This window comes from Vitis riparia, chromosome 19, assembly GCF_004353265.1.
Source record: "Vitis riparia cultivar Riparia Gloire de Montpellier isolate 1030 chromosome 19, EGFV_Vit.rip_1.0, whole genome shotgun sequence".
Classification (NCBI taxonomy): domain Eukaryota; kingdom Viridiplantae; phylum Streptophyta; class Magnoliopsida; order Vitales; family Vitaceae; genus Vitis; species Vitis riparia.
This window is the reverse complement of record NC_048449.1, coordinates 24203299-24265730: the sequence shown is the minus strand read 5'-3', so window position 1 is coordinate 24265730 and position 62432 is coordinate 24203299. Positions and strand designations below refer to the sequence as shown.

Below are 62432 nucleotides of genomic sequence, written 5' to 3'. Positions count from 1 at the left end.
TTTAAAAATAAAAGGGTCTATTTGATAACTATTTTAAAAAATAGTATTGAAAAAAATGTTTTTAACCTATATTTAAATATGTTTTAAAATTTTTTTATGCTTAATATTTTATTTTTAATCATTATACATATTTGTATAATTATTTTTTAAACCATCTTGAAAAACAAATGAAAAAAAAAACAATTAAAAAATGTTCTCTGATTTTTTTTTTCTATTTTCAAAAACAAAAAATATAAAACAATTTTGAATTGTTAACACAAGTTTTCTTAATTTTTTTCAAATAACACAAAACTGTTCTAAAAAACGGTTGCCAAATAGACCCAAACTTTATTTTGTATTTCTAAATATTTCTTTTAAAATTATTTTCAATTATTTTATATATAAATACAATTAATTTTTACAATTAACTCTAAAAAAAGTAAAAATAATTAAAATATGTTCTTATAAAATAATTTGCTTTGAGAATAATTTTTAAAAATAATAATGATCTTAAAAATAATCCCTAAACATAGTATGTGAGTGTATTTCACCCTAATCTTAAAACATAGAATTGATAGATTTTTGAAGGATCATTTGAAATAAAATGGACTCATCCCCAAAGAATTACATTTTCCAAGTTTCAAGATTTAAATATTTTGATCCATCAAATGGTGGGATAAATTTAACTACGATTTGATTTGTTAATAAAAGATTTTATAAATAATTTCAAGACATGGTTTCATTAACTTCAAAAGTTACATAAAGTGTTCCAGCTCCAACTCAAGCATAATTTCACAGTTTAGATAAAAAATTAGAATTTTAAATTTTTTACAAATTTATAATATAAAAAATATCTTTAAAATACCTAAAATATATTTATTTAAATGATATTTTTTTTCAATTTGTTAAACAATGTTTATAAAAAACAAGTTTTCATACACCCTTATTCTAGAAAATATAAAAAATACTATTTCCAGTTTAAATTTTATAGGAGGGAATGCTAAAATAATTACAGTCTCTACAAGTCTACAAGCGTTTTCTTGGAAACCAAACAGAAGATGTGTGTTTTTGCAAAGCGCAAATTTTGTGCTCTTTAGAATCCAAATGACGGCATCCTTACGGGATTTAAAGATTGTTTGCTCTAGTCTCAAGTGATTAGTGTTTATGTATTTTCTTGGGAACCAAACGCCACATCCGTGTCTTTTCTGAAGCAATTTGGTCTAGTCACTCGTGACTAGTGTACATGCATTTTCCTGGGAACCAAAAACAACATCGGTGTTCATTTGCAAGCAAATGTAATGTTCCTCGAGTTCCAAATAATGAAATGCTCACAGAAATTGAAGGTTGTTTGCTCTGCTCAACTAGTGTACATCCATTTTCTTGGGAAACAAACGCAACATTTGGGGTCTCCGCATCATGCTTTCAAATACCCTCTTTTTTTTTTTTTCCCGCTCTTTTTAATTCAAATCGCTTGCACTTTCCGATTTCAAATGAGTAATCTACATGAATGCGACATTAATTTTTTTTCCCAATTAATTTTCCTAGATTGCTTGGATAATTTTCCTAGATTGTTTGGATAATTTTCCTAGATTGTTCTGTAAGCCTATTGCTATTTCAGTTTGCCTCTGCTGTTATTTAGGTCATATGACTCTGGCTGTACTTGCCTGTTTTGCTTGTTTGTTTGTTTGTTTTGTATTTTTTTTTTCCTGTCAAGCTTCACAATATTTACTATGTTTTGTCATAGTTTAGATTCAAAAAATTTTAACAATATGGTTCTAATATCCAAATTATTGAATCTATGGTGGAATTTTTGAATCCTTGATTATCTTTCTCTGCTCTTTATCAGGTTATGATGCAAGTGCTTGATAAAAGGATTCAGAGTTCAGCTCCTTTTTTCTGAATTGCCACTGATCCTCTTTCTTCTGGTGAGATGAGAGGTCGAGGGAAACAAAAAAAAAAGAAAAAAAAAACACTGTTGGGGGCATTCATGTTCTTCTGCAATCACCATTGTTGCTTTAGCAGGTATATCTGAAATTATGGTACTTGGTTTGAAATTCCATTCATCAGGACCGAACTGCTTCCTTGTTAATTGATATTTAAGATAGGTAGTGAATTTTTCACTTGTATGATTCATTTTTATGGCGAGGCATCAATGTTGAATTTTTATTCAAATTCTAACACTATATTTTGATCTTAGCTTTCCTTAGTTCATCACTAGATTGAATCTCAATGACTAATGGCATTGTTTTAAAGTTTATATGTTGTATGTATGTGTGTGTGATTATGAAAATCCCGACTTCACACTGAGTTAAAACATCACTGTGACATGCTCATGTTTTCTAATCAGCTGCGACCCCTGTTTCACTTACGTTTACATGAGCTGGAAACCTAAATAGATTCATGATATACTTTTTGGATGGGCAAACAAAAAAGGTGGGGTACAATTACAGTATAGATGAAGTATACAAAGAGCACCAAAAGCCAAATCTTTTTTATCTTTAAGCCACTAATGATGTTTCTGCTTCTATGGCATTAAACAATCTATGGAAGAATTCTGTGTTCCTGTCCCTTTCTTGGAGCCATGAAGCTGACTTCATCCTCCATGACATCTCTCCCAATACTGCTAACTGATTGCATGCCTTTAGCTAGCAGCTTTTCATTAGATAGAGAGCCCTACTTTTCCGTCAAATTCAAGAAACCAACATGCACAAGAGCACATGATTTCCCAATTTACATGTTGCCAAGAACCCTTTGTTCCAAGTTTTAAAGTCATCCTTGCTAAGGTGAAACCAGGGGAGCCCCTTAATCCTACCAAGCTTTGACCAGGTCACTGAAATGACCTACTTTAAGCTATATTCTTTTCAAATCGAAAAGAATAACTTCCCCTCTTGGTAACACTGCAAATCAACAAAATGATGAAATGTAAGAGATTGGTCTTAGAAGAATATTTTGGGAAAAACTAGGGAAGTAATCTTCCCAATCTGCAGAGAGAAGAAAATGGCACAACCTGAATATTGATTCTCTCTAAGCCTCCACATCATGTGTAAGCATCACCGACCAAAGGGATATTCTATTGCAAACAGACCAGATCAGCTCTATGAGATCTCAAAATGGAGTCCACTACTTTCCTTTCATCTGCATCATTCAACTGTCAAATGTTCTAGGAAACAATTCTGAGCTACTTTCTTCAAAAGGAGCTTGAGACCAACCAGCCACACGAACATCCACCTTGTTACCCCTACCCTTCCCTTCATAGTTCACTGAATATGCCAGCTTCCTAAGTTCCTGGTCTTTGTATCAACTCCCCCTCGTCCTCCTCTTCTTTGGGGTGTCAGCGACTTGCTGCCTCCACCACACCTGAATCTTCATAAACAAAGCAAGACATTCTTCTTCAAAACCCTCTATCAGCAAGAAACTCATGTTTGCAAAAACTTATAATTTTTTTACTAACCCAAGTAGAAGGAACTCACTGACCATCCACCAAAAGGCCTCCAGATGAATAAGGCAGCCCACTGCTTGCTGGATAGCAAATTGACACCCCAATCTCCTTGGAGGAACTGCAGACAGAAAGCTTGCTCCTCTCCAACCAGCCTTCTATAATATAAATATTTGAACTCAGTGCAGTACACTTTTTGGTAACTATATCATATGCTATTATCACAAAATACCTAACCAGCTTCATGAAAAGCTACATATCTATACAGTGTATTTTGTAAGCTGATGCTGCTGTGCTAACTATCAAAAAGTTGCAGGCATTAATTTAAAATTTAGTTCTTTCAGAAAATTCTAAATTACAGGGTCTCACATGCATGATCCAATTTTCCTAATGTTGTAACAGAAGGAAAACACTGGTGCTTCCTTAGATCCTCCCACATGACAATGAGAAACAAGGAGCAACTGAAGGCTTAATCCCATCTCAAACTTGTAGGGAGATAGTCTATGGTAAAAGCAGTAATATATTATGATAATGTGTTTAACAGGACTATTTTATTATAAATCTATTGTTGGACTCCCAAAAGAGAAGAAAAAAAAAAACTGATGAGGCCCTTATTAGAATACTCTTTCCCACATCTAACTTAAATATGGAAAAGAGCTTTCTATGAAAAAAACAAAGACTATCTTAAGATGTTAATTAAATGTAAGGAAACATCATTAAATAGAAGTTATCACTTATCTTTGCTGAACTCAATCAAACTAAAGTGAAGGTTTCTAAACCTTCTGTGACTACCATTTGGCAACTTTTCGTGCTATTGCAACTAATGAAACTTTATCTTGTTATAGGGACTTGACATGGACATAATGATGGTACTCTTCATCTGATTTCAAATGCTTGGTTAATAAAGTGCTGGTGGTGTAAGTTTGAGAGATGACATTGAGTTTGTGTCAATAGTGAAAGAGTTGAATAGCCTATTGAAATATGCATCTGATACTACAATGATGTTACAATTTATTTAAAGATTGAACAGTGCACATATAGTCTGTCAAACTGTTGTACCAAAAACTAGTTAGAAAATAGTTTGCAGATAGAGGAAAATCCTATCCAGTTTGCAAATTTCTTATGGTTATAGTTGACTTGTAAAAGCTTGAACCTGCAAACAAACTTAGAATCCTGAAACTGTTCAATAAAAAAAAGAGATATGTTTTTGAAAACAATTCTTGAAAAAACAAAAATTTCCAAACAGCTGTTAAAAGTAGTTCTCAATATGGAAAACATTTTTCTCTGTGTATTCTCTATGAAGGTATTGTGCATTTATATACTGTGCAAAAGTTCCCAAAATATTTTCAATTATTTCTCAGAAAGACTACAAAAAATAGCTGAAAAGGCCTCACATTAATTCTAAAAAATAATGCATTTTTGGAACAGATATTCAAAAAATTGTTTTCAATAAAAAATTTGTCAAACATGTTTTTTGAGTTAGACAACCGTTTCTATTTTAAGGAACAAAAAGTTGTTTTCAAGAACAGTTTTCAAACAAGCCATTAGTCGTCCAACAAAACTAAATAAATCAAATATTAGATCTTATGCTGTAATATGATGGCCTTCTTTCATTTCAAGGGAAAAACATACCATTTCTAATACAAAGTTCAAAGTTTCATTGTTTAGACGTCACATTCTTTTTCAATCTACATGAGCAACCAAGAAAGCATGTTATTATTATTCTTGTAAAAGACTTCGTGTACATAATATGATTATAAAAGATGGTAAAGGACTTAGAGGATGAGGACGCTTTTTGTAGAGTTTGTAATGGATCTATGATTTAGTTTAGGGTTAATTTCACTCATCTTTCCTCAAGTTTTGGCTAACTACACTTGATTCTCATTGGTTTGACATTTCATCAAATATCTCCTCTATCATTTTCAAATGATAAATGAGGTATTTAATGAAATTTTAAACCAATAGGGGTTAGGTGTATTTAACCAAAACCTCAATGGAGGTGAATGAAATTAACCCTTTAGTTTAAAATGTCATGTCATGTAAGGAAACGTCTCAAATTTCTAATTGGTATAGATTCCTTTTGGTAATGAATATTGTACAGAATATTTCCTATATTAATATGTCATTATAATATTTGATTTCCTTATAGAATAAATAAAGTTATTAGGGATATCTTAATCATGAGGGGGAAAAGTTATGAGATGGAGATGGTGTGATATCCCATATCAGATAGGGGAAAAATGTTCTTGGGATTTTATATGTATGGACTCTTCTTAACCTTGTAGATGCGTTTTAAAACTATGAAGGCTCCTTTGGGCTCAAAACAAACAATATCTACACGGTTGGAAGCAAATCCTTATAGATGGGCTTATATAATGTGGTAGATAAAGATGTGAGGAAGAATGAGAGACACTTGATGGAGTTAGAAGTTCATGATTTAGGCTATGGATATAAGGAGTGGGTAAACATGGGAAGTTTCAAGAACCTAATTGTTGTATTGGGTTTCTATCTTTTATGATGTTCTCTATACGATATGGGAATGATTCTCTCTTATCCATAGATGTATACATGATTGGCCAAACCATTTTAAAACCACATGTACTTTTGTGCATGAATTATGTTATGTTTGTGTTCTTGAACTAATATGTTTACATTGAAGCTTCTGCTGGCACGACATGTTATGCTAAGTTTATTTCATTAAAACTTTAGTTTAATATTTACTTATGTATGTGATAGGTATCTAATGAAGGAAAAATTTATTAGTGATATTATTGAATTTCAAGAATTTCAAGAAGAGGGCTAGACTGATACAAGATAGCTATTCGAGAGGCTATCACTCTCCCCCCAAACTCCTAGAACAGCCAGCTATCCTAATCAATTCCATATTTTCCTATTTAAGCTATTCCAGCCTGTACCAAGACTGTTACATAGCCTATACATTACAACTAACTGCCAGTTTGCAGTGTTGAGATATTATGAATGCTTTCCTTATATCATTCAGTGTTGAGATATTAGGAATGTTTAGATATTAGGAAAGTTGAGATATTAGGAAAGTTGAGATATTAGGATATTAGTTGTTCTTTCCTTATATAATTTTTTCCTTGTATCATTCTTTCTCATTCTTAGAATGACGATTACCCTCTATATATACTCTTTACATGAACGAATGAATGAACGAATGAATGAATGAATGAAAAAACTACCATTTATCAATTTGAAGATGGTATCAGACCCATGGAACTAAAATCTTGGATATTTTGTCGCTATGGTAATGCGACAACAATCAACCATCCTAAGACAAACCCTAATATTGATAAGTCAACCTTCAAATGCACTCACTGCAATAAGACTGATCCCACCAGTCTGGATATCCCACAATTTCAAAGCAACGACTCTTGGTATGACCAGGAAAACAATGAGGAACCGAGGGTTTGAACCATGGACCTTTATATCATGTTTCGGCTATCACCACTTTGTTATTAATGATAATAATCGTGATCAACAGAAAAAGGATTCCAAGAAAACCTTGACTGCAATTGTTGCCAAAATAAAAATAGAGGCTAATGTTGCCGAGAAAGCCTCTGCATTGGTAGCCGCTACAGATTATGGTGGTAAGTTTTTAAATACTTCTACACCTGTTATTAATAGTGCATGGATAATTGATTCTGGTGCTACAGATCATATGACTTTTGATTCTAGACAGGTTTCACGCCTTAGACCTTCCTCACAAAAAATTGTTTCCATAACCAATGGTAACACAACCCCAGTCATTGGGAAAGGATCCTTAACTCTTACTGATACTTTGAATTTGGATTCTGTTTTAGTTGTTCCATCTTTAAATTACAATCTTTTGTCAGTTTCTCAAATCACTGCAGTCTTATCTTGTATTGTCATTTTTTGCCTTGAATTTTATGTTATTAAGAACATCCAAACAAGACAGACGATTGGTTGTGGTATTAAGCAGGGAAAACTCTATTACTTGGACTTGCAGTCAAAGGATTCAAATAAGTTGCAACAAGCCTTGATGGCAGATGGATCTGAGGGGGTGAAGAAAAAGTTTGAAATTTGGTTGTGGCATCGACGTTTGGGACATGCTTCCTTTGGTTATTAAAAAAATTGTTTCCTAGTTTGTTTGCAAAGAGTGATATTTCTGATTTCTGTTGTGATATTTGTGAATTGGCTAAAAGCCATCATGTTTCGTTTCCATTAATTTTGAATAAAAGTCCGCTTCCTTTTATGGTTATACATTCTGATGTTTGGGGTCCATCCAAAGTCCCAACTTTGAGTGGCTCACGTTGGTTTGTTACTTTTATTGATGATTGTACCAGAATGACTTGGTTATACTTGATGAAGACCAAAGATGAAGTGAACTTGTTGTTTCAAAAATTTCATAAAATGATTGAAACTCAGTACAATGCAAAGGTTCGGGTTCTACGTAGCGATAATGGTGGAGAATATCAAAGTTCTGATCTTCAAAAGTATTTGGAAGGACATGACATCATTCATCAGACTACTTGTTCCAATACACCCCAACAAAATGGAGTTGCTGAACTGAAAAATCGGCACTTGTTAGAGGTTGTTCGTGCTTCCTTGATAGCAGCAAAAATACCGATATCTTATTGGGGAGAAGCAATTACATCTGTCGCATATTTGATCAATCGGTTACCTTCCAGCTCAATTAACTTCCAAACACCTCTCCAAGCTCTTACTAATGTCGTAGTTGCCCCAACCGTCACAAATCTACCTCCTCGTGTTTTTGGTTGCGTGGCATTTGTGCATCTATACAAACAACAACGCACCAAGTTAACTTCTTGTGCATTGCAATGTGTGTTTGTGGATATGCATTGCACAAAAAGGCATATCGATGTTACCATTCTCCAACTCGACGAATGTTTATTACAATGGATGTGCTGTTTCATGAAGATTCGATGTATTTTTCATCTGAGTCTGAACTTCAGGGGGGGTACCATAAGGAAATTCAGACTCTCGATTATGATTATCATATCTCTAAGGAAGATGAATCTGGACAATTTGAACTAGTGAATCAGAAAGCGGGTGAATTAGATATAAGTGGTACAACTCTAGAACCAAGTAGTAATGACCACCCAAAAGCTGAAGAAGTGATAGAAGAGGGGAGAGACAATACAATTGAAGCAATCCCCGAGAGCATGGTTTGGAAGGTTCACAAAGTCAATGAGAGCTTTTGGCTATTGTCAAAGTAACTCAGATCACACTTTGTTTCTGAAAAAACAATATGGTAAGATTACGACACTCATCGTATATATGGATGATATGGTAGTTACAGGAAATGATCCTAAAGAAAGAAAAGCTCTGCAGAATTATCTATCTAGAGAATTCGAAATGAAAGATCTAGGTCCTCTGAAATACTTTTTTGGGATTGAAGTTTCTCGATCAAGTGAAGGAATTTTTCTGTCTCAAAGAAGGTATGCCTTAAATCTTTTACAGGAGATTGGAATGTCGGAATGTCAACCTGTTAATACACCAATAGAAGAAGGTCTGAAATTGTGTGTTGAACCTAATCAAATATCAACCGATAAGGGAAGATACCAGAGACTTGTGGGGAAATTAATGTACTTACCTCATACAAGACCAGATCTTGCTTATGCATTGAGTGTAGTGAGTCAATACATGCATAATCTTAGAGAGCAACATATGAATGTAGTCATGTATATTTTGAGGTATTTGAAGAATGCTCCTTGGAAGGGAATTTTGTTCGCTAAAAAGGTTGATCATCAGAGTATAGAAACATATACTGATGCTGATTGGGCCGGTGTAGTGGATGATAGACGATCTACATCTGGTTACTTTACCTTTGTAGGTGGTAATCTTGTGACATGGAAAAGTAAGAAGCAGAATGTCGTCGCTCGTTAAAGTGCAGAAGCGAAATTTAGAGGTATAGCTTTAGGACTTTGTGAGGCATTATGACTAAGACTCCTCTTACAGGATTTATGTTACTTATCTAGGCAACCAATCCGATTATTTTGTGACAATAAAGCCGCATGTGACATTGCTCATAATCCGGTACAACATGATCGTACAAAGCATGTCGAGGTGGATAGATTCTTCATTAAGGAAAAATTGGATGATAAGATTGTGGAATTGCCTAAGATTCGATCAGAAGATCAATTGGCCGATATCCTCACCAAAGCTGTCTCAAGTCAAGTGTTCTCAAAATTTTTAGACAAGTTGGGCATGTGTGACATCTATGCACCAACTTGAGGGGGAGTGTTGAGATATTAGGAATGCTTTCCTTATATCATTCTTTCCTTATATCATTCAATGTTGAGATATTAGGAATGTTTAGATATTAGGAAAGTTGAGATATTATAATATTAGTTGTTCTTTCCTTATATCATTCTTTCCTTGTATCATTCTTTCCCATTCTTAGAATGGTGATTACTCTCTATATATACTTTGTACATGAACGAATGAATGAATGAATGAAAAAACTACCATTTATCAATTTGAAGATGCAATACACTTCTCTTCCCTTTTCTAGAATATACATAACGTATAAGAGGCCTATCAGTATGATGTTTGATGAATGCTATATTTATCTCTTTTAACATTATAATCTTTCATGAATTCATATATGTTTTCATATTTTTCTAATTATTTCTCAATATGCAAAAAAGTCTTACAATACATGATATAATTTATGAGAATGGAACTGGGCAATTACTAGTGGAAATATGAAGAGCAATGTGTTTGGTGTTATTTTACTGAATAAAACAGAGCCCACCAGTACCATCTTTCAGTAGATTTACCGTGTGTGGATTATGCAGATTAATGGATGGTTGCAAAGATGAGAAAGCACAGCTGGCAGCCACTCTTTTGGAAACAATGGGAGTTGTTGGCACTGCAAGAAAGAGTGTCTCTGAGAAAATTATTGATTTGGGCACAAGATGAAATTCTTGCCTTGCTAATTGTATGCTAGACATCCCAAAATTGAAGATTCCACTGCATCTTGGATTGTCCCTCCTCCGGCAAGGTTAAGAGGTTGCCACATTCCCATATCTCTAGTTTTTCTGAAGATTTAAGTTTCTGCAGGCCCCTGGGTAGGGACTTCAGTCTTGGCAGCCATTGAAGGTGAACAGAGGATATGGTGGTAGGCAGCAGCCACTCCTCTGGAAGTGACATTAAATCTGGACATCCTCCAAAGGAGAAGTGGTTGAGAGATGTGAGCCTGTGCAGTCCCCAGTCATAGGAGGGCTTGAGATTCTTGCAATCTAAGATAGAAAGTAATATTAGACTGTTGGGTAATCCCCCCTCTGGAAGTGATACAAGACTAGAGCACCCATCTATGCATAGCTCTTGAAGAGATGTGAGGTTGTAAATCCGATTTGGTAGGGACTTGAAATTGATGCAATTGGAGATTTTAAGTGTCCGTAGCTTGGTTGTGGGCAACCCAGGTCCTGGGAAAGAGAACAGTAGCGGGCATTCTGCTATTTCCAAGTGCTCAAGATACATGAGGTTATGTAGACCTTCAGGTAGGGATTCAAGCTTCATACACTTGTTGATAATCAGTTGCTTAAGCTTCATGAAATTGGAGGATGGAACTGTATGTAATCCACCTTTTGGAAAGGACACAATTGAACAGGCTGAAATCTTCAAAAATTGAACAGAAGTCATGTCCTCAGGAAGGGAATCCAGATTCATACAGTTCTGGATTTCAAGTTTTTTGAGTGTGCTGGGAAGCTTGCCTCTTGGTAAGCATTTAAGGGTAGAACAGCCTTCAATCACAAAGTATTCAAGGAGATGAGACATGGTGTTCTTGTTGTTGCCATCGTTGTTATGCATTATCCACTCAGGTAGGCTCTCCAGAGGCTCACAATCCTTAATCTCAAGAATTCTAAGCATAGAAGGAAAGCCTGACTCTGGGAAGGATACAAGACGGGGGCACTTCCAGACCTTCAACTCTATCAGAGATACAAGACTGTGCAAGTTTTGTGGCAACTCCTCTAAACATGGACAGCCTGAAATTTTCAAACGTTTTAGGTAAGGAAGGTTTTGCAATCCAATCTCATTGGACAGGGTTGTGAACCTGCAGAAATGAGAAATCTGCAATTCTTCGAGTGCTGTCAAGTGGTGGAAGAACCCTTCAGGTAGAAACTCGATCTCAGAAATATGACTCAGATGCAAATAGGTAAGCGATGTGAATTTCGCTACACTTTGTAACACCCCTTCATCACATTTCATTAATTCTAGTTCACGGATCAAAGGAAGCCTTGGAAGTGCTGCCAATTCTAGGCATCCATCTATATCAAGTATCGCTAAGGACGGAAAGAGGTTGGGTAATTCCCTCAGATTGGGACATGCTCTTATAGAAAGCTCTAGGAGGCAAGGGAAGTATCCACCTTGTTCTGTGCTATCATCAAGTGTTGGAACTGTTAAAAGTGTTTCCAACTGTTGACACTGCAAAATGCTCATTTTTTCCAAGGAAGGGAAATGATGTGAGAATTTTTTAAGCTTGGGACAATCCTTGATTTCAATCTTTTGCAGGTGATGGAAGTCTTCCTGGTCTTCAAGTCCAGAGGAAGACCATACCTCCCACTCCAACATGTTCTCAAACTTCAAAGTCTCCAATGATGGAAATGGCACAACAGAAGAACATCCATCCTTGTAGAACTCGGTGCCCACCATCTTGATTCCTTCCATTCCTTTGATAGTCAGGTATTTGAGTGACGGTAGCTGCCCAAGTGATGGTAAACACTTACACTTTTTACAGTTGCTGAGTTTTAAACGTATTATATTGGAGTAGGAAGCATTTCCTATCCAGCCTGGAAATCTTGTTCCTCTGTAGTCTTTGATCACAAGTTGTTTTATGTTGTTATGAGGTTGCAGCATCTCAAGTACGTCAGTGTCAACTCTTCCATGTCTGGAATCATCTAAATTACCACTCTGTTCTGATGGTGTTTCATCATGTTCCTGCTCATATGCCTGCATGACTTCCCTAAAACTTGGAAATCTGGTCACCCTATGGCCTCTAACATTGATCTTGTCAAATACTTCCTCTTCAACCCTATCATTTGTTAGATCATCAAAATTGTTACTCCATTGGAACACCAGCTCATCAATTTCATTTTTGTCCTTTAATTTAGCCTCTGCTGCATCCCAAAAACTAGCCACATTCTGCAGCCCTGTCATGAGAAGCTTTCCCTGAAGATGCGACATGTTCCTCAGGTCTCCTATTCCCGACCCACCATTTTTGCCCACCACAAAATGAGAGAGAGTTTGTAGACTTGTCAATCTATGCATTTGCAGTGGCATCATTTTTAATCTGGTTTCACTAATGCATAGATGCCGTAGGTTTGTTAGGTTACCCATGTTTGTAGGTAACATACTGAGAGAGTGACACTGTAACAAGATTAATGCTTGTAAATTGTAGAGAGTACTTGCTGATTCAGGCAAGTACTTAATTGCAGTGTGAGAAAGGTCCAAGTACCTTAAATGTCTCAAGTTGCCAATTGAATCCGGCAATTCAGTGATGCGATAACCATTGAAAGATAGAACCCGTAAACATCTCAACTTTGGCAAGAGATCGCTAGGAACCTTATTGGCCAAATAGCTGACTCCAGTTTTGCCCATTGGATCCAGTGGTAGGAAGGACCGTAAGCACTCGAGTCCATTGAAGGCCTCAAATTTAGTGAGAACATCGCGTTTTCCACGAATGTAAGAGGAATGGCGGGCCTTTTCAAAGACTTTACATGGATTTCCATCTTTCAGCATATCCTCCAATCTGAAACATATATCTCGTGAAACAAATTGAGCTAAGTCTTTCATGAGGTCATGCATTACAAAACATGATTTATCATTAGAGGATTGCTGAAAGAATGACCTTGATACTAGATCCTGAAAATATTCACCCCCTGCCTCTTCCAATCTTTTATTCCCTTTTGGTTGTTGCACAAAACCTTCTGCTATCCATAATAGAACTAGCGAGTCCTTCTTGAATTCGTAGTCTTTTGGGAATATCGCGCAGTAGGCAAAGCACTGCTTCAAATGTGCAGGAAGATGATCATAGCTCAATCTTAGAGTCTGAAGGATTTCCCTTTCATCATCTGGTAAATCCCATATCTTTTTATTCAAAATATCCCTCCATTCATGTTCTTCTACTCTCGTGCGCAAAAGGACCCCCAACCGCTTTGCTGCCAGTGGCAAACCATCACATTTTTTCACTATCTCCCTACCAATCACTTCCAAATTGGGGTGAGCATCAATGTTCCTATCTTCAAATGCTTGACTCTTGAACAATGACCAACAATCTTCAAATGATAGACCTTTCAGATGATGAGCTGGAACTGTGCCTATGCTTGATGCAACATCTGCATTGCGTGTTGTTACTATAATCTTACTTCCTGGTGCTCCTGCTCTTAAAGGATTCAAGAGCAAATCCCAGCCCTTATTTCTCTTGCTCCAAACATCATCCAAAACAAGCAAAAACCGATGCCCAACCACTTTATCTCTCAGGCTAACTTGAAGCAAGTTTAAGTCATTGACCTCAGGAGTTTTCGAAGTGATTGACTCGACCAATGTTTTTGTTATCCTCATCACATCAAACTGATCAGTAACACAAACCCAGATTCTTAAAGCAAAATGCTCCTCCACTCTGCCATTGTTGTACAAAAGTTGAGCCAGGATTGTCTTCCCTATCCCGCCCATACCAACTATGGGAACTACCCCAACTTTAGCGTTGCTGGGTTCATCTCTTAGTAGCCCTTCAATTATCAGCTTCTCATCGTCATCCCTGCCATAGACACAAGATTTTTCCACCAGTGAAGTTGTTGGTAATCGGTGTTTGATTTCTGATAAACTCCCTGCAACATTATCCTTCAAGCCGAGGACATCCTTTTGTTTGGAAATACTTTCTAACTTGTCAATTATCTTCTTTATCTTTGATTCTATTCCTTCCTTGAACAGATTAACAGAGGTGGGAATGAAACTCCTATTGCGTACCGGATTCTTTCCGTTCTGAGATTCACCTTCCAGCTTAGACTGCAAAGCATCGGTAGCCAGCTCATCCAATACGTCCTCTGCATCATACAGAGCATCTTTGGCCATGTGCAGCCACTTCTCCACAGCTGGGCTGCTGAACTGCTTCTCCTCAGCATCATTCAGCACAGCAGTGATGATCAGCAGAGTTATCTTCAACTTCTCCAGCACCTCATCCAGTTTCCGGCCACGTAGCAGCTCCACGAACTCACGAGAAGCCAACCTGTCAAATAGAACTTGAAGAAAAGCTGAGAGAAAAGCCTCTCCCACTGTCATGGCTTCTTCCTCCTGATGTAGAAGAAGGCAGGAAATGGCAGATCGCTCAAACTGGGGAAATTGGCGACAAGTCTATCGAAGTCAATTGCTCCTCCTTAGCGTGGAAGGTATTTTTTATGTTTATTCTTTGAAGAAAGCTACTTTACCTTTACATTTGAAGAAAGCTACAAACAGTCAAAGAAAGCTGCATTCTGCATTAATAATGTGTACCTACTTTACCTTTGAAGAAATGGAGTATGCTTTTGGGCCACTCTTATACTATAGTTGAAGCAGAAAGCAAACCCTTTGGTCAGTAAAATCCCAAGACCATTGTTGGGGATGGACTCCTGTTTGGGCTGCAGCAATTTTTTGAGCCCATCTTGACCCAACCCTGTTGGGCTTCTTTGGAATGTAGTGCATGGCAGGGTGTAACAAGTTTGGCTGCCTCGACTTTAGCAGAAAATACTTGGCCGAGGATTTATGCTTGAATCAAAATTGAACCGGCCTTTTAATGAAAATCGAACCAACCCGACCAATGGATGATGGGTTGAATGCTAACCAATTTACATCTTAAATCCATTTTTAAAGTCATTTAAAACCAATTTGGGTGTGAAGTCAAAAAAATATTTAAAATTTTTAATTAAAAAATAATAGATACATCTAAAAATTAATTTAACCATAATCTAATAACAATAAACATATTCAATGTTAAGTAATTATAAATCACAACAAATAATAAAAATCGTTGTTTAAACAAGTTTCCTAACATGGTTAAACTTTTTTTATTTTCATTATTAGTTAAATGATGATTAACACTTTTTCATACGATATTGTATTAATAAATTGTTTTTATATACTATAATGTAATATAATATCTTTATGTAATTTCAATTTAAGTTTAAATTTACCATTTTTTTCATTTAAATACATAATAATTTATTTATAATAAAAAAGTAAACAATATAATAAAAATAAAAATAAATATTTATTATAAAAAATGAGTAATGAATATAAAATCATAAATTTAAAATATATTCTTATGAGTGTGAGCAAATAAAACAAAAAAGATTTGACATTAAATATAAGTTAACTATTTTGACTTAATACTTAAAGTTAAAAATAATTTTAAATTATAATGTTAAATTATTTTATTAAATATGGTTAATTTATTTAATAACTTAAATTAAGCTATTAAATCATATTAAATAATTAAGTTGATTTATCAAATACCAACAAATCTTTTTAAGCACTTAATTCGTATTTAAAATCATCCGTAAAAGGGAATTTGGAAATGACTAAAGTACCCCGAATGTTCCCTTTGGCCAGGGTCGATAAAGGAGTAATTTCATTACATATGGTCGCCTATATAACCTAAAATTTGGGGTTGCCCCTTCGGAAGCCGCCGTAGATCATCTTCATCATGTCGTCGTCTTACCTCTTCACAGCTCTGTTTCTTCTCCTATTCTACTCGATCTTCGGTCAGTATTTTACGCTACTTGCTTTTGATTTGCACTGATTCGATTCATGAATACTTTTCCTGGCTTTACCTAAGTTTCTAAGACAACGAAATTCTGCATATGTGGATGAAAATTTCCTCTATGGTTCAAGAAACTGCGTGATCTGAAATTGGGAAATAATTTGTATACTGGATCGGGGATTTGTTCATAGATGGTGTTCATTTTTATAATTTATATGTTGTGAATAGGAAATTTATATATGTAATGAAAAATAAACCATAATTATTTTAATAATTGGGTTTTAAAAAAATAATTTTTATTGTATTTTGTTCATTTTAAAGTGAATTAAAATGTATGTTTTCTTCTTCTTTTTTTTTTTTTTTTAAAAAAAGAACTGAAATATTATAATAATTATTTGAGATTTTAAAAATAATTTAATTCATTTATTTATTTTTAAATTTGACAATAAAGAAAGTTTATGTAAATTTTTAAAAATGAAAGAACATGCGGCATGCCTTCATTAGTGTTGGTGTATGTGCCTTCATTTTTAAATCCATTTATTTTTCTCACTTCTATTATTGTTTTTAAAATTAAAATTGATGGTAATTCACGTGGATTTCATGAGGCTTCTCTGAATGAAGATTTTTTTTCAATTTCTTAACTTTTCTTTGCAGCCAATAGGAATGGATTCCATTTTTTATTTTTTTACTTTCTTAAGGTTGAAATTATCTAATTTCTATGATACCTACTTATTTTTGTCAATTAAAATGCACGGATTGCAATGTTGTTTTTCATTCGCCTTTCAATAAATACATTTTGTTCGATGTATGAGAACATAAATGATAGCATTGTGAGGGTAAAATATCAAGTGATATTTTAAAACCCTAGTTCTTTGTATCATAATCAAGATTAAATATTTATCCTTCTTTTTCTTTAATTTTTTAATTTAGGTTTGCTTTTTACAAGTGAGAAGTACTATGGCATGAGTGGAGTCGGAAAAAGGTATGTATGATTGTGTTAAGGGGAATAATGCTTTATAATTTCATATAATGTAGTTGTATTTACGAAACATTATTATCAATATTAGTAATAGTAATAATCATAATAAAATTTGAATTGAGATGCACATTTGGCAGATGACCTATAAATTTGTTGTAAGTGTTGTTCTTGGCCATGTTCAATTTTCCATCTCCTTATAGCTTTCTCGAGCCTAGAAGTAGAAACTCTTTTGGTCTTTTGTCTTTGTTCAAAGGAATATTGGCATTTGAAAAACACCCCAATGGTAGTGTTAATGTGAGTTTGTTCATATCTCAAACCTATATGTTCTCTTTTATTATTATTAAAAAACATAAAACCCTTTCTAAATAATTTATCATCTTTGTCCTTATTAAGTGAGGGTTAAAGAATTTTTAAAGTGTAAATCTAGAAATCTCACAAAATAAAATGGGTAAATATTATTTGAAAAACTTTTGGGGATGTCTTTTCAATATTGTTCTTGCTATAAAGAATTTGTAAAATAGTTGCTTGAGCATTTTACAAGAGTATAAATTTCATGCATTTCTAGGCTAAAGTCCCTAAATCATATCGAGTTCTAATGATTATTTCACTTACTAGGAATCATAAGTAGTGATTGTCCCTTTCCTCAAATGCATGATAAAATGTGAGGGAAATTTGGACATAAAATGATAGGATTCACTAGTAGAATAGGTGTTTTTTTTTTTTTTTTTTATAATTTTCTAACACTTTCTTTTTGTTATTTTTTATTTCTTTAGAAATGATAAACAACATGCTAAGATAGGGAGAAGCTCTAATGAAAGAAGTAGATGAAAATGGGTGGTCTACATTTCATTGTGCTGCTTATGTTGGGAATATCATTATAGTGAGATAGTTTTTTGAAAACTCATATAAGCAGATAATATACTTTAGGATCAAAGATGATAATAAGACAACTCTTCACATTGCAGCAATGACCATATAGATATAATGAAAGAGCTTATATTATATTCTCAACTTTTTATAGATGTAATGAAAAAGCTGATATTACATTCTCAGCTTTTTATAGATGTAATGAAAGAGCTGACATTACATTCTCAATTTATTTGTAAATATAGTGAAAAAGTTGGTATTACATTCTCGAAGTTGTACATGTAGAGAAAGAACTGGTATTATATTCTTCAAGTTGTACATGTAGTGAAAGAACCATTATAACATTCTTCAAGTTATGTAGTGAAAGAGTTGGTATTATGTTCTCCAAGTTGTAAGTTAATGCTAATAACAAATACTCTTCATTAATTGATAAAGGTGAAAAAAAATTGGTATTCTTAGGTTTCTTAGTACATGAATTGTCACGACCCAAATTCCAGGCAACCCAAAATTTGGCCCGTGACCCTAGGTCAAAGGTTTGACCCTAAGGGTTTCTCTTATTCCACGTTGGCAGTCAACTAAAACATTCTGAATTTTTTTTTTTCACATATAAGTCCCGCTAGGTTCTCACCAACTAACAATATTTCAAACCTTATTCAAACACATCAAGATTTAATAAACATCATTGCATTCCAAAATAAAATTTCATAAAAATCCCCTTAATCAATTCAGAGTGTTTTAGTTGATTGCCAACGTGGAATAAGAGAAACCCTTAGGGTCAAACCTTTGACCTGGGGTCACGGGCCAAATTTTGGGTCGTCCGGAATTTGGGTCGTGACAGCGTGGTATCAGAGCCAAGGTTGCAATAATACCTTGGGGTCAATGTTTGTGGGTGTTGTGTGTATTGTAATGTTATGTAATGTTATGATTTTCTGTATGTGTTAGTTAATGAGTTTATTATTAAATAAATTAGTTAATTGTTGATTCTTGATGTTTGAAAAGCCTTGTGATGGTTCTTGTAGATGATAATAAGAACATGATGATGTTAATTATGTTGAGTTATGTATTGTGATTGTAGGAAAGTGAAAGTTTTGATAGTTGTTGAGGTTGTTAAATGGGGACATGTGAATTTATTTTGCTCACTTTGGTAATGTGGTTGAATTAGGGATTGTTAAATTTGAAATGGCGGGAAGGACCAGAAGAGGAAGATCTGAGAGAAATGAGGAGTTGGAGTCAGTAAGAGAAGAACTATTCCGAGAAGTAAGAAGGGAGTTGAGAGAGACTGTTCAGTCAATGAGAGGTCAGGACTCTAGGAGATCAGGAGGTACCCAGGGCCATGAGGATTCAGGCCACTCACATAGGAGGAGCCTCACTGAAAGGCCAGCAATGAGCCAAATGGAAGCAATGAAGAGGTTCATGGTGATGCAGCCTCCATCTTTTAATGGAGAGTCCAGTACTGAAGCAGCTGAGCATTGGTTGAGGAGGATGAGAAGAATTCTGGTGGGACTGGACATACCTGAGGAAAGAAGGGTAAGTTTGGCAGCATATATGCTTGTTGATAAAGCTGATTTCTGGTGGGAATCAATGAAAAGGGTGTATGACATTGAGGTTATGACCTGGGACGAATTTGAGAGAATCTTCCTAGGCAAGTATTTTGGGGAGGTGGCTAAGCATGCCAAGAGGATGGAGTTTGAGCACCTCATCCAAGGAACCATGTCGGTGCTGGAGTATGAGTCACGTTTCTCAGAGTTGTCTCGTTTTGCTTTAGGGATGATCAGTGAGGAAGGAGAAAAGGCTAGGAGGTTCCAGCAGGGGTTGAGGCTTGCTATTAGGAACAGATTAGTCTCACTGGCAATAAGGGATTATTTTGAGTTGGTTAAGAGGGCTTTGTTGGTGGAACAGGATATTGAGGAGACCAACCAAATTCGGGAGCAAAGGGGGGATAGAAAAGGGAAACAAAGAATGGGGGAAAGTTCCCAGGGGAGATCTCAGGGCCCGCAGCAGAGACAGAGGACTCAGCAGTCTGAGAGGCATTCCTCATTCTATGCAGGAGGTAAGCAGAGTGCTCAGAGGGTGGCTGCTAATAGAGTATGTTATGGTTGTAGAGCGGGAGACCACTTATGGAGGGCTTGCCCATTGCGGAGTGTACAGTAGGCTCAACCTCAGTCTCAGGGAAGTTCTCAGCAACAGCCAGTAGTGTCTTTCCAGCTCCCTCAGTTTCAATTGCCTTACTACCAGATGCCATAATTATCCCCAGCAGCGCAGGGAACCAGGACAACTACTATGAGTAGTCATACCCATTCTTCTCAAGGGTCAAATGCTAGAGGTAGGGGAAGGCAGGCAGCAGGAAGAGTTTTTGCCTTGACCCCAATAGAGCCAGAGGAAGACACCCTTTTGGTGGAAGGTATGATTTTGGTATATAGTACTTGGGTGCGTGTTTTGTTTGATACTGGTGCAACTTATTCTTTCATTTCTGCATCTTGTGCTAATGCATTGGGGTTGAAAACAGAAAGGGTAGAAAATTTGTTACTTATTGAGTCCCCTATGGGTACGAATTCTAGAGTTGATAGAATATGCAAGGAGTGTGTTATTACCTTGGCAGATAGAGCACTAAATGTGGATTTGAGGATTTTGGATATGACTGGGTATGATGTTATCTTGGGAATGGATTGGTTGACAGTGTATAAAGCGGTTATTGATTGTCATCGTCGCAGGATAATATTTTGTCTGCCAGAGGGATTTGAGGTTTGCTTTGTTGGAGGGAAGTGTGTTAGTTTGCCTTTTTCGCAGTCCGATCCGTGTTATCAGTATGTGTTGAGGAAGGGATCAATAAATTTCCTAGCTTGCTTTCGTGGTAAGGAGAAAGCCCAGAAGGACATTACAGAAATTCTAGTAGTGAGAAAGTTTCAGGATGTATTCCCAGATGAGTTACCAGGTTTACTACCGCATAGAGAGTTTGATTTCTCTATTGAAGTATACCCAGGAACTGATCCTATTTCAGTATCCCCTTATAGGATGACCCCTCTTGAGTTGAAGGAATTGAAAACTCAGTTAGATGAATTGTTGGGTAAGGGTTTTATTCGTCCAAGTACGTCGCCATGGGGAGCCCCAGTGTTGTTTGTGAAGAAGAAGGATGACACACTAATCACATATGGGGAATGAAGTTTACTAGTTAGTGTCATTATGGAATAAATGCAAATTTCTCCTATTGTTGTCCGTATGTGGTACTCCATGGGTGAAGATATTACCAATTTGGTATATCCACCAATGTAGAAAATAACAAGTGAAAAATAGGGTTGCAACTTGGGCGGTTCCAAACACTGTAAGTTGTATTTAATTCGGTGTTTGAATTGACATTGATAATGTTTGAATGGAAATATTAGGGTTAAAGTGTTTCTAAAGTTTTGGTTAACCTATCAAAATATGAATTGATATATTATTTATTTATTTATTTTTAATTATGAAAAAGTGAAAATGATAAGACAAAATTTAACATTTTTAGTTTTTAATTATATTCAAGGATTAAGTTTATTGTTTTTCTATAATTGCTAAATTATTTTTTATAGTAAAAATTTAATTTTATGAATAATTAGCTATGTTAAATTAGTAACTAATAATTCATTTTATGACTTTAAAACATGTAATTTTTAATCTCTTATTTGATGATGTGACTTATATTTTATAGACTCTAAAATAATTCTTTTATTTAATAACTCATGGAAATTCGAATTGCTAACGAGATGGAAGATACCTCATCCATGGGCTAGAATATTAAGGGCATTATGGGATAGAATCAAGATTTTGTATAATATTAGAACATGATAGATGGAGGCCTAATTTTATGTAGCAACATAACAAAAAAGAACATTAACAAGGTGTCATAAAAACACAAGATACACTTTGACCACATCATAAAGAGAGGTCATTATCTTCTAACATGTCAACTCTCATTAATCTAGAAATAAATCCAGTGTATCATATCAAGGCATATATATGTGCTATATAATGTAAATGGTCTTTAATTTGTCATTTTCTCTATGAAGTGAGAAGCTAATGTGGCCAAACATGTTTTTTTCCACTTATGAGCCATTAATAAAACTTCTGTATTAGCTTTGTTTGAACTCTATCATAAGCTCCTATATGATTCTACAGCACAATACATTTATGACATGCCCTTTAATTTGTTCTTTTGCTGTCAATTAAAGTGAGTGCAGGAATCCATCTTACCATCATCAATTATTCATCTCCAAATGTTATGACATGCCTTTCTCCTTTGTCTGGTTACCTTATACTTCCTTTTGATATATATATATTAAATGAGTTTATTTTTAATGGGACATTGATGGGAAAGTAATTATTATGTACTTTTTTAAAAATCCATTGGTTGAATAATTTTTTTTAGCTAATTAACTAATATTATTTTTTTTAACAAGAAAATTCATTTATTTTTCAATAATTTGTTGATTTTAGGTGTGAGAAAATGATTTTCATTTACATGATGTAACAAAATGTTTTCCATTTCTTTAACATTTGATTCATTTATTAATAAATTACGGTTGTTTAATGCAGTGATAATATGAACAGGCGGTGTCGTTGTTTTGGCCGTGGATTCCTCTTTGGAATACATTTGCTCTCAGAAGTGAAGAATGATGTAATAAGAGAACTTGGTTTTGGTGGGCTATTGTAATTAGGTTGTAAGGAGGTGAATTTAGATTTATATTTTTGGTTGATAAAAAACACAAACATTGTTTATTCCCAACTCGAGTTATTTGGAGGTAAAAAGGTCCCTTTGACATATCATGATGTCGGGATCACGATGGGCATCCCACATGGTGGAAGGAAGTTAATTGTTGACAAGGGAACTGTTAAAGATAATCAAATGTCGAGTTTGAAGGATATAGAGTTAATGATGGTTGACATCGATGATATTGAGGAATTTAAGCGGGTCTTCTTGATTTTCACGTGTGCAACCTTATTGTCACCCACATTTCGTTTGGAAGGTAGTCACTCGTTATGGTATACACCATGAGAGCAGTTACTTGGGAACATAAATTGGAGAGAATTTGTCTTAGAATTTTCTATTCAAGCTATACATGAACATAGGAGGAAGGAAAATGTTTGGATTAAAGGGTGTTTGATGTTTCTACAGGTAACTATTTGTTTTATTTATACGTATATGTTCAAGTATTTTATATTTAATAATGGTTATACACTATGTTGGTCATGATGTTATTACTAATTATGTCTTATATAATGCAACAGATATTCTACTTTTCAATATATAATTTTTCAGCCATGTATGTGGAACTTACCACTCCTCGCATTGCTGCATGGAACGATTTTTTGGTGAAATAACGCATAAAGTTGGAGTTGGAAATGCTTGGAGGATTTGGCAAAGTTGAGGTATAACTAGTTGTTAGTTATATTAAGATAATTGATTAACATTATAATTGGATTATTGGGATGACAATTTACATGTTTTGTAATGATAGTTGGTTAACACATTAACGGAGCAAGATCAAACATAAAGAAATGAGGCTCTTGCAGTTAATGGCCTAGTTGACCCAAATGAGATTGAAGACTTTAATGTAATCCTTCATACCTAATGACTATGAAGAGTAGCTTATATTAAATCTTAGTTTAAATATATGTCATTTAATGTTCCTTCATTATGTTTGACTTAGGTTATTTGTGTTCGTAATGTCAAATCACTAATGCACAAAGTCATGTTAATATCCTTATTGCATCATACAATTGTGACATGAATCTATTGAGGACTCGTTTTACCTCTTCACACTATCGCACAAATGAAGGCCAACCGTCGAGTTCTCATGAACATGTGAATGCAAGTGGTGCACCATTTGATACAAATAATGCACAACATTCACCTTTTCATTTTGGTGGTCAAATAAGATATTTTGAAGATGACATTGGATGTACAAATGAAGAGGTGTCGAAAAGACCCAATGTAGAAGAGGGTATGTTCTTTGCAAACGAGGATCACTTTCACCCTAGGACACACAATATGTTGGTGTTAGTGCAATTGTGCCTGGGCAACAATGTGGATGTTGCACCACAAAGAGTAAAAATGAAAGCACGTCGTCATAGGCAACGAGCAGATGCGTGCAAGTTACCTTTTGTATAATTATGTGTATCAAAATACAAAAGGTTGACTAAGGAAGAGACACATGTTGCCGACTATGTCTTTGATGAGTCAAAAAATCCTAGTTTAGTCCCAAATCACAAGTTTAGCAAGTATTGTTCTTAGAACACTATAATTATGGGTTTGTCTATAAAAAAAAAAAAAAAAAAATTACTCACGTCTTATGTTTCATGTAATTAATAGTGAGGTACTTTATGCATACAGTGACTATGGCGTGACACAAGAACAACTTTAATGCTTGGTAGGGGAGAGCTTCATTAATATTCCGGTAAGGTTTATAATAAATAAGAAAAAATAACCTCATTTTTCCATTGATCATTTCAATTAATGAAGAGGCATTATGTAGGTGATTTCCATGTTTTGCCAATACATGAATGCAAAAGAAGAGAATCTTTGTCGCTGATACTTTTTTTCTCCATACTTTGGGATTAGGTTTTTTTCTTGAGTACACCAAATCTTGTCCCTAATATAAGATGCATGTATAGTTTTAGTCATACATTGTTATTATGATCTCAAATACTTTTTACAAGAAATATGTGGTTCAATGAGCAAGTCAACCTCAAAATCAACATTAAAGAAAATATTATGTGGCTATTGTGTTGACCTTGAACATTACGACCAAGTAATGTTTGACTATTGTATTGATTACATAGATTGATGACAATTTTTTGTAATTTCAAATTTATACTTTAAATATTTAAGTCTTTATTGTTGTGATGATGATTGTGTGTTTTGTAGTTTTATATCCCTTTATTCCAATTTAATGAATGGGTGATCATGGTCATCAATTTGGAGGCTAAAATGGTGGATTTACTTTCATCGTATCATAGCATGCAACAGATTCACTTTGTTAATGAAGCTTCCAAAGTTGTTGGATTTATGTCGCAGTTATTAAAAAATCCCTTCAAACGGAATAATTGTTTTGCTAACCCTTCAAGCCAAATTGTGCTAATGTCACAGTCTTCGGGCTAGCCCTTGAAACAATGTGTCTTCCTTTATTTTGCCCACCGCTTAGATTAAACTACAACAATGTTTATAACTAAGGGCCTACCTCTAAACAAATGGGTCAACCTTTAATTCACTTACTGCAACTTCTTATGAAAACAATAATTTCATTCAAATGTCATTACCTGAATTACAGTCAGCCATTTCATCTAAGGGTAAACCCTTACTATAACCACTATACACATATAAACAAAACAAATTTCATATTTGTGGATGTGACCATCAAATTTGCATATAAGGTTCCATTACTATTTTCCCTAATCCCCACATAAATTCATGTATGCTTTACTACATTTGTTTTATTTTTTTCTTCAATTCAACTTTCATTCATTACAAATTCAAAACTTTTATGAGAAATTTATTCAAACTTTATTCTCAATCATTTTTAAAATTTATACTCATCTACTCGTGACTAAACATGAATTCTTTTCTCATGCATTAAATTCACCAATTAACAACTATAAAAAATAACTCAACCTACTCCTTTTGGAATCCCATAAAACAACATTAAACAACAAAATATCTCGAATCCCATATAAACAACATTAAACAAAACAAATTGTTTGAACATTCCTAAAAAATATATTCCTTTCTCATGCAATAGTCATATTTTTCTTCTCTTTTTTGTATTCTTCCCAACAACCACATACAAGACAAATACAACAATTCAAAAAATAAAACAAAATCAATATAGCTTACCACCATCTCATTTTCCCATCATTTATCAAATTTTAAACCATATTTCATTTCAAATAAACCCTAAATAAATTAAAATATAAATTTAGATACAATATTAATGAACATTCAACATGTAGAAATATGCAATGTAATCAAGTTTAAATCACAAAATTGCACAAATCACATAACTATGACATTATTCAAATCTCAAAGACTCAAAATGACAAATCAAAATAAATAGTTATTACAAAATTTAATAAAATACATATATCACCTGGAAAAAACCCTTGCTTTAATGTTTATATTCTTCATTCTCTCGTTCTCTCAATTGCTTTCTTTCTCCTTCTTCGATGTAAAAGCAAAAGAGGAAGTACAACAAGGAGAAAAATGACTTTGTCGATGCTGAAATGAGAAGAAGGAAAGGGGTTTTTGGCTACCTGTTCTTTGTTAAGGGATTCACACTTGAACTTTTGTTTTCAGATTGATGTTTGGTGGGAAAATGATGATGTCGTCTTCCTTATGATAATGGAGGAGAAACAAAATAAGGGATCAAGTTTAGAGGTTCGTTTAGGGTTGATGGGTTATCGTAAATTGAGAAGCTACCAGATTTTTTATGGATCGTTTAGCCTTATGATAGGTTGTGTCTGTGAACGAAGAAGAAAGAACATGAGTTTTTGGTGTTAGGGTTTGGTTGAAGAAAGAAGAAGACATTTGAGGGTAAATATTTTTTAAAAAATCAATCATTGTGGAGTGTCTAGTTAGATGGTGACATGTACATGATCCATGTCATCAACTTTAGTGGGTAGCTGACTTGGACCTTACTTACGTGACTTTTCCAAGTGGGTGATCCAACTAGGAGAGATGTCAAAGTGCAGAAGGGTATTTTTGGAAGGATCTCAACATTACTATTACAGTGTATGAAATGTCATTTATTTTCCCCAAAATCCACTGAATTTGAAAAGTAAAAAGCAAAGTTTCTAAAAAGCAAATTTTTGCCCCTTGGTGTATGGTTACATAAATTTCCCGTTTAAGGTAGTGTTTGTTTTTTTAAACTTAATATTGAACACAGTTTGCTTTTAATTGTTTTTCATTTTTTTTATTGAATAGAAAAGGGTAAAATAATTTTTTATTGAATGCCAAAAATAATTTTTAAAACAACCAAAACACAATTTCAATACGAGATTCTCACCTATTAATACTTAATGCTTATTAGAAATAAAATAATAAATAAATACTTAATACTATTAAGTTATATTTTAAATTAAGTTAAATTAAGTTTGATTTAGATTTAAGTAGAAAAAAAACACTTCTTAAGTATGTTTTTTTTTTTGATAAGCAAACACTTCTTAAGTATGTTTTCATTTAGTTGATTGAATTCCCAATGTTAATCCTTTTGATTACTTGCTGAAATTACTATTTTAAACATCAAAATTTCAAAATCAACTTTACTTTTAAGAACTATAATTAATTTTCTTTTAAATAAAGAAGCTGTGTTTGTATCTTTTGAATACGAAATATCACAATTCTATTTTTTATATAAAAAATTATTATTAATTTCTATTTTTAAAAATAAAAAATAAAAAATATATCCAAATGAATACTAAATAACTAACTTCAATATATTAAAAGTGTAATAAAATTAAATAATATTTGCTAAAGAATTTTTGGTAAGAGATTTTAGTATTGAGAATATATATATAATCATTTATATGTCTTTCAATTACAAGTTTAAAAATAAATTATCACAAATTAATAAATATTTTTTTATTATCATAAAATCAATGGGCTCAATTAAATTATATGATTAAAAAAATGAGTTTAACAAAGTTTTGGTTGGATTCAACTTGACCATAATGTCCTAACATTATCTTTTAGATATTTATGTAATAAATTTAAAATAGTAAATGAAATAATAATTTAAATAATATTAAAAGTAGAAATAAATTCATGCCAATAAAATAAAATAAAACATCATATAATTATAATCTCATAATATTTTTGCCCTCTCTTTATATATATAGCTTTAAAAATTTTCACAAAATTTCATGTTTTCAAAACATCAACATAAAAGATATTCTGGGTTTTGGTAAAACTTAATATTTATTATTTAATAATTTAAGTTAAATTATTTAAGTTGTTAACTTAAATTTTATTTCTTATTTTTACTTTAAATATTAATGTTATTTGATAAAAGTAACTTAAAATTTATTCACGCATTTATCTTCATTAATTTTAATTAATATTTATTCTTATTGATTTTAATTTATATTTATTTTTATTTATTTTAAGTAATAATATTTTTAGAAAATATTTATATTTAAATTATTATAGATACATAAAATAACTATAAAATATTTATTATAAAATATAAGTCATGAGTATCGAATTATAATTCTAAAATATACTCTCATCAATAGGGTAAATGAGATTAAAAAAAAATTAAATTAACTATCTTGGCTCAATAGTTAAAGTTCATAATAACTTAAAAATATTAATTTCTTTTACCAATCATACTTAATTTATTTGATAACTCAAATTAAGTTAATGACTCGTATTAGGTTATTAAGTTAATTTCCAAAAAACCATCAATGTTTTTGTAAGAGTTTCTCATCAAAACAACTTGTTTTTTTTTTAAAAAAAAAAATCTAATTTAAACTTGTGTTAAAAATATTTATTAAAATAGTATTTGTATGACATCAAGTTCTACTTTATTATTATTTTTTTATTTTTTATAACTAAGATTTTAAATTTAAAACTACAATAAACAGTGACCAATTATGATTTTTTACACTAAAAAAAAAAAAAAGGTCACATGAGCAATTATGTGATCACAAAGACTAAATTACTAAATATTTTGGGAAGGGATGTATTTTTATTTTATTTTATTTTATTTTTTTGAAAAGAACTATTTTGCCCTTAAGCTCCGTTTTTAAGCACTTGGCTTGCATTTTAAATCATCCGTGAAGGGAATTTCGAAATGACTAAAGTACCCCGCATGTCCCTTCGGCCAGGATCGGTAAAGGAGTAATTTCATTACACCTGGCCGCCCATATAACCTAAAATTTGGGGTTTCTCCTTCAGAAGCCACCGTCGATCTTGTTCATCATGTCCTCGTCTTCTCTCTTCACAGCTCTGTTTCTTCTCCTATTCTCCTCGATTTTTGGTCAGTATTTTCCGCTACTTGCTTTTTATTTGTACTGATTTGATTCATAAATACTTTTCATGGCTTTACCTAAGTTTTTAAGACAACGAAATTCTGCATCTGTGGATCTGTGTGATGTGAAATTGGGAAACACTGATTTGCATATGGGGTTGGGGATTTGTTAATAGATGGTGTACAAATTGAATATAAACCTATTTTATGTCAATTTTTTATATGTTTTGTTCATTGGAAACTCTTGAATAAGTGTTTGAAAAGCGTAGAGGACTTAAGGGTGAAAGTTTATGTAAATTTTAAAAAAATGAAATGTGGATGTTTTTAGAGTGGGTGTATATGCCTTCCTTTCTAGATCCATTGATCTTTCTCACTTTTATTATTGTTTTTAAAATTAAAAATGATGGTAATTCACCTGGATTTCATGAGGCTTATTTGAATGGAAGAATTTTTTTTTTTTTTTTTTTTAACTCTATTTGAATGGTTTCATATTCAAAATATCATTTCCATTCAATTTCTTAACTTTGCTTCGCAACCAATCCAATAGGATTAGATTGTGTTATTTTTTACTTTCTTTAGGTTCAAATTATTTAGTTTCTATGGTATCTACTTATTGAATTGTAATGGTTTTTTCATTGGACTTTCAACAAATACATTTTGTTTGATGTATGAGAACATGTTTTTGATCTCTAAAGACAAATGATAGCATTGTTGTGATAAAATATCAAGTGATATTTTAAGGCATCAAGATTAAATATTTATCATTCTTTTTCTTAAAATTTTTAATTTAGGTTTGCTTGTTACAAGCGAGAAGTACTATGGCATGAGGGGAGTCGGAAAAAGGTATGTAGATCGTATGTTTTGATTGTGTTAAGGGGACTAATGCGATATAAATTCATCTAATGTATTTGTACAATTGTACTTGGAAAGCATTTTGTTCAATATTAGTAATAATAATAATAATAAAATTTGAATTGAGATGCTTGTTTAGCAAATAAACCATAAATTTGTTGGAAGCTTTCTTGATCCTAGTATTTGAAACTCTTTTGTTCTTTTGTCTTTGTTCAAGGGAACTCATGATTGACACTTGAAAAACACCTTAATAGTAATGCTAAATTGCTCATATGAGTTTGTTCATATCTCAAACTTATATGTTCTCTTTTGTTTTTTTATTATTAAAAAACATAAAACACTTTCTAAATAATATATTATCTTTCTAATGATTAAGTGAGGGTTAAGGGTTTTTTACGTGTAAATTTAGAAATCTCACAATAAAATGGGTAAATATTATTTGAAAAACTTTTGGGGATGTCTTTTCAATATGGATCTTGCAAAGATATGATAGAGAATTTGTAAAATAGTTGTTTGAGCATTTTGTAGGAGTATAAATTTCATCCATTTCTAGGCAAAAGTCCCAAAATCATATCAAGTTCTAATGATTATTTCACTTACTAGGAATCATAAGTAGTGATTGTCCCTTTACTAAAGGCATGATAAAATGTGAGTGAAATTTAGATAAAATGATAGGATTCACTTTCTTAATTTTCTAACATTTTCTCTTTGTTATTTTTTATTTCGTCAGCAATGATAAAGAAAATGTTAGGGTGAAAAGCAACCCTAATGAAAGAAGTGGATGAAAATGGATGGTCTACGCTTTATTGTGCTGCTTATGTTGGGAATATGACAATCATGCGATCATTTTTTAAAAACTCAGATAAGCAAATAATATATTTTGGGACCAAAGATGAAAACAAGACAGCTCTTCACATTGCAGCGATAGCCATATGGATATTGTGAAAGAGTTGGTATTACATTCTCAATTTGTTGTAAAAGTAATGAAAGAGTCAGTATTACATTCTTAGTTTGTTGTAGATGTAATAAAAGAGTTAATATCACATTCTCAGTTGTCAATGTAATGAAAGAACCGGTATTACATTATTAGTTATTTGTTGATGTAGTGAAAGAGTTTGTATTATATTTCCAAGGTGTACATGTGGTGAAAAACATGTAATAACATTTTGTATATTGTGTAGTGAAAGAGTTGGTATTATGTTCTCAAAGGTGTGAGTAAGTCAATGTTAATGACAAATACTCTTCATTGATTTATAAAGGTTTTATTTATTTATTATTATTCTTAGATTTCTTAGTGGATGAATGTTTGAGCTCTAAAAGTACAGTATGCATATTGTCAATTAATAAAATTGACAAGATGACATATGAACTATTATGGGTATAATTTTAGGTTTTATATCCTAGACTTTGATGGTGATAAAGGTAAGTTGTGCAGCTTAAATTCCTAACTATGTCTTTATGTGGTTGTTACTTTTATCAAGTGGTTATAATGAAATATTATTTCTAGAGTTGAGCTTTCAATATGGTAATAGATTATAATCCTTAAGCATTGGTCTTCATAGAACATGCTCCTCATGCTATTAATTAACTAAAACAACTAATTTTGATGGTGAACTATTTTATCTTTTGTTGCTTATCTAAGACTTCGTCTTAATTCAAGTCCAATCCTAGGAAGATTAAGAAGTAACAAAGCTAGTCTTGGACCTTCGTTGGCAAAAGGTCATTAAGATAGGATTAAAAGTGATAGGTGTTTTATATTAGAAGACAGGTAGACCTCTCACATAAGGTGAAGGAGAAAATGAGTTTTTATTTGATAATCACACTCATAGCGATGACAAGCTTCGTTGTAGTTTTCACCTTGTTAGGGCTTATAATAGCAATGAGGACAATAATCTAAGGCATAGCAATTCTAAAAAAGAGAGTAACCTATAAAACATAAAACATTTATTATGATAGATATCATTGTCCTGTTGGTCTTTGTCTACGATGTGTTTACCTTCTCATAGCATTGTAAATTCGAAAGGATTTCCTCCATAAGCACTTAATTCAGGGCTTTTAGCAATGGTGGTTGCATTCATGTTTGGCTTGTATCTCATGCTACCACTTCTCCAACAACTTGTTATTGGTGTCTTACATTGCTGGTTTTACTTGGCTTGTATGTTGTGCTACTATTTTCCCCACAACTTGTCATTAGTACCTTGTGTTATTTTTTCATGTTTTTTAAAATTTCAGTACAAGTTCAGGCTTTTATGAGCTAAGTTTTTGTGTTTTACATAAAATTCACAATGTAAGCCCTTGTATGTGAATTGTATAATGAAAATATGCAATTTGAAAATATAAATGAAGAAATTGTGTTTGAGAATAGGTTGACCATGGTCAATTCTAACTAGATCTACTGCTCCTTAGGGTGTTCGATCATGTTGAGCAAATATGATACTTCATTTTTCTATGGGAAAAATGAATTAAAATAGTTAATGTGATACCCAATCAATCTTAGTAACTAGTATTAGAGATCTAATAGATGAGAAATAAGAAAAAAACTTACATGCATAGGAGGAAGGCTTGCTTGTAAGGTCCTACAATACATGATCTTCTTCTATCACACATTATAGCATTTGTCCTAACCAACTAGACTATTATATACAAGGAAGAAATCATGTGTAAGAAATTTTAATCTCTCCTTCAATAGATCCAAGGCAAGACTTCAATCCTTAACAACCTCATTTCATTTGCATAATGAGGTGATATTTGTTTTTTTAACTTAATGTTGAATGTAATTTGCTTTTAAATTTTAAATAATTTGTATTTAATATTTTTTTTAACGTATTACTTATTTTTAAAAAATTTTACTGTATAGAAAAAATCAAAATAACTTTTTGTTGAATGTTAAAAATAACTTTTTAAAACAATCAAAATACAATCTCAGTACAACCCTTACCTTATTAATACTTAGCAAAAATAAAAAATAAAAAAATAAATTAATACTTAATACTAATAAGTTGTATTTGAAATTAAGTTAAATTAAGTTCTATTTAGATTTAAGTATAAAAAAACACCATTTAAGTAGGTTTTCATTTAGTTGATTGAATTCTCAATGTTAATCCTTTTGATTACTTTCTAAAATTACTATTTTAAACATTAAAATTTCATAATCAACTTGAACCTTAAGATCTATAATTAATTTTCTTTTGAATAAAGAAGTTGTTTTTACTCATGTGTCTCTCATTTGTTTTGTTGTATCATTTGCATTGTGTATAAGGAGTCAGTTTATATGTAAGTTGAGCCTGGAGTCATAGCTTTAGAGGAGGGTTAGAGGTAGATTAGTCAAATCATCTTCAAATTAGAGTTTAGAGAGATTTAGTTAATATGACAAAGGAGTTGACTTCCACATTACCTTCCATTCATGAGTTTATGGTAAAGGTGAGTCGACATTTAGATCAAATGAAGAGTTCTTGTCAGGATTAGCAATCTATTGGTATGGTTATAGATGAAACCACTCTACCTACATCACAAACAACACAGATTCCACCACCTAAGGTTTCGAATGGTGCTCTTTTTTATTTATCATATCATTATGAGACTATTCTACCACCTACTACCTTAGCATCGTAGCCTATTGTTCTTGTTGTTGGTGATGCAAGATTAGTTGAGCATGATGCTAGAGTAGGGAGGCTTGAGAGAAAGATATGACATATGAGGTTACAATAAGGGATTATGACCTGGGATGACAATACTGGCTAGAATAGACCATTTCTTCATTTGTTAATCGATAGAAGGTAAAGGTGACTGGTATGGTAGATCAACCTAAGAAGCAGGATCAAATTGACATGGTTCTTCGAAACCGTTTTGTTTTATTAATGAATTTAGCTCTACCTATATAACTTCTGTCGACATCTTTTTACCTTTTGCGATTCGGGATCTTCATTATTTCTTATTATGTCAAAGGTCACATAGAAATCGAAAATATTATTAATAACAATATTATTTTAATCTCATTTTTCTCTCATGTTTACCTCACTTATTGAGATCTCATAATTTTTAAGTGTACATGTCTATTTAAGGGCTTCTTATTCAATATATGACTTTTCAAGAATTATAGGTTCATCAATTTTAAATTTATCAATTATTTTTATGACCTCTTTGAGAGTGTTCAATTTTCCCCGTGTTCTCTTCTTATAGGGAATTATATCCCTTGTGTCGATAAGTCTATTACGCTTTAGACATATCTGAAATTCATTTGTTAATTGTTTTACAAAGACGTTAATCCAAGTTGAAATATATGTAGTCAAGATATATGATTTGTCACTTTCTTTGTATCAATAAATACATTTGATAATTGGTTTACAAGATTTTGCAAACAAAATAAGGAAGATTTGTATTCACTTCTAGAAATAATATTACATTCACAAGAGGGAAAGAAATTGTTTTCTTGTGTAGTCTTTACCATATATGAATTTTATTTTCTTAAAATACCTTCTAATTATGAGAAAAATATAAAGTTATTTCCATATAGCTCCTAGCTATAAGTAAATTTTAAAGTAATGTTCAAACAACTTCTAATTATAATTTGCAGATAGTTGTTGGTTATAAGCATGATTTTTACACGGTTTCTGATTATAAGAATAATTTTTACATAGCTTCCAACTACATAATAATTTGTACATAGCATTTCGCAATAATGGTATTAAATGACATTTGTACATGACTTTTGACTATGCCCAAACAAAATAATTTGTTATATAATTTCTAACTTAATATTGATTTTTATTAGCTTCTAGCTATATCATCTAGCAGTGATGGTATTTGTACATAGCATATAGCTATGACCAAACAAAATAATTTGTTCATAGCTTTTGACTATATATATATATATATAAGATAATTTAAATTAACACCTATTTCATATATTTTGATATTGAAAATCAAAATTTTGAGATTGATAACAACCCTAAGTTTAAGATCAAATAATTACCTTCAAAGCAATTCGTGTTGATAACATGTTATAAAAAAATAAAAATAAAAATACTAAAAATCTTGCATAAAGGAGAGTTGAGAGAACCCAATAAAAAATTTATTTTCATATATAACTTCTTTTAGAGATGTATGAAGAAGAATAAATTAAGAGAATCAGAAAGATAAGTTTGAGAAAGACTTTCTTGCTTGGGGTGTCCCTTATACAAAAAAATATACTTCCATTTAATACTCATAAATATGGTGAGTAAATGGAAGTTATAAACCACTTTTAAATTAGGACTTAATAATCCTACCATCATTCACCACTTCATTTACAACAATCAACACATTATTTGACAGGATTGATTTATACAAACATAGTCAATTAATTTTAATTTGATACGCAATTAATGTAATAATGAATGTAACATTATATATAAATGAAACCAAATTATTTACTAATTTAACTTAAACAACCCAACAACAATCTGTTGGTTTGAAATTGCCATCCCAAAATGAGGATCAACTGGACTTAGATTGATCATCAACCCATCTAGGGTTTTATACATGTTTGGCTAGCTTTGTAGCCAACTTGAGCTTGATACAAAGTAAGAAACACTTAATTCATATGCAACTCGACCTAATTTTTGACCTAAATTACTTAACTAAAGCTCAGCATAACCTCATCTTTCCAAACTTGGGTTGAACTCAAGTTCGACTCCAGTTGGGTTCACAGGGCTAATCGGATTGCATGAATCAAATTCGGGTTAGATAAGCTTGGGTTGGGTTGAACCGCTTAACATTTTTGGTTTTTTTTTTCTTTTTAAACTATTTATATATATTTTCACAAATATTTAAATAGTAAATGACAGAACCTTTTCAAATAATAACAAATAAATGAATAAATAAATTTATCTATCTTTATATCACAATAAAATAGCGCAAAATATAATTGTAATTTAATATTTTCTCAACATTTTTTAAAGAACAAAAAATCATATTCATATAACATAATATAAATTATTTATAATACTGATCCAAGCTACATTCAAGTTGAAAAATCTCAACCTAAGTACAACCCATGTAATTAAAATGATTGTCCAAATATTGGTTCATTGCTTTATACTTAACTTCTTCATGGTGTGTACTAGGCTCAGGGTGATAGAGAGAGACTCAATCTCTACTGAACATGTTTGGTTCTTACTCCAACTCTGTTTGGAGCCGTTATTTAATTTGATAACAAACAGTAGTAATGAACATCTGATAATTATAACAAGCAGATCAAAGAAAAACAGGAAAAGAAACTGAAAAACAGGCAATTTAACATGTCATGAGCAAGCAATACTCATCTGACACAGCACAGAATTTGGGCATATTTTCCTTGTACCAAATTCAGTAAGCAGTTATGTAACATGATGAAGCTCCTCCCTAAGAATGCTAAGTTGCAATATGGTCAGTACCTTGTTAAGACAAGTAGTTCATCATTATGATCTGCCTCCGGTGGGGAACTTCATCCAATGGACAGAATATTGATATCAACTGTCAACTAAACGGGGTCAACCCGGAGGCCGAGTGACCGAACTCGGAAACGGGGAGGGCTATATGGAATCTGGACTCAGAGCCCGTATAACTTAATTCTGTCCTGTAAAAGCTATGAGGAGAGATCTTAGACACGTCCAGTTTCCAGGATCAACAACTCAACCCAAAAATGGAAAAGTATATGGATGTTACCTTGTATGTGATATTGGAGAAAACATCAGTATATTGTAGGGCTTTCTGATCACCTACTGGAAGACATGGCTTCCTCGATCCTCCTGATGACAACACTCAGACTGCCACCGCTCTCTAGAGCTTTGACAGCAGCTCGGTGGGCATGTTTGTGCCATTTGAGCAGGTTGTAGGACTGCAGAACTGACCATCTTGCCTGATTTGACATCTGTTTTAAGCAATGGTGAAAAGAAAAGATTCAGCATCCATTTGTGGAATTTCATTAACAACCAAATGCTCTTGATCAGAGAGTAACCTGTCCAATAGTTAATGGAGGTTGCAGAAGAACGCAAATGCTCCTGAATAAGTTCTCATCATTTTCTCCACCCTCGGCCTCACCATAAACAAGAGCTTCAGCTGCAATTCCAGCAAAAAGGACCATACAGTATCTGCCATTTAATCATGCAGGCAATAATAGTTATTGATAATGCGCAAAGCCTATAATTATTTCAGTTGCACCAGCATACTCAACTGTTTCTGGAGTTAGTTCTTACCCATGAAAACATGGGTAGGTGTGTTTAGTACTAGTTTAAAGGCCAAATGGCACTTGATATTTCTGATTAAAAAAAACTGCTTTTGGGACAGTTATAAGGTTAAGAAGGGTCATTCTAAGAAAATTTTGCAGTGAATTTGGCTAATCACCAAAACAATGCAGGGACTAGGAAGGAATTTCAGGCATTTTTAAACCCATGACATGCCAAAATTTGTTTCAGTGACTCCAATGAACCAAGGCAAAAGCTGTTCTAATTTCTACTTAACATGATTTAGAGCTAGAAAATAGCTTCTGACTGATCCAAAAGTCAAATGGAGTAGCTCTAAACCGAAATGCTACACTGAGAGAGTTTCTTACTTTCTTGAGAAATCCTAAATGCAGTTTCGTGTCATACCCACCGGTCAAAGGTAGTACCACTTAGGCGGCCTTCAGCTAACTCTTTTTCCAGTTTCTCATCCCAAAATTGAGTCCCTGCCTGTAGGGAAAATATGAATATGAAAATTCATTAACACTCCAACAATGATGAAACATAATCAAGGTTTTAAATGTTGATGTCAATAAGTTTGTCAAGATCCCAAATTAAATCAACAATGTTGATGTCAATTTTGAAAATATGAACTGTGATATTTGAGAAGAATAAATTTAAGTATTTGAAGAAGCTAGCAAGATCATAGCAAGGATTGCTAACAAAGTGTTCTCTAAGTTTCCGTCATAAAATAAATTAGCCTACAGTCCATTAATTTTATGAACATAATCAGATTCAATTTCCGCATTATATGATATCTCTTGCATTCGAGAAAATAAAAAGAAAATCATCAAAACAAAAAGTGGAAATAGAGAAACAATGAGGAAATTTAATCTAAAAAAGAAGGCAAAAGTATTGATTTTTATATGACAGTATGGGACATTAAGACCTTGTTTGGGAACTGTTTTCAAAAACAGTTTTCTGTTTTCTAGAACAAAAAAACTGGAAAACGCGTTTAGCAACTAAAAACTGTTTTTTGTTTTCTGTTCTCAGAAAACAGAAAACAGAGTGTTTTTAAATAACATCTTTTAATTGTTTTCAGTTGTTTTTTTAGAGCTGTTTTAAAAAATAATTATACAAAAAATTATATAATGATTAAAAATAAAGTTATAGACATAAAAATTATGTTTAAATCATATTTAAAAATATTAAAAACAAGTTAAAAACATTTTAGGTTCCCAAACAGACTTTCGTTTTACAAAACATAAGAGAACAGTTATCAAAATCTATTCTTAAAAACTATTTTTCAGAACTGTTTTAAAAAACAGTTACCAAACAAGGCCTAAAAGACTTAGAAAATATATAAAAAAACAAGCAGGCAATCATACAAACAAAACAAAAGGATCCTCTACTAACTACAAACATTGATATACCTCAATATATCAATAGACATTCTTTTACTTGCATCAACATGTCAACAAAGATCAACAACAATTGTTGAAGAGCAACAACCAAAATCTACTTCTAACCACATCAAAATGATTTCAGAAAATGTAAACTGATTGAAACATAAAATATATAGACATGTCTAATTTTGGCAATTTAGCAGTTCACCATTATTTTCACTACCCAAGGCCTCCATAAATCTTAAAACAAGAAATCTCTACTGACTTAGGTGTTATTGTGTCTGAAAGTAGAAAAAGGATAGTCTGAGGTGAATGCTGGACGAGTTTTTCAACGTTAGAGTTGGCTTCTCCAACAAGCCTATGGCAACAATTAGACCCAATGGGGGGTAGGAATTGCATTGTGATGATAGAGAGTTCAATAGTGAACAATGGTAGAATTGGTGCTAACAAGGGTTGGAATTGGATACTTTGGTGGCTATTAGCATGCATCAACTGTTTCTCCCTTTTTCATTCCACTTCCCTTATTAAGGATAGGGCTTAGGTTAAAAAAAAATCAATTCAAAGATATTAGGGTTGGCATGGGTTAGAGGTGCAGGCGACTTTTTGAAACCCGAACCTGCATATTATTATTTATTTTAAATTATATTGTTTATTATTTATGTAATACATTTATAAAAAAAATGAAAAAACTCAACCTTTGCATTCTATATTGTACTATACTAATTGTAGAAGATGTACACAGGTCTTTGATTAACAGAATCATGCTCGTGGCCCTTACTAATAGAATTTGAGGTTCAATATAATTTTGAATACGGATGCATGAAATGTTTATTAGGATATTGAATTTCTTTTGATGAAGATCAAGATGGTCAATGGTGACTGCTTGATCAAAGGAGCTTATTCTCTGCAGGATATTTTTATTGCCCACTCCTCCATACCCTTCTGCAGGTCAACTCTTTTTGGGACGTATAACTGACTGGACAGAGGGGACTGTGATTGGTCAAACTATTGTTATGTGCTTGCCCCTGTGCATTTTAGATGTCTCTTCATTCAATGCTATTTCGCTTCTCTAGGATAAAGTACTATATGCTCTGATCACCAATGAAGGGTACAGAAATTCTTGTAGATTGCAGCAATAAAATGGGAAGAGGAATCCATAGCTCTAAGTACAAACCAATGGGCATACAGCAACATAATTGTTCAAAGTTAGAAAAATATTAAATGGAACCAGCAGAAATGAGCACAAAGGAAAGTGTAAATACCTGGCCTTGAATGCCCATTTGCATTGCAACTATTGGGTCTAAAATCACCCCACGAATTGGGCAACCCATAAGGTAAGCTGCAAAGTCACAAGGATAATCAATTATTTTATGCTTCGAGAAGGATAAGGATTAGACTAAATAATGTGGGTTTGTAAGCTTTCTAATACATCGGCCAAAGGAAAAATAAATTTTGGAATGAATATGTGGAAACAGGCTCCAAAACTGTGACAATATTTACATGCTCATAGAATACAAACATAATTTGAAAGCAGATGCCAGCATTTCGGTATTGAGCCTTCTAGAATCTAGCTCCAGAAAGTTTATCAGAAGGAAACAGAGAATACCAGTCAGCAGATGGCCTGCTTCATGAACTAGGATCCGACGCCTATATGGAGGCCAATAACTTGAGATTTGAGCTAAACAGGAACCACCGAGGAAGACAGCATCTATGATAGCAAGACCAAGTATGGCTGCAAGGTTAGGTCTGATATCGATCCCTCGAGAAAGAAGAAGAGATACCCCACCAAGAAAAGCTGCTAAAGCAGCACTTGAGCCTCCCGAAAGACCCCATTTTTTTGGTGAAAGTTTAGACACTGGATAATAGAAAAGAAATCAAAATGACACTTTGTGTGGGATAATATATCCATAATTGTGAAAAAATTATATACATTTAAAAGCAGCAAAATCTAATGTGAAAAAAATTCCTAAACTCAAATTTGCCAATTAAAAAATCATTCAACACAAAATTGTAGATGGAGAAACCAAAATTTGGAAACTCTAATGCTACTGTTGTGAGAGAAAAACAGTTGGGATTTGGGAAATATTAATGGGTAGGAATTGCACCTTCTAAACCAGTTGAAGTCTTCAACACAGTTGGCGTAACATCTTTTGATCCCTCCAAAACTGCAACAGGTGCACAACATAGTGGAAAAGGAAAAATGAGACCACATCATCTAATTTAAATCAAAAGTCTTCATGCCTCCCTGAAACCACTGAAGCATGGTATCATAAATGGTTAGTTATGACATGAAGACTACATTACACTAATTTCAAAACATGAAGTTGATTAGCATCAATTAAATATTATTGATAAACAAGAGGCATTAAAGCACACTGGTTTGAGTATACAATCCAAGCGATAATTCTGTCTTTTAAACAAAAATTATGCTAATAGGCCAGGTATCTTTCAGACAAAAAGGCAATGACAGTGTTGATGTCCAATTTCATGCCCTTCCATGTTAACCTATCTACTTGTGCCACCTGTCCTAATGATACAAGGAGGCTTCTCCATGCAAGCACCTATGTCAAAATGCAACAAGGTCAATGCTCTGGCTCCATGCAGGTTAGATGATTCTCCATTCATGTTGCAAAATATCTTCAATTGGCTTCATGCACCAAGTATAAATGGTTCTTGGCACATATGCCTACCCCTTGGGCGAACCATCCAAGTGTCTTGGTTGCTCAAACTAAATTGATTTCCACATTGGGGTGGTGTGGGGGTGTTAAGAGATCCTCCCAGCCCACCTCTGGATGAAGCAATATTCATCCATGAAACATTCTATGTGAAGAATTCCTTCAAGGTGGCGAGGACCTCTTCCTCAAATTGCTGAAGTAGGACCCTTCCTTTTAAAAGAAAAGGGAGAGTTCCTTTCTCCATGTGAGGCAGAGAGCTTCCCCTCTATCTGAAACACAAAGCCCCCCTCTTCAATTTTTAAGGTAAGGGGTATCTCCCTCCTTCCAAGTAAGAGTGGCTCCTCAATTCACTTTTCTCCATGGCGCATTCTGATTATCTCCCCACCTCCTTGGGAGCGCCACCCTTTTCTAGGGATGTAGCACTTAACGTTAGTTGGAATCAAGGCTTGGGAGTCAAGCCTTCCACAACTCAATATTTGAAATTTGTCTGGAGGTCTTAGTTTGGTCGCCAAAATCATGGCCTCATCAAGGTAGGATAACACAAATATGTGTCAAGCCCATTTCAATTGAAGCAAGAAGGATGAGGATCCACTTGGGACCAGCATCACACAAATTCTAAACAATTCACACCAAATCTCAGCTAAAACAAAACAGAATGGCAGAATTTTCCAAAAAAATTCCAATACATTCAGAAACTCACCAATATTTCTGCATTTTCCGAAATTGGGCAAGAAGCCTCTGTTCTTGAGGAACGAATAGGCGCTCCCAACAAGCTTCATATCATCTGCATTCAAACAGGCGTCCAGAACCTCCCAATCCCTCTCCGATTGAACCAACCCCAGCTCCGAAGAAGAAGAATCGTTGAATGGCTCGATTGGATTGGTCTCCACGGATTTCAAGAACCGAAGGGCTCGAGCGAGGTCTTTCTCCTTCACGGCATCTTCGTACTCCCGCCATTCTCGCAGGGCTCTTGGCTTCTGGTGTTTGGGAAGAGAAAAACGGAAGGAAAATGGGCGACTTTTTGTTTGGGAAGAGAGGAACTGAGGGAAATTTTGGAGATGGAAGGAAGGAAAATGCAAAGCCATGAGACCATCCAGTGTGAAGCTCCAAGCTATTCTGTTTAACAGATTTTTTTTATTTTTTATTTTTCGTTTTTTTCTGTCTCTTTTCTCTAATTACTTATTTACCCCTCCGAGAATACATACAAACTGGATTAAAGATGGTTTTTTTGTTTTTTCCTGAGAATAAATTCGAGATTTACTTTTTTCAGTAAAGTCTTAAAAGTTAAATAAGGTAAGGGGTGTTTGGTAAATTAATTTAATGATTTAATATAATGTAATAATTTAATTTAAATTATTAATTAGATTTTAAGTATATTAAATAAAATAACTTAAAGTTAAAAGTAATTTAAGTATTAAGGTAAAATAATTAATTTATTCTTAATTTAAATATTTTTTTTATCTTATTTGTCCCCATTTAATGAGAGTATAAGTTATAATTATGACTTTCTAGCTTGATTCATTTTTTACGTAATATTTTGTGTTTATGTTTTTATGTTTATAATACTTTAATTATTTAACATTAATGGGACAAAAATTAGTTAAAAATAATGAGGAAGGGTGTTTTAGGTATTTTCAAAACTGTAGGACTGAGTGTGGAGTTTGATGGATGCAAAGATTGATTATTTTACAAATCCACCCTTTTAACTTGTAATATTATAATTATGATGAATTATTTAAAATTTATATATCTAAAAGAATAACTCATGATTTTGTTATACAAAATCCATAATCTTTAATAAAGAATAAAAATATAAATATTTGGTTAAAAATGATGAAATAATCCCCAAATCGAAAATCTAATCCATCACATGTTTTTTCAAGAAAAATAACTCATTTTCGATATAAATGTCATTTTTTATTTCAAGTATTTACATGTAAATTTTAAAAGAAAATATTATTTTTACAAAAATATAATGAAGGCATTTTTTGTCGAAATGATACCAAAAGGGGTGGAAGGTTAAATTTCAAAAATTCGGTTTTGAGAGGGCTTTTTAATCAAATAACCCATAAAAATATGAAAGAATACAAAATAAAAGAAAAAGAACTTCCATTTTGGCTTCAAATGTTTGAATAAAAACTTCTAATTAAAATAATTTAAGAAAAAAAGATTTTTTTAAATTCAAAATATTAGAAAAAATTCATTTAAAAAAAAATAATTGTCATTGTTTCAAGACTAAAACACAAATAGACGATAAGATACAAAGAATTGCTACCAATTAAGTAATTTTTTTTTATTAAATACTAGTTTTGTGAATATTTTTAAAAGTAATTTGGATTGATAACACTTTCAAAGAGTTACAACCTATGTTGCCAGTGATGGTAGAAAGTGTTTTTAATGTTTTTAATATTTAAAAATTTTTATCTTTATCATTCAAGTATTAGAAATGTTAAAAAGCATTTTTAGTTTTATTGTAAATAAAACATTATCTTGCACCATGTAGATGTTATTTACTTTGAATAAAAAAAAAATCTCATGATGTTAAAAACACGTCTATAAAATTAAGAAGAACTCATATTTATGTAATGTTAAAAAATTTATTTTCCTTATTTAATATACGATATAACAAACATCCTATTAAATATATATATATATATATCTTGTCTTATCTTATTTCGTCAATTAAACATGATTTTAACGGGTAACATTTCCTAAAATTATTATCACATTCTTATAGTGTGTTTAAAAATGATTTTATAAAACGTTTTTAATATTTTTAACACTTAAATGATAAAAAATTTTAAATATTAAAAATATTAAAAATATTTTCTAAAATTATTACAAAACATATTCTTAGTCTTCCGGTCACATCAACATCCAGTTTTTTTTTTTTTAATTAGGTGTATTAAAACTACATTCACTAACCATGGGTTTCAAAACCAAAGTTGGTGACTGGTTTTAATTTTAAACGTAAAATCACATCACATTCATCAATTATGAGTTTGACATGAAAAAATAAAAAATAAAATAAAAAATATGAATACTGATGTGGTGAGGGCACATTACTTTGCTGAATAATTTCAAAAGAAATTAAAATTTAGAATTTTTTTTAAAGGTTACTTTTATTGCAAACTTTGCTGTTAGATTCATATTAAAATGCTTATAAGTTGTAGTTTTAAAAGGGCTTTAACAGCTCACTCCCTCTGGCCAAAGGCCAAAAACCAAACTTTATACCAACTTAAAACTTGCCACAACTAGATATTTAGGAAGGATAGGTTTGAGGGGGATTTTCTTTTTTTCCAATAAACCTTAGCTTATATTTGGTTCCGGGAAATACTAAGGAAAGAAAAAAAATACAAAGGAAAATTATTTTTTCATATTTGGTTGTCTTATAAAAAATATAAAAGAAAATTAAAATTAATTAAAAAAATTTGTATGTTTAAATTATTTAATTTTTTTTATCGGTATGAGTTAAAATAAATAAAATGAGTTTGAAGTAACAAATAAAAATAATTTATCTCACTTTTAATTTTTTTTTTCTTCTACTTTTCTTTTCTATTTTCTTTCCCTTACATTTTCCCTCAGATTTTTTTGGGAATCAAATATAGCGTTAAGACACATTTCATATTATTAAGCTTTCCCTCAATTCTAGTAGCCTTGAAATAATTTCATCACCTTTCTTGGTGTTATCTATAATTTTGTTGGGTTTGTTAATTTCAAGATTTATGTCCTCTAATTTATTTTTCATCCATTTTTTTACCACATTTTAATAAAAATGTCTTCATTTTTTTTCTTATAAAAATAATATATTTTTTTTATAACTACATGTAAATACTTGAAATAGTTAAGGACATTTATATAAAAAAAATTAATTGCTCTTAAAGTAAAAAATATGAAAAATATTAAATTTACAAATACAAAAATCATTTCATAATTTTTAATCAATTAATTCTTGAAAAAGAAGTTAAAAGAGCTCGCAAAACATATAATTTACACATATGAAAAAAGAGAGAAAGGATTGAATTTTTATTTTAAAATTTTATAACAAATAAAGATAATTAATTAATTATGATATTTTAAAATTTTAAAAATATCGAAAAAAAACCAAACAAGCCGTATATACCTATTTTATTAAAATTAAATTTAAAAGTACGTTTGACACTATTTATATTTAAAATGTTTTTTAATAAAATTGTTTTTTTTAAGAGATTTAGCTATAAAGTGTTATGATTTATTTTTTAATATTATAATTGATTTTTTAAAATTTTAAAATTATTTTACAAATTTTATAAAATATCTAATCTTTTTTAAAAATATTTTTTAAATTAAAAAAATTTCTATAATTACCGTAAACGGATTGTTAAATAACATAACACTAGCAAGAGTAAAAGAGTTGTGTTTGGTTTTCTCCCTGATAGATTGTGGCGGCATTTACAAGGATGGCAGAGTAAGTTACTCTCTCAGGCATGTAAGGAAATCTTGATCAAGGCAGTTGGTCAGGCTATTCCTTCATATTGTATGAGCACTTTTTTATTGCCTATTTCTCTAAGTGAAGAGCTACAAAAAATGATGAACTCTTTCTAGTGGGGCTCGAAGTCTGATGGAGGAAGGCGTATTAATTGGCTTAGTTGGGATAAAGTATGCCCTCAGAAAGAAGAAGGTGGACTGGGTTTTCGTAATCTCCATGATTTCAACCTAGCCATGCTAGGGAAACAATGGTGGAACTTGAACACTAAACCAGATTCTCATATTGCTAGACTCCTCAAAGCTAGATATTACCGTTCTGGGGATTTTCTTTCAACCCGTCTAGGCCATAATCCAAGTTTTACTTGGAAAGGGATATGGAGTTCTCGAGCTATTCTCTTAAAGGGTAGTAGGTGGAGAATTGGAGATGGTTGTAGTATTGATGTGTGGAACAACCCTTGGCTTAGGGATGCAAAAAACTTTAAAGTTGAAACTCGTATTATTCATGACTTAGCTCACTTAAAAGTTCATGACCTCTGGATCCACGACTGTAAGGAGTGGGATGTGGAATTACTCGGGGAGATATTTTCACCTAGGGATGCTCAAGCCATTGCTAGTATTCCTTTGAGCTCGAAGTCTCCACCTAATTCGCTCATTTGGCATTAGGACAATCATGGAAACTACACAGTGAAATCAGGGTATCGTATAGCGAGATGGCTTTCCTTGCATGGTAATTTGCCTTCACGACCTGTAGCATGGAATATGCTATGGGATTTAGCTATCCCACCAAAGATAAAATTATTTCTATGGCATGCTTGCAAAGGATGTTTACCTACCAGGTCTGCTCTTTGTGCACAAGGTATGCCTGTGACTGATACGTGTGTACTTTGTGGAGGACATGAGGCGGATTTAATGCATCTTTTTCTCTCCTGTCTGTTTGCTCTTTCATGTTGGTCACAAGTTGACTTGATTCCCTCAGTTAATGGTGCCTCTTCTTTTCTTGATTGGTTTTTCATGCTCTTCACTAATGTTGATAAAGAAGTGGTGGGGCTTGTTAGGTCCATCATTTTGGGTATATGGAGGCACAAAAACTCCTTGTTATGGAATAATAGTGTCTCATCTCCTACTCAAACAGTCTTTGCTAGCTTATCGTTCCTAAAAGATTGGTTAGATACAAGATTGGGTTCTGATTAAAAGCTTTCTAATGGAAATGCCAACACTCAGGTCAAATGGATTAAACCTTCCCCGGGAATGTTGAAATGTAATGTGGATGCAACGATTTTCTCATAACATCAAACCATCGGGTTGGGTGTGATTCTACGAAATGAATTCGGCTCTGTTGTTGGTTGCTACTCTAATGTTGTTAATGGTGTGAGTTCTCCTAAGGAGGTTGAAGCTTTGGGGTTACGTGAAGCTACAAGATGGCTATTGGAGCTGCGTGTTTCAAATGTTATAGTAGAATTGGATGCTAAAGGTGTTTATGATGCATTTTACTCTAAAGCTCTTGATAGGTTTGAATTTGGCATGCTTATTCAAAATTGTAGATCTCTATTTCTAGATTAAAGTTTTACTTTTTGTTATGTGAAAAGGCAAGCTAATGCTGCTGCTCATGCTCTTGCAAAAGCAGCAAGCTCTTTTGCTAGTCCAAGTTTTTGGCGGGATGCTCCACCTCTATTAGGAGCTATCTTAGCCTCTGATGTTTCTATTTCTTCTCATTAATAGGATCCATCATTATTTCAAAAAAATAAAAATAAATATATCAAGTGATTTTCCAAAATATTTTGAGTGATATAAAGAATATATTTCTTTCATTTAAATAAATCTATTTAAATTATTAAATAAAAAAAATTATTATTATTACTTTAAAGAAAAGAAAATTGCAGATTTTTTCCGCGAATTAATTCTTAAAATCAAAGGAAAAACTTGAGGAAAATAATGGGAAAGAAAATCAAAGGAAAACGGAGAAAGGAAAATCCAAAAATGGTGAATAGTGAAGTCTCAAAAGCATCGAAATTCTTCAACCTCTCCTCATCGATAAGAGAATCCCCACACAAACCACCCAATCACATCAATCCATCCAAACCCATCTTCACATCCACAAACCCCATTTCCCCATTTCCCCATTTCTCAATCTCCCTCTCCACCCACTTTCACTCCCATTTTCTTTCAATTTCTCTCTCTGAACCACCCCCAATCATCGGCTTCACCAATGGCATCCGCAGCTGCTTCACCCTCTTCACTATCTCTCCTCCACTCCACCTCCGCCACTCGCTCCTCCCCCCGCCTCCCTTCGGCTTCCCTCCGCCTCCCCACCCTCCCTCTCCGCCGTCTGGGCTTCGCCGGCGCCGCTGCTGACTCGCTTCTGACCCTCCATGTGGCGTCCAGAACCAGGTCTTTTAGAGGGAAGGCTTCCAGGGGGGTGGTGTCAATGGCCAAGAAGAGCGTGGGTGACCTCACGGGGGCGGATTTGAAGGGGAAGAAGGTGTTTGTGAGGGTGGATTTGAATGTGCCTCTTGATGACAACCAGAAGATTACTGATGATACCAGGGTTCGAGCTGCCATTCCCACTATCAAGTATTTGATCGACAATGGTGCTAAAGTCATTCTTTCTAGCCATTTGGTAAGTGGAGTTTTTCAGATTTTCATGTTTTTTGTTAGTGTATAGATTGTGAAGGAGCTTAGAGGCTAGCTTTTGGTAAGTGGGTTTCTGAAAGTTCCGTCTTTTCAACATTTGTGGATGGATTGGGGTTGAGCTGAAATTGTCACTTTTTCTAGTCTTTTGGCAAGTGGGTTTTTTGAGAATTTCATCTCCTCATTTCTGGATTGATTATGGCGAAGCCATGTCACTCAGCAAACAACAACTCTCATGCAACAGAAAAAGGGATCAACTACACTGTACCAGAAGAATCTTCCATCTATTAGTCAGTTGTAACTCAAAAACTAGAAACTGTTATACAGTTCAAGAATAGTTACAACTTGTATAAATAGTTAAATGATGTACATAAAGAAGTAAGAAAATACAAGAATAAAATTTCTCTTCTGGGCATTTGACAAGTGGGTTTCTGAGAATTTCATGCTTTCAATTGTGGATGGAGCTAAAATGGTCATTGTATCCAGGCATTTAGCGAGTAGGGTTTTGAGAATTTCATGTTCTCACTATTGATTTTATCTCTTTATGAATTTCTAGGCATTTTGTAAGTGATTTCTTTTTTTTTTTTTTAGAGAACTTCGTGTTTTCTTTATGAATGAACACTGAAGGAGCTAAAAAGGTCCTTTTCTTTACGCATTTGGCAAAGTGGCTCTCGGTGAAGTTAATGTTTTCAATATCATCTTTGTCTCCTTATGAATCTAGGAATTTTTTGAAAATTTCATCTTTTCATTTGTAGATAAATTGTAATGGATCTACCTAAACGAATAGTTTTCGCCCCCTTTTTTTATAATGCTATATTTTTAAATATTAGTTTGTCTTTTTATGAAATCTGGGCATTGGTTAAATAGGTTTTTGGTTCAAATTTGGTATTGATTTGTGGGTTTCTGTTTTGTTTTGTTTTTGTATTTTTTTTTTCTTTTATCTTATCCAAGTTAGTTTCTTAATGTCTTTTATGGCTTAATTGATATGTGTTTTAATTGTTCTTTTGGGTGGTTGATTTTCAGCCTTATTATGTCATTTTTTTTGTGAATTGGGTCTTGGTGAATTAATTATGATCTTTCTGCTTTCACTCTCTAATGCTATGTGGTTTGAACTACCATTTAATCTATTGGATCTTTGCTACTCTTGGTGATTTGGACTTTCCTTCTCTCAATATTCTACTGCATAATGATTCTATATTTAATTAACACCTGCATTATGTGCTATGATAAAGCACATTTTGAAAACTCCCTTTACTGTGCTGTTTGAGCATGAGAGGGCTGGTAAATGTTTGATCACATTCATTCACTTCATATTCTGTATGTGTTTCAGTAATATATAGAATGATGGCAATATGGTGACAATATTTAATACCTCTTCCAATGGTGTTTTGATGTTTTTTAAATATTGTTCTGGTCACAAAGAAAATACTCTTTTCTCTGTTGTATAATTGTTGTTTAATGCCGATGGGATTGAACTATTTGAGCAAAATCCTGTGTTTTTCATACTGAATTTACAGGGAAGACCAAAGGGAGTAACTCCAAAATTCAGCTTGGCGCCTCTTGTGCCAAGGTTATCTGCGCTTCTTGGCATTCAGGTACATCTCTTTGCTTGAAAGAGGGGACAATAAAAACAGTGTGATTGCTAGAATTTTGGATATGGAGACTGAGATGTGGGTATTCCCCCTAAACTCCTATGATGACTGAGCAGATTGTGAAGGCTGATGACTGTATTGGCCCAGAGGTAGAAAAGTTAGTGGCTGCACTTCCTGATGGTGGTGTACTCCTTCTCGAGAATGTGAGGTTTTACAAGGAGGAAGAAAAGAATGAACCCGAATTTGCAAAGAAGCTTGCCTCCATAGCTGATCTCTATGTGAATGATGCATTCGGTACTGCACATAGAGCCCATGCCTCAACTGAGGGGGTCACTAAGTTCTTGAAGCCATCTGTTGCTGGTTTCCTTTTACAGAAGGTGGGATCCCTGGTTCCTGTTCTCTCCCGGAACCGTTGTTTTTGATCATTTTGAGAAAATCTCTCTAAAATTTCAACAAAAACATGCTTAATCTGATTGCATCACCTAAGGTCTGTACCGTGTTTTGAAGCTTCTAATCTACCTCAAAATGCAAAGAGGTGCCAGTGGATGAACCAAACAGTTCATCTATCTGGGTCCACTATCAGTCTGCCACATGATAAACTTGCAAATTATAGAAATACTTCTTATCTGGACTCTGGATGAATTGATCCTTAATTTTCTTGTCAGGATTATTCTGTAACAATTTTTAATTATCATTTACTTTCCCAATTCTAATAATTTAGCCTGACTGATGACTAGCCTAGAGGGGGGATCGACCTATAATCCAAATTTTTATCTATGCATAAACATTCTTCATGAAGATGCTATGCATTTGAGGAGCTGAGTGTGATTTGTCTTGTTCTAGGAACTGGACTATCTCGTTGGGGCAGTTTCAAGCCCAAAGAGGCCATTTGCTGCCATTGTGGGTGGTTCAAAGGTCTCATCCAAGATCGGAGTCATTGAATCTCTCCTCGAAAAGTGTGATATCCTACTTCTAGGTGGAGGAATGATCTTCACATTTTACAAGGCACAGGGTCTCTCAGTGGGTTCATCCCTGGTAGAGGAAGATAAGCTAAGCCTTGCTACATCACTTCTTGAGAAGGCCAAGGCAAAAGGAGTATCTCTCCTGCTACCCACCGATGTTGTGATTGCTGACAAGTTTGCCCCTGATGCAAACAGCAAGGTTTGTTATTTATAGCCCCATAACAATATCTTCATACCTCAAGCAAGCTCACTTTCTTACTTTCTAGCCAAAGAATGTGAACTAAAACCAAATAGAGTATTATTTTTTTGTGTTTGTGCGGATTTTTGAGAAAGAAACTTCTCTTTGTTGCAGATTGTGCCAGCATCAGCCATTCCTGATGGATGGATGGGATTGGATATTGGACCTGATTCTATTAAGATATTCAATGAAGCTTTGGAGACCACCAAAACAGTTATCTGGAACGGACCGATGGGAGTGTTTGAGTTTGATAAGTTTGCAGAAGGAACAGTGGTATGCAAGAATTGTTTGCTTTATTTTATTTTATTATCTTGTCTTATTGCTTGCCTGTAGCTCAGTTCTGGGCTTTCATGAATATGTGCATGTATTATATCTGTCTTCCCTGAATATGTCATGTGATGCAGTAGATGTTTCATATGTGAAGATGGCAACCAAATCCTCCTCTCTACCAAAACATACCCCCAATTCAGATCTTTCCCAGTGAACTATACGCCGGATAATCTCCCCTAATAAAGACTGTTAGGGGAGAATCACCTGGATAATCCCTATATTACATTGTTAAGTGTCCTAATTATGCGCCAAACCCATGCTAATAAAGTACATTACAGGAGAATTACCTGGATGATCCCTCTATTGCATTTTTCAGTTTAGAAATGAACACAATGTATAGTGGGACCCCATATTCGCTGTGGGCAAAAACTTGAATTTTGATACCATGTTGGACAAGAAATTTTCTTAAAAGCTTAAACTATTAGGATTTGGGTCCATGACATTTATCATGCTCTTACAAAAAGTATGAATGAACTTCAAGAAAAGGTGTGGTAAATCTGACCTATCCTTTGATTCCAAGTAAGGATTTATTAGTTGTACATGGAAAATGGATGTACAGATGAGCTTTAAGAAAGGTTCTATACTGCTTGTTTGATCAATACGCCAATTGCAATCTCTGCATATGTTTTATGTCATGAAAAGATGTGACTCTTGGTTGCAACTCTGCTTGCAGGCCGTTGCAAAGAAGCTAGCGGAGCTGAGTAAGAAGGATGTGACAACAATCATTGGAGGTGGAGATTCTGTTGCAGCTGTGGAGAAAGTAGGAGTCGCTGATGTGATGAGCCACATATCAACGGGTGGAGGTGCCAGTTTGGAGTTGTTGGAAGGGAAAGAACTCCCTGGTGTTGTTGCCCTTGATGAAGCTACTCCAGTTCCAGTGTAAGACCAATTGATCTGATTTTTTTCCCCATCTCCCATCTTGATGCCCAATATTCGGGTTTGTAAACGAGAAATAAAAATGTTTTAGGAAGATATGAGTTAATGTTGTAGATTTTCACCATTGTCTTGAATATAAGTTCAAAATTCAAGCTTTGCATTCTCCAGTTCTTGCTGAAATTACCTGGAAAAAGTTGTAAGGAACTTGTAAGGGATAAGAAGAACCCTCCAAACTTTTCCAGAAATCGATTTTCTTTTTCCCTCCCCTCCAGACTGTTCTGTGTACTGTTGTTTTACTGAATTCTTGATAATTTTTCCTAATGCCGATTATTTTGTCAAATATGGACTGCTGATCATCCTCATGATTTCAGTATAATGTAAGGCCAATTGTCATAGACTCTACGAGGGAAAACTATGGAAAAGATGATTTAGTTTGTATGATTCCCATTTTTCTTCTTGAATCAGCAGTTATGGAAATTGATCAGCTAAGTATTTGGAAAATGAAGAAAATTTCACATTGGATAGGGAAGAAAGTTTTTGGTGCTATATATGTAGAGACTTCTTTTAACCTCATAGACATGTTTTAAAGCCTTGAGGGTTCCTTTGGGTCTAAAGCGAACAATATTTACACGATTTGGTACAAACTATTACAAATGATATTAGAACTGATCCCTAATCCTGGTGTGGGGGTTTGTTTGGTCTCGTAATCCCATGGGAAACAACGAGGATATTGTGTCTGTATGAGGAGGTATTTGTGACATCCCATATCAGATATGAGAGAAAGTTTTTGACACTATATATGTAGAAGCTCCTCTTAATCCTGTAAACGTGTTTTAAAGTTATGAGGGTCTCTTTAAGTCTAGAGTGGATAATATCTACACGGTTGAACGCAGGTTATTACATTGCCTTTGATGAATCAAAAAGAAAACAATTTCTTGAGGTTTAAAATTTGTTGAATTCAAACAATAGTTTTCCAAAAAAGATTTGAAAATCATTTATGATCTTTCAAAAAAGCATCACTATAATAAAAAGTTATGGCTAAAATTGAATGATGTTGCCAATCCAATGCTTGCCACACAAACAAAATTGATGGTTACAACAATCACATTTTGGAACACAAACCCCTACTACCCAACTATCAAAGCAATAATATAGGAGATGTGAAATAAGTTGGTCCTAAGCCACATACATTTTTCATTCATAAAACCCAAAACCCTTACCCTTACTTTACAAAACAATGACATGTACAAGATGTGAAATAAGTTGATCCTAAGCCACATAAATGAGTGGTCCATGAAGCTCTCATGGGTAGTCACTTTTTCCCTTTAGGCATTGAAGCCACAGAAAGTGGTCTACATACCTATGCTTATGGACCTTGAAACAATAAAGAAATATTTTTTTTAAATGAAATAATTATTAAAAAATTTAGAGGATGTTTGTGAATAATATGTAATAACTAATATTTATGCATAATAATAAAAATATTTTGTAATAAATATGTTTTTTTAATGTTAATTACTAGGAAAATTTGGAAATATAGGTAGTAAAGTAAATAAAATTTTTGATATATAATGTTATGAATTGTAATTTTTCATATTTATTATATGGGTATATATTGAGAAATTATTCTTACTTTTAATAGATAAATCTAGAAAAATATTTTTAAAATATGGAGAATAAATCCAAGAAAAATAAAATTGTGGATTTATTCTTAAAAAAAAAAAAAAAAAAAAAGGTTTAGTGAGCATGCACCCAATTGCTTCTCCAACACTTCCAATAACATGTTTTTTATTTTTAAAAATGTGCAAAATAAATCCAAAAATAAAAAATATTAATACTAAAATGGGCCTCACCAATTTGGGCCGTAGTCTTGTAAGAGACATGGAAAAGGGAACACGCGAGAGCGTAAGCCCCGTTCAGTTGATCCAATGGACCAAGTGAATAACTGTAATATCGGCCACAACGCTTCGGCGAAAGCCCGAAGCTCCACACGTGTCTCAGCCGATTGGGCTTCCGTCGAAGACAACTCGTTTCCGAGCCCGCATCTCTGCGGCTACTGGCCCGGGGACTTTCCTGGGCCATGTGTTAGCGGCCCGCTCACTCCGCTCTCGCGCTTGGTGCCAAGTCATCTTTTAGCTGTTAGTAATATAGATATGTAAGTTATCATTCCCAGGCGATGTGGGACAAGGAGTTTGTTCGTCAAGACGAAATTCAAATTGAATTGAAAGTTTTCTGTTGACCCAATTACACTTAATGATAGATGATCTTATCTTAGCTATATTTAGACTATTTAATTATAATATTGGAATCAAACGTGACATTAATTACCCTTTACATTAACTAACTTCATTTTTATATTAAGAATAAAAGAGTGAATTTTTTTATTTTTGGGTTTTCAAAGTTGTATAGTTTTAATTAAATGATAGGCTTTTTAATAATTTCTCACATAAATATATATATATATATATATATATATATATATATATATATATTTAAAGTAAAGAACATGTTATGTTGGCTATGTTTGGTTCCAAAAATTTGAGGGAAAATGCAAAAGGAGAAAAATAAAAGAAAAGAAAAAGTGAAGGAAAATTATTTTTACATATTACTTTAAACTTATTTTAACTATTTGATATAAAAATAAAATAATTTATAAATTTATAAATTTCTAATTTTAATTATATTTGATTTTTTTAATATTTTTTATAATATAAGAAAATATTTTTTTGTAATATTTTGTTTCTTTACTTAATATGTCTTGAGAACCAAATATAACCATAAACTATATTTGATTCCGGAAAAGTTGGACCACGGAAAATGTAATGAAAATAAAATAGAAAAAAAATAAAAGAAAAGTAAAAAATAAATTTAAAGTTAATGAATTATTTTTATATACCATATTAATTTTTTTAAACTTATTTAACTATCATATATAAAGATTAAATAATTTAAATATATATAAATTTCTTAATAGTTTTAATTATATTTAACTTTCTTTTTATTTTTCATGGTAAAATTAAATATAAGAAAATAATTTTTCTTAACAATTTCTTTTCCTTACTACTTTTCAGGAATAAAAAATAATTGTAATGAATCTATACTAGTATCTTTCAAACTTAAATTTTACCAAATATGAATATGGATCCAACTTGCATTTTAAAATTAATAGTTTTACTTCAACAATAAAATCTTATGATTTCAACTTCGGTGAGTGTATTAAATTAATAATCTTGTTAAATATGTAAAATTATATTTCTTTAAAAAAAAAACCCATAATGACCCAAGAAATATAGATTAATAATCGATGAAACATGTAAAAAATGACAAACAACAATTTAGTACATAGTATTAAATGACTTTTTACGATTTTTAATTTTCTAATTTAATTTTTTTTATAACCATTGCATATTTAAACCTTTTTATTTTTTTAGGATATTAAGTTTTTATATTTATTTTTATATTTTACAATTAATAATCATCTTATTTTTCAAATGTTTTGTATCTATCGATACACCTATTTAAAAAATAATTTCTCTTTATCCGAAGAGGATTATTTTACACAATTTGAAAGTATTGGCTTGCATCATGCTACAAAAAATTGGTAGTATATACAAGGATACTAAGCCAACTTTCTCAACTTCATCCACATTTCCAACTACCACATTCATAGCAAAATGAGACATAAAATATTATTGAAAAGTCTTCTATTTTCTATGTTCATGATACTTAACTTTCTTTTTGTTTTTATAGGTAGAATAGTCACATTATAAGTCATAGTATCCTTAAGGAGTGTACCTATAAAGTATTATATTATAAGAGTTGGTTGAATTCAAAAAAAAGACAGAGTGACATATTGAATGGAAGCTACACCAACTACCCAACCTAATGGGTTAGTTGACTTTAATGTAGGGTTTTTTTTTTCCCTCCTTTTTCTTGGTCACAAGTGTATGCTAGAAAATATATATAGGCTATGTTTGGTTGGTAGAGTTTAAGGGAAAATCAGAAGAAAATAAAATAAAGAGAAAAAGTAAAAGGAAATAAAATACGAAGAAAAGAACTTAGGTAGGTTGATGATCTTGAGATTAAGCTTAGCCCAATTGGATTGTTAACTTAATACAAAGGGACTAAATTAGGGTTGCTAATTTAGGGGTACTTTTATAATTTGGATTTGGTAGAATTATTTTAGGGGAGGAATAGATTGCATTACAGAGATTTGGGAGGGTTATTTTAGTCTTTTGGTACTAAAATTACTCATATTTTTTTTTAAAAAAAACAATATTCTTTTACTTCCAAGTCTTTTGCAACCTAAAAAATAAGAATTTTTAAGACTCGGTGTTTGTTTTTTTGGCTTTTTGCTGAAAGTAATTTAGTTTTAAAATTTAGGTTGTTTGTTTTTCTAGACATATTATAAACTTTTTACTAAATAAAAAAAAGTCAAAATATGTAGCTTTTTTTAAATAGAAAAAATAGCATATTGGTTTTTTTTTTTACTTTTTAATACTTAATAGAAATAAAATACTACAAAAACAAACAACCTAATATTTAATACTATTAAGCATTAGGGTTCTATTTAGAATTAAGTAAAAAAACAAACACCACTATTTGAGAATTATTCTTAAAACCAGTCTTCTATTCCTTTGAAGAGACATTTGACAACTTTTTGAGAATTTTTTTTTCTAAAAAATGTGATATTTTTATGATAATCTTAATGTTTTTAATTATTTTTTAAAAAATATTTTGGGAAATAATTGAAAATACAAAGAATTAATGGAAACTTTTACACAAGTGTATTATCATTATATAGAACAGACTAAAAAAATTATTTTATATATATATAAGTTTTGAAATAAATTTTATTCTTAAAAATAAATTAAAATTATTTTTAATCTCCAAACCTGATTTTTGAGAATTCTTTTTTAAAAATATTATCAAACCTAAAAAAAATAATCCCATGCAACAAACCTTCCATGTCCAAATATGGCAAGTCATGTGGGGCTATGTAAATTTCCAAATGTTGACTTGAATTTCTTCAAATGTATAAATATATATTTATAATAACATATAGTTTAGTAAAACAAAATATTTATACTATACTTTTAAGATGATATTGGAAATACACATGAGATAATGTTTCATTCATATTAATATTTGTAATATTTGTATTTCTTTTATATTTTTTTATATGATTTTATTCCCTTTTTTTTTTTTTAAATTGATTTTTGTTAAGAAAATTTTATAAACATCACATTGCTTTTTCTTTTTTTTTTTTTTTTTCTCATTTTGGGATCCAATTTTCAAAAAATAAAAATGAAAAAAATGTAATCCAAAATGTTTTTGGCTCTTATTTATGTTTTCTTTAGAAATGAAAACAAAAAATAATTTAAAAGGAAGGACCTAAAATTCCACTATTAACGTTTTTAAACACTAACATAAATTTAGACTTGTTTTAAGGTATCATGTCCAAATTTTAATCACTGAATTCACAATGGTTGTATCGAGAAATAATTTTACCAAATTTACCACCTTAAATACGACCAAATTACATTTCAAATAGATGTAACTATTTTACTTCCCAACATGATTAGGTTACCCACCCAAGTTGATATGGTGGGGGACCTAATAGTCCTTTTCGCTTGAAAATAAAGGTAGTTAAATTTGTTATTTTTAGGAAAAAGTAAAATCATAAGGAAAAATATGTTTTCTTGAAAAATAATTATAAAATATGAATTCAAGTTTGTAAAATATAAATTTTAAGTAATTATTTAAAAATAATTAATATTTCATACACTAATTAAAATAACATCGAGGATTGGATTAAAAAATCTTATACCGACAAATATAAGATAAAAACCGAACACTAAGAATACCAAAGGCTTCCTCTTTGAAAATGATTAAGTTTTCATTGAGTTATCACATATTATCTTATCTCTCCCAAAAATAATTTGTTGATTGTCTTATATAAATGAAAAAAAAAATAGAAATTTTATTTTCAATATGAAAAACTTAGATTTTGTTTGATAATATTTTTAAAAAGTGTTTCTAATATAAAAAGCTTTTTTTTTGGGAAAAATAATATGTTTGATGAATTTTAGAAAACCTTATTAAAATTTTAAAAAACCATTTTTTGGACTTTCCAAAAACACTTGTTTGATGATTCTTTTAAAAATATTTTTAAAGAAAACACTTTAATTAAAAATATGTTTGATAATATTTCTATTCTAAATATTTTTAAAAGAAATCAATTATTAAATGTTTTTTCAAAAAATTCTATAAGTGATTTTTCGGATTTTTAAAAATATTTCCTAAAATTTTTTGAACATTTTTTTTTTCAAAAATACTTTTCATATTAAAAAAAGCTTTTTAAAAGAATTTTAAAGAGTTTATTGGATAATAATTTTAAGAAATGTTTTTAATATTTTTAATATTTGAAATTTTTTATCATTTAAATATTATAAAGATTATAATAGATGTACTTTAAATAAAGATACTTGTGTTTTAAGTAAACTACTCTAAATAGAATCACAACCAAATATTCTTTTAATTTAATGGCTCAAATTATTATATTTGAAGTTACTTAAAATAAAAAATCTAGATTTTAGATTTAAAGCCATGTGTCATCATTTTAGGATCGAGTTATGTAACGTTGAGCCCAAGACTTACTTTCTTGTGAAATGCTTTTTACTTTCAATCGAGCGACGTGGCACAATTAGGTGATGCCACATGGCCTCATGAGGCTATATAAGCTGAGATATTTATTAGGGAGAGGAAGCTTCTACACATTTTTGTAATTTGAATTTTTGAATTTCATGGATTTGATACCTTGATTGTATCATCATCCATTCATACTCCATCATCTCATTAAGACTTGGTTGCCAAAAATAAATAAATTAATAAATCATTTTAATCACTAATAAATATTTATTTTTTATGATTACTTTTAAATTCAAATAATTATGATGAAATATAATTAGGTGATTATACGACATTAATACATGGATGGATATAATAATATAATGGTATGTCTTGATAAGTAAAGGTTTGAGATGGTTCTAGAAGATTTTAGTGTTTAATAAATAGAATTATTTTTATTATATTTAATTTTTTTATTATGATATAAACTTAAAAAATATATATATATAAATTAATAAAAAGAAAAATTTAATAAAATAAAAAAGGCAAAAAACCACTAACCATAGATTTAGGTTAAACCTGGAAGCCCATAGTTATTAATTTGGTGGGGGCCCACAGTTACTCTTAAACTAGCGTTCCACGCCCACCGTCCAGCCCAAGAATAGGAGCTGGAAAAGAATATACCTCCGGCGCATTCTGCACCACGCTTACTTTAGCAAACCGAACTTATCCTGCGCTTCTGACCTATATGTTCTCACCGACTCCCTCATCATATTGTTAGTATATTTCCTTGAAAAATTCCATTAATCTCACGCTCGTAATTCATCACAAGTCTCACTGTAATCTTTCCCGTCTTCAAAATTTCACTTTTTTTGATCTATAAATTGTTATGATTCGTGGTCTGATTTGATTTTCTCATGTGCGTCGTCGCAGAAATTTAGTTGAAGAACAATGGCAACAAAGAGGAGTGTGGGTGATCTGAAGGAGGCGGATTTGAAGGGGAAGAGGGTGTTTGTGAGGGTTGATCTGAATGTTCCTTTGGATGAGAGTCTCAAGATCACCGATGACACCAGAGTCCGTGCCGCTGTGCCCACCATCAAGTACTTGATGGGTCATGGCGCTAAAGTCATCCTCGCCAGCCACCTTGTATGATCCGGATTTCCATTTACTTCTCTGTTTTCCTTGTTTTATGATCTGGGTCTTTTGTTTTTTGGGAAAACGTTTTGTTTTTTTTGTCTGGATCAATATGATTATGCTGCGGGTTATGCATGGGTTTTTTTCTTAGAACGGAAATTTGGACCATGCAGATTCGTTTTTATTTTTATTTATTGTTTTTAGGAGACTGGATTCTGGGTTTGTTTTAGATGTTTTGGTTTTTGATTTCTATTTAATGATGTTTCTTTGGATTTATCTCTGCTTCTTACATCACTATGATATAGATCCATGTAGATCAATGTGCCTTCTTTCTGTGTTTTTGACAAAAAACTTTTAGGCATCTCTCTGGTTTGCTATACTTGGATCAATCTGAAGTGAGCTTATGGTCGATTGATAAATCACTTCATAACGTTTTGATTTTTATGAAATTCGAAACAATTTCAGCTATTGTAATTGTTTTTAGCTGTTTCTGTCATTTGTTAGCTCTAAAGATCAGGTGAGAGGGTGAAGTTTTGAGCTTGAATGTTGATAGTGATTATTAGGGAAGTGTATGTTTGTCAGATCTTTCATGCATTTGTGTTAGGGTCAGGGAAGTTAATAGAATCTTTTTGCTGGTTATGAATAGTTGTAATGGAGAAAAATTGTATATTCATTGCTTGGGGGGAAGATATCATGATTTTCTTTTGAAGGGTCAAGAGCCCAGTGGTTCCTGCATTCAGATAGAGATTGTTAAGAATGCTTTCGGTCTAGTCTTAGATGGTTAAAGCTGATTTTTTCCTAGAACAGAAGTTGCTGAAGCATGGTGAGGAGAATGGTGGTTTTCATTGCAGGATTTTGGGCTTATTCAAACCCTCTGTTGCTAGACATGAACATGGGGGGTGCTTGTGAGATTTTGTAGAGGTGTTGTTTGTGGATTCATCAAGCCAGTTAGTCTTACAAATAGGGTTCAACTGTTGAAATGTGGAAGAGGAGAGAATATGATTGAGAGTGAACATATTAGTCTAGTTATGAACTGCTCACACTTTCCTGCCCTCTATCATTTTCATTGCAACAACACATATGTGATGACTTTCCGCAGTCAAAGGTTTCTGCTTGTGACTTTATGTGCCTGTGAGTGCATATGTTAAACTAGGATTTCAAGCTTTCATATGGTAGAATTAAAGTATTAATGTTTAATTTTTGTTTCTTTCCTGACTTTCTATGGATTCATTTCTTGGAATATATTTTTACATGTTCTAATTTATGAAACTGATGATTCTGAATTGCTGTTTTCAGGGGCGCCCAAAGGGTGTTACACCTAAGTACAGCTTGAAACCTCTTGTGCCAAGGCTGTCTGAACTTCTTGGAGTTGAGGTTTGTTTATTCCCTAATATTTCTGTTGTTTTGTTATTCAAACCTGATTTGGTTGGCATGAATGTACCCATTTGGATGACTTTTTTGTTTGCCTTTACTAGGTTAAAATGGCAAATGATTGTATTGGTGAGGAAGTCCAGATATTGGTAGCTAAAATACCAGAAGGCGGGGTTCTCCTCCTTGAGAATGTGAGGTTTTACAAGGAGGAAGAGAAGAATGACCCTGAATTTGCCAAGAAGCTAGCTTCACTTGCAGATCTCTATGTGAATGATGCATTTGGAACCGCTCACAGAGCCCATGCATCTACAGAGGGAGTTGCTAAATACTTGAAACCTTCTGTTGCCGGCTTCCTTATGCAGAAGGTATGGTGGTCATCACTTTTTAATACATCTTCCTTTCCATGCCCTCCAATAAAATAAGTTCTAATCTTGTAGAATCCATACATGTATATTAAGCTCTTGGGTTCAGCTTCCTTTAGGTCCACCTTTCCATTGCTTTGAAACATAAAAATAATTTTAAAAAAGGACAAAAAAGCCAGAAGGTCTATGATCAGTTACATTCAATGGTCCCAAGGATGTTTGTTTGTTGGGTGTTGAAATCCGTGTGGTTGGTAAGGATTCTGAGCTATGTTGCAGGCAACAGTTGCTTTATCATTATTTGGTTGGAACCAAAGTGTAGATGGGGACATATGTGGGGTAGGGGTGGTGTAACGATTAGTTAGGATGAGTGGATATAAGTTGTTTCTATCTTCAAGAAGAAATGAACTGATCCCTTTGTACCTTCCAGATCAGCTTTAATTGAGCTGAGGTCACAAGGTTGAGATGTGCTTAGAACTTGGCCTGATCAGGGGTGTAGTGAAATGGCCTGAGGTCTAAAGCCCTGCCCTATCTTAACCAAGAAGGCATGCACTTAACCTATTCCAGAGGTAGCCAAGGCATGATAAAATGAGGCCTATTGTCTGCTTGCTTACCCAATTTGACCCGATCTCATAATGACATTATCCCTTTAATCATGTTACCATCTTTCAGATTTCACTTTCTGGAAATTTCAATCTGTCTCCTTCCCCCTTTCTCCCCCTACCTCAATT

General features: G+C 32.6%; 5 protein-coding genes and 1 long non-coding RNA gene across 13 annotated transcripts in view; 4 read left to right on the top strand and 2 right to left on the bottom strand.

Moving 5' to 3' along the window:
• Window positions 1-2355: 2355 nt before the first annotated feature.
• Window positions 2356-14723, bottom strand: LOC117909388 (putative disease resistance protein RGA4). Its single transcript, XM_034823418.1, has 4 exons — window positions 10204-14723; window positions 3431-3573; window positions 2987-3342; window positions 2356-2876 (listed from the first exon to the last, which is right to left on the bottom strand). Exon 1 carries the CDS (start codon window positions 14702-14704, stop codon window positions 10370-10372), a length of 4335 nt encoding a protein of 1444 aa, XP_034679309.1. The 5' UTR covers window positions 14705-14723; the 3' UTR covers window positions 2356-2876; window positions 2987-3342; window positions 3431-3573; window positions 10204-10369.
• A 1363-nt stretch (window positions 14724-16086) lies between these two features.
• LOC117909176 lies at window positions 16087-23782 on the top strand. Of its 6 annotated transcripts, XR_004650311.1 has the most exons (6): window positions 16087-16161; window positions 17091-17142; window positions 19169-21325; window positions 22573-23152; window positions 23266-23406; window positions 23496-23672. XR_004650311.1 is itself a non-coding variant. In XM_034823087.1 (3 exons), the coding sequence occupies exon 3, from the start codon at window positions 19186-19188 to the stop codon at window positions 20155-20157; it is 972 nt and encodes a 323-aa protein (XP_034678978.1). In that variant the 5' UTR covers window positions 16087-16161; window positions 17091-17142; window positions 19169-19185; the 3' UTR covers window positions 20158-21404. The 6 variants fall into 6 exon arrangements, 1 of the variants encoding a protein (XP_034678978.1); XR_004650310.1 differs by having other exon boundaries at window positions 19169-20407; window positions 23266-23672; XR_004650309.1 differs by having other exon boundaries at window positions 23266-23672.
• A 5128-nt stretch (window positions 23783-28910) lies between these two features.
• Window positions 28911-31134, top strand: LOC117908632. Its single transcript, XR_004650230.1, has 3 exons — window positions 28911-29012; window positions 29795-29846; window positions 30586-31134. It is a non-coding gene; the product is annotated as an uncharacterized LOC117908632 (long non-coding RNA).
• Window positions 31135-35987: 4853 nt separating this feature from the next.
• On the bottom strand, window positions 35988-42213 carry LOC117908452. 2 transcript variants are annotated; one of them, XM_034822044.1, is made up of 8 exons: window positions 41815-42213; window positions 40545-40604; window positions 40046-40294; window positions 39702-39778; window positions 37467-37543; window positions 36832-36964; window positions 36540-36744; window positions 35988-36459 (listed from the first exon to the last, which is right to left on the bottom strand). In XM_034822044.1, exons 1-7 carry the CDS (start codon window positions 42197-42199, stop codon window positions 36589-36591), a joined length of 1137 nt encoding a protein of 378 aa, XP_034677935.1. In that variant the 5' UTR covers window positions 42200-42213; the 3' UTR covers window positions 35988-36459; window positions 36540-36588. The 2 variants fall into 2 exon arrangements, with proteins under 2 accessions (XP_034677935.1, XP_034677934.1); XM_034822043.1 differs by having other exon boundaries at window positions 35988-36450.
• Window positions 42214-47652: 5439 nt separating this feature from the next.
• On the top strand, window positions 47653-52478 carry LOC117909066 (phosphoglycerate kinase, chloroplastic). Its single transcript, XM_034822969.1, has 6 exons — window positions 47653-48198; window positions 49727-49804; window positions 49918-50178; window positions 50645-50962; window positions 51116-51274; window positions 52005-52478. The coding sequence occupies exons 1-6, from the start codon at window positions 47788-47790 to the stop codon at window positions 52212-52214; spliced, it is 1437 nt and encodes a 478-aa protein (XP_034678860.1). The 5' UTR covers window positions 47653-47787; the 3' UTR covers window positions 52215-52478.
• Window positions 52479-59540: 7062 nt separating this feature from the next.
• LOC117909161 (phosphoglycerate kinase, cytosolic) overlaps window positions 59541-62432 on the top strand; it is a 4980-nt gene continuing 2088 nt past the window's right edge. The window contains exons 1-4 of one of the 2 annotated variants that reach the window (XM_034823066.1): window positions 59541-59613; window positions 59771-59983; window positions 61268-61345; window positions 61447-61707. In XM_034823066.1, coding sequence (XP_034678957.1) covers window positions 59789-59983; window positions 61268-61345; window positions 61447-61707 — 534 coding nt within the window. In that variant the 5' untranslated portion in view covers window positions 59541-59613; window positions 59771-59788. Of the gene's footprint in view, window positions 59677-59770; window positions 59984-61267; window positions 61346-61446; window positions 61708-62432 lie in introns of both variants that reach the window. The other variant, XM_034823065.1, reaches the window with a different exon arrangement.

Coding starts and splice junctions, on each gene's coding strand:
- LOC117909388 (XM_034823418.1), bottom strand. CDS start 14,704: ATGACAGTGGGAGAGGCTTTTCTCTCAGCTTTTCTTCAAGTTCTATTT.
- LOC117909176 (XM_034823087.1), top strand. CDS start 19,186: ATGGCGGGAAGGACCAGAAGAGGAAGATCTGAGAGAAATGAGGAGTTG.
- LOC117908452 (XM_034822044.1), bottom strand. CDS start 42,199: ATGGCTTTGCATTTTCCTTCCTTCCATCTCCAAAATTTCCCTCAGTTC. Junction 39,779..40,045: donor AGCAGGCCATCTGCTGACTG/GTATTCTCTGTT, acceptor GTGACTTTGCAG/CTTACCTTATGGGTTGCCCA. Junction 36,965..37,466: donor AGTGGTACTACCTTTGACCG/GTGGGTATGACA, acceptor ATTAAATGGCAG/ATACTGTATGGTCCTTTTTG.
- LOC117909066 (XM_034822969.1), top strand. CDS start 47,788: ATGGCATCCGCAGCTGCTTCACCCTCTTCACTATCTCTCCTCCACTCC. Junction 49,805..49,917: donor CTGCGCTTCTTGGCATTCAG/GTACATCTCTTT, acceptor ATGACTGAGCAG/ATTGTGAAGGCTGATGACTG. Junction 50,963..51,115: donor CCCCTGATGCAAACAGCAAG/GTTTGTTATTTA, acceptor TCTTTGTTGCAG/ATTGTGCCAGCATCAGCCAT.